General features: G+C 35.0%; 2 protein-coding genes and 1 non-coding gene across 3 annotated transcripts; 2 read left to right on the forward strand and 1 right to left on the reverse strand.

Moving 5' to 3' along the window:
- Nucleotides 1-10,182: 10,182 nt before the first annotated feature.
- LOC145664515 (uncharacterized) lies at nt 10,183-57,569 on the forward strand. Its single transcript, XM_081731255.1, has 4 exons — nt 10,183-10,425; nt 20,515-20,706; nt 39,287-39,429; nt 50,459-57,569. Exons 1-4 carry the CDS (start codon nt 10,339-10,341, stop codon nt 50,550-50,552), a joined length of 516 nt encoding a protein of 171 aa, XP_081587381.1. The 5' UTR covers nt 10,183-10,338; the 3' UTR covers nt 50,553-57,569.
- TRNAR-CCG (transfer RNA arginine (anticodon CCG)) lies at nt 40,058-40,129 on the forward strand. Its single transcript has one exon. It is a non-coding gene; the product is annotated as a tRNA-Arg (tRNA).
- A 4,584-nt stretch (nt 57,570-62,153) lies between the features above and the next one.
- LOC145682413 (uncharacterized) lies at nt 62,154-64,674 on the reverse strand. The gene has a single exon (XM_081754039.1). The coding sequence runs from the start codon at nt 64,443-64,445 to the stop codon at nt 62,154-62,156; it is 2,292 nt and encodes a 763-aa protein (XP_081610165.1). The 5' UTR covers nt 64,446-64,674.
- Nucleotides 64,675-72,089: the final 7,415 nt, after the last annotated feature.

The raw sequence follows: 72,089 nt of genomic DNA on the forward strand, positions 1-72,089 counted from the left end.
TTTGGTGGAATCAGTGGCGTAGCACCTGCCCCGCAACCCCCCGCAGTGCGGGGGGCCCCCGAGGTATAGGGGGCCCCGAAGTCTTACGATGAATAAAGATTTAAAGAAGTAGAACATCAACCTTTCTTCTATCGGCTTTACAACTAGGGCCCCTTCTCTATACTTTGCGGGGTGAGGTGCAAAAGTGTGCTACGCCACTGGGTGGAATTTTTCCATGTTTATGTCGTTGCGAGATGATAAAAGGCGCCAAGAACGAACATGATCTTCAACACTTATCTCACAACGTTTTAAGCTTCTAAAGCGCTAGAAAGCTTGTCTGCGGCTCATAGAATCCTTCTTGAAAGCCTGTTGTAGCATTTCGTAAGCTTCCATTGCCGTTTTTGACAAGCGGGAAGCAAATTTAATACACACTTTGTTCTATTAAATCTGCCATACGATTTCACAAGCGGCAAACGAGAACAGTTGAGAAAAAGCAAAACTACGATCAAGCTTAACCTCCTACGCACACACCTCTTGGGCATCTGATTGGGGAAGGTCTCTACAAGATCCACCTAACGAGAACATCTCTCAACTAATCCCAGGAACTGCCGCGCCTTTTCAATCCGGGTTCTTTTGGTTCCTGCATCGTACAATAATTACCGTTTAAAACCCTTTCGTACAGACCAGAAATTTGGATGACTAGTTTATGATGTCATAAATGTTAGGCACTTAAATTATACAGTATAGTTATGGTCTTGAATAGCTTTTTTTGTATATAATAACTGGCTTACTTTCAGTGCCGTATCTAGCCCAGTGTCGGGGTCGAGTGACAAAAACTATTTATATACTTTTTAAAGTTTAGAGTAAACTCATGATATACCTATCATTGTCTGAGTTCTGGCTGCCCCCGAGTTTTTACCTTCTAGATCTACCACTGCCTGCTCTTTACATTTTGTATAGTTTTCATTATGTTTAAATTATTCACTAAAAAAGTGGTGATAAGTTTAGGGAAGATCCTTGGTGATTCACTTTTTCTAATATTTGATTAGTTGTATTGCTTCTAAGACATGAGAAGTGCAATCAGTATCTTTTCATTTACTCCGAAAATTTGTCTTATTAAAATCAATTACTTGTAACTGACTTGCTGTAAATGAAATCTTTTATTCATTTGTATATAAACATTAACTAAGGACAGGGGGTAAAAGTGAATTAGACAAGGTAGGAGGACTAGTGATGTCAACCGGCTCGGCTTGCTTCGGTTCAACTGAGCCAACAGCTCGAGCCGGCTAGATTGGAATGAACCACCGGCTCGGTTCGGCTCGGCTTAAGTGAGCCATCGGCTCGACCCATCTCGTTTGCAAGCAGCAACCGGCTCGGTTCGGCTTGGTTCAGGTGAGCTATCGGTTCGAGCCGACTCGGTTCAGATAAGCTATTGGCTCGGCTCGGCTCGACTCAGCTCAGGTGAGCCATCGGCTTGGCTTGGTTGAGCCCAACTGAGCCTAGGCCTCGAGCCGGCTCGGCTTACTTATCTGTTCGGCTCGCTGGTGACTGAACCATGAGCCGAGCCGTTTCTTATCTCTATTTATATATATATGTAAAATGTATGTATGTATGTGGGTTTCAGCATGAGTTTCGTTCAGTTGGAGCAATTTTAAGGAAATGTTCTACATATATTACTTACAGTCTAGAAAAGAGCACTGTTGGCATAAGTCCCTGTAGCTAATGATGTCAAACAGCTCGGCTCGAGCCCTGAGTTACTGACTCAGTTCGAGCTCCGGCTCGGCTCGGCTCGATTGGAATGAGCCATTAGCTCGGTTATGCTCGACTCAGGTGAGTCATCGGCTCGAGCCGGCTCGGTTCAACTCTGCTCAGGGGAACCGTCGGCTCGAGCCGGCTCGTTTAGGTGAGCTGTGGGCTCGACTTACTTCTCGGTTCGGCTCGGTGGTGATTGAGCCGTGAGCCGAGTCAGTTGAGCCGTTGACAACACTAAGGAGGACGCGTGACATCAGGCCGTCTCCCGTGCCTATCTTTGTTCTTTGCAATTTTTTTGGGAATTGGAGGGACGCCATAGATATTTTCTGAAAGTGGGGGGACGGCATTCCTCCGAGTTCCCCCTCACTTTTACCCCTCATTAAGGGACCTGGGATATAAATATGCAAATTATTCAACTATTATCTTTATATTTCTTATTACTAAGTGCAAAATTTTACCAAGTCTATTTGCAAAAGTATATAAATTTACAAAATGAGACCAGAAATTCTGGACAAGGTATGAGAAAATCTTCGAGAATGGAGGCGGAACAGATTTCTTTAAAACTTGCGAAACGAAAGCACGAAACCTTACTTATTGCCTCGTTGGCATGGGAGAAACTATCCACTTGTGCTTACTAGTCTTCAAGATTTAGAAAATCTTAAAGGAATTGTGAAAGCCGTGAATTTAGCAACTGATGATTAGCTAACTCATGTTTATAGCAAATTAACTACCATATTGATATTTACAGCGTTAGAAATGGTGAACGTGCTGAATTAATGGAAGTTAACGGATCTTATATCAAACGTTGGACTTTTCTACATCCAATGATGTGTGGATTGTGTTACTCTCTTATGCTGTTTATCTATTTCTATCTATCTATGATCTTGAAATTTACTCTTTCTCTTTGAAACAACTGGCGGTATGTGATCATAGATATAACAAGTGACCATGCGCAATAGAAATTTGAAAAATTAAGTACTCACTAATTCCTCAGAATGCAAAATCTATTCGGAGCGCAGTAAGGATTATGAGTGATGAGAGAGGGAAAATAGGGAGAGTTAGAAAAAGACATATAAAGAGAAGGAAACAGGGGAAAAGAGACAGAAAAAGAGAAAGTTAGAGGAAGATAGATAAGGAGAGTTACAGAGAGAAAGACACACAAGAGAGAGGAAAAGAGGGAGAAAGAGACAAAGTTAAAGAAAGACAGATAAAGAAAATGAGAGAGGGAAAAAGAGAAACAGATAAAGAGACAGCTCGAGGAAGAAATATAAGAAGTCACAGAGAGAAAAACACACAAAAGACAGAAAGAGAGAAAGACAAAAAGAAATGGAAGAAGAAGAAAACACAGAAAGACAGGAAGAGAGACAGAGAGAAAAAGATAGAGAGAAGATAGAAAAATTCTTTTCTAGTTTTTCATTATCTTTTCTCCACTTACAAGGAGTCTTCATCTATGATATGATGATTGATATCCATCTTGCTCGGTCTCACAAATTACCTATCTTAAGTTATCCCTTTCTTCCTTTCAGTCCATATTCACACGATCTAACCATTTTTTTGTTTTTGGATCAAAAGATCCAATATATTTCAATCAAAAATATTCTTATACACCTTATAGCTGGAGAACTACATACAGTGTAGCCAAATCCAAACTATCACTTAAAATCAGTATGATGTGCTTATTCCGAAAGAAAAAAAAAATGAAGAAAACTCGACTTAGGGGCTGTTCAAAAATTTTGTGGCCCCTGATCCAAAAACTATTTCTTAACCAAGATCGCAATTTTTTGAACCATTTTTTTTAACATTCCTAAAATTCTTGTCTATCTCTTCTATGTTTCACCACCATTTTCCATACAGTCTTGTCTATATAATGCTTAATTCTTCTCATGAAGTAATCTATTACTGTAATTTTCTTTCTTGTAATTTTTTTCAAAATCTTTATTACCTTTACACTGACATTATTCTTTCGTTTGTGATCTTATTTATGACACTACTCATTCATTTAGACAGTTTCATTGACCCAGTCAGCCTGTAAAAACTATTAGGACATTACAGAAGCAATCATTAACGAGTCGAGAACTATGATTGGAACAGATAGATAGACAGAGAAAGATATAGGCAAAGCAAAAGATATTTACCCCAGTAACAGAGGTAACTTGCAAACCGCTTGCTGTAAGCTTGCATCCGGCTTGATTGGGAAACGTGCAAGCATGTCGCAAGCTGGATTCCAGTAACAATGTTACATAGGGGCAACCTTGCATTCAGTGTTCCATTCAAGCTTAACGCAAGCGTTTTATGCTGACGGCAAGTCAATAGCCAATGAACAGCCAGTGATGCTACGATGCTCTGCGAAGGATCAAAAGTATAGCTTGCAAATACAACAAAAGGCAGGTTGTATAAAAGCATGCGTTTCAAGTGCAAGCGTAGAAAGCCAAAAGCCAAGTACGCGCCAACTAGCCGAAAGCTTTCTTGCTACTTGGGTAGGAAAGAGATAGAAAGAGAGAAAGAGGAAAAAGAGAGATAAAAAGGAGAAAGAACCCGGGAATTTGAATTAAGAGATTCCCATTACATCGCTCATTGCTGTATAGTTATTTATTATATTCAAACTATTGTGATAATACTTCTAAAGTAGACCAGGAAGCAACGATTTCCTTCCGTTGGAGAAGATCAGAAACAAATCATACTTGTAAAATATGTCTGTTATTTTCACTGTTAGTAACTAAAATAAATTAAAACTCAGTATTGCCAACAGAGCATGAATGGTTTTTACTAGATCAGAGCTCAACATCCACCAAATTGTTATAGACAAACATTAACGTATATTATAATGTTTCCAACAAGAAATAAAGCCTTACTTTTATTTTCTTATTCCATCTTATCAATTAAGTATAACTACTATATTGATTAGTGTTTAACTCTTCCGTTTAGCCTAGAACGATTGGTAGGGTTAGAATGAAACTTAACGGAAACATATCCCTTGAGATAACGAATAAAAATTAAATACAATTCTCTCATTCTACATTCTGCAGAAAGGGGGTTGAGTTGAGTTGATTTTGAGTTTAACGTCCCTTTCAGCAGAAAGGCTATACGAGATGTGGACCTACTGAATAACGTGGAATCCGAACCACAGGAGCTCCCGCCGGGAATCAAACCCAGGTCTCCGACGCCAAAGGCGCATACGTTAACGGCTTAGCCACGTCTACAGAAAGAGGGTCGGGGTCAGCAAACACTGTAAAAGTGCTCCAAATGGAACAACATTTCTTGTGCTTGACATCTTGACAAACACTTAAAGCAAAATATCTTTCAGAGTGTGACGGGAAAGGAGGGATGAAACAAAATAAATGGCTAAAATTCGGCACTTGGCTTCTAGCTTAAAAGAATTGAATTCATTGGAACAGAACTTAGATGGGAATTCCTTCTTGGCTATATTGTAAACGTACTGGTCTTTGGCGCAGAACATCCGGGTTCGATTCCCATGGGTGAGCCCACGTAGTTTGGATCCCACATTAAGGTTGTAATTCAACATCCCATATAGGCAGGGCATTGAGTGGTACGCTAGAACTCCAATCCAATCCAAAGCTTACATATTTCTTCAGTAAACAAAAATGAAATTTCATACTACCGAACAAACTTACTTTCCATGTACCTCGAGCTTTCTTATAATCTGCTTAATAGTGTTCTCGACGAGACGAGACAAGATGGGAGAACCTTTTTAAAATTGAGACGAGACAAGAAGTTTGATGAGTCTCATATGTGACACTAGTTCATCCAAGTCAGCTTAATGTTATAGGACACATAGTATAAGAGTTATCTATATATTAAAATGCTAGCGTTATATGTTTGTTGTCAAGAAAAAAATGAAATGAATCTTTAAGTTTTACGTCCTACGCTTATGCCGGTTAGGCTAAAGGAAACGGTGATGATGAGAGATGAGTGAAATGGTGGAAAGAAACGGGAGACCCCCGAGAAAATCCACGAGCACGGTGTTTGTTCACCACAAAGTCCACACGGCGAGAGCTGGGATCGAACCAGGGACCCCAAACACCGGAGGTGAACACTCTACCACTGAGACCACCTGGTTCGAATTTTGAAAAAGAAAAACGCCTCTAGTCCCCAGCAGATGGGGATGTATTGGGAAGTCAACGCCTGTTGGAGTATCACCATTCATCTCAACGATCACGAAAACTATGGATTTGACGCTAATGTCGGTTTGGATTATTTTTACATGTCTCGGTTACCCCTCCCGTAGGTGACCCCCCTCCCGCATACAATAGTAGCTGAATATGAAAGTCAACGCTAATGGAAGTGTTAACATTGATCTCAGCGATCGCGAAAACTATGGATTTGACACTAATATCGGCCATTTTCTACTACTTTTACATGTCTTGATCAAGGCTCCCCCCCTGAGACCCCCCTGGTTTGATTTTTTGTTTTTAAAGAAAACGCTTCGTCTTGGTCTGGAGCCTGGACCAAGGTACCCTTGACCAACATTTGGTAACTCTCTGTCCACTTATCTGATCCCCAGGCCGCACAAAGACACACACAGACACACAAACACACACACGCACAAACAAACAAACTCTTTGTTTTATTTATATTATAAGACAATAGGAGAAAACGTATTTTCCGTTTCGTCTTATTTGGGATTAGGCCTTTTCCCTTCCATTCATACGGAAAGAGAAAATCCCTCCCCCAAATTAAGTTTTTATCATGGTTCCAAAATTTTGGAAGTTTTGTTCCACGGTCCATTTTTAGGAGCTATGGCTCTCGTGTCCTCCTGTCGTATGTGGAAAGTGGATTGTCTACGATGCAAGAGTTAAGGATGTCTCGTCTCGGAAAGTACATTGTATTTAACTGTTTCTATTGAAAGAGCCTCCTTTTACCTCGCACATCATTACGAGAATTCTCTCTCGTATCGTTTCGGCACAACCCTATGGGGAAGGGGAGAATTTAATTTATTTTCTTGGAATCAAGCAATTGTACTTAGTGCGTAATGGTAGTCCACCCCCTTCACACTACACGATAACTCTTGAACTACAGCAAAAATTTTGAATTCTATTTCTTCCAATAGATAGCTAGAGCAATTATTTCGGCTGAGCTCGTTAATGGACCCAATCCGTTAATATCTTGATGAGTAACGGCGATTTGAATAGTACCTATCCATATCCTGTTTAAAATTTATAACATTCCCTAGCTTCTCTGCAACCTGTACAGTAAACAAAGGAACATAGGTTGCCTATATAAAAGGATATACATAAAAGTGGTTATTCGTATTTCATATTCCATACATGAAATCGCGTGTGGAATCCTCGTTACTGCCTTTAGCAGAGTTTATTTTTAATCTAAGTGTGTGTATAAGTTTTGTTTAAATCCAGTAAATTGTTTTAAGGCATGTCCATTAACCGAGTCCCAACCACTAAATTTATATCTAATTAAATTATAAGTTTTCTTAACTAACTTCAGTAATTGTGTTACTTTCTGGGAAACTAAAGTTCTCAATTCTGTCAGGAATTTGAAGCTTAAAATATATATAAAGCGATAATCATGTCTGTGTGTTGTATGGCTGCGAAACATAGTCGCTTACTCTGAGGTAAGAACAAACTGAAAGTATTTTGAGAATAAAATTCTGAGGCGGATATTTGGACCCAAGAGGAAGAGGAGTGGGGAATAGCGGAAACTTCATAACGAGGAACTACATAATTTATACGGTTTACCAAACATTGTTAGGATCATCAAGTAGGAGGCTCAGGTGGGAAGGTCATGTAGCTAGAATGGAGGAAAGTAGAAACGCTTTCAAAGCTTTTATTGGAAATTCAATCGAAAAAATCTATTAGTTAGACCTAGGCACAGATGGGAGGACAATATTAAGATGAATCTTCCAGAAACAGGAATACAAAGTAGAAACTGGATCCAGTTAGCTAAGAACAGAAGTCAATGGAGAGCTTTTGTGAATGCGTCATTGAACCTCTTGGTTTCATAGATCATAGAGTTATACGTGTTAAGCTTAAAGATGATATGGTGGTTAACCTGTGAGATGACAATCACTGGTGTGGGGAGTCCTTAGCTCGGTTGTTGGTAGAGCTGGGCACGAGTCGAGCTAAAACTCGACTTGATTTGAATTTCAGTCGAATTTCCAGTCTAGTCAAAGGTAATTTTCTCGAGTCGAGTTCCGAGCCGAGTCACTGTTTTTGAGGTCGAGTTTCGAGTTGAGTCGAGTTTGATAAATGTCTCGCTCGTTCAGCTTGTTTTGAGATTATGGCCTGATTAGACTGGAAAGCGAAAGCCATGAGAAATGTAAGCAGTAATGTGGAATACTTTCAATGTTGTTTAAGAGAGGGGCATTGCTCGCGTCTTGTCTCATCCCAATAACGAGACGACAATACATTTTTATAACAAGACAGCATCAACTATCGTAAGCACCAATATAAGTATATACTGTAGTTCTTAACATCAAGGCTGAGATCTGCACGATCAAATTTTTGAGCCCAAGCTGAAGCCCAACTCGCGTAGTGATGTCAACCGGCTCGACTCGGTTCAACAGAGCGAACAGTTCGAGCCGTCTCGATTGGGATGATCCACCGACTTGGTTCAGGTGAGCCATCAGCTCAAGCGAGCTCCGTTGAAAAGAGATCATTGGCTCGGTTAGACTCAGCTCTATTGAGCCGATGGCTCTAACCGGATGGGTTGGGGTACGTCATCAGCTTGGTTCGGTTCGGCTCGGGTGAGCCATCGATTCGAGCCGGCTTGGTTGAATGAGCTGTTGGATTGGCTCAATTCTCGGTTCAGCTCAATAGTGAATGAGCTGTGACCCGAGCCGTTGACAACTCTATACCCGGGCATAAAAGTTTTGAACATATTGCCCTATAACTTTTAACAATTTTGGCTCGAGCCCGAATACTTGCTTCCCCAGGGCTCAAACCCGGAATCTCGTTAATGATGTGCTTGTCTCCTGAAGACTTTTCGACGAACGAGATCGGCAGTCAACAGTTTTTGGTATTGAGATACAAACCTATCTTTCATGATTATACACGGTGTTAGAATAATAATAATAATAATAATAATAATAATAATAATAATAATAATAATAATAATAATAATAATAATAATAATAATAATAATAATTTCTAATAATAGTACAATCCTTGATAATAATTATATTGTCTATGTAAGTTTTGAAGAGAGTACTTGAAACTACACACAGGATTTGGCTCGATTTGGTTCGTTTTGGCTCGAGTCGAGTTGGAGCAAATTTTTCGAGCCGAGTTCTCGAGTCTAGTCCAAATATGCCTGTTTCGAGCCGACTCGAGTTAGAAAGAAAACTCGCTCAAACTCGCTCGTGCCTAACCCTAGTTCCTGGTTATGTAATACCGTCATGAACAACATTCTAAGCTAATCATAGGACGGAAACTTTTCCAGATGCAGTTACACCAAGAAAAAAAAAATCATCAGATTTAATGAGAAAAGCAACGAACTTGGCAACACTGCTAATGCAATATTGTTTTCCTTCTTTCTCACGTAAATCATCAATTACCAGTTCAAGAAAAGAAATTCCTATATTTTATTTTCTTAAATAAATAAAATATTTTCAGATTTCAGCGCAATAAAGAAGACATTATAACACACGTTATCAACTATTCCTTAGTTTTTACATATATTAATCAAGCGAGAGAGAAAGAGAGAGAATAACTATTTTCATTAATCATGTATGGACGGACGTTCTTAATATTTTTTACTGTGCAAATTTATGAATGCATATACATTGACATTAACAGCGGTGAAAGTAACTACATTTTAGATTCATAACATTAAAAGAATGATGTATGTAAATTCTGTCAATTTTGAAGCAAACAGCCTTATAATAAATATTTATGCATTACATACGAATGTTAAATATTTTGGAAGCTTCCTTATGGAGATGATTAATAAGCATGATCCATTTTTATTGACTTTTTAAGTGAATTCCTTCTGCAGTGAAAACCAGAAAGTAAAATTTAGTTATTTTTAAGTACAAAAAATGTTTACCCCCCTCTTCTCTCCTTGTTCAGTTTAGCATCCCGCCCATTCCCTTCTCTTCCGCTATCCATACGTTATTACCATATATGTATTTACATATGTGCAATTTCTAGAAGGCCATAAATAATATAATACTGGACCACAAACAAACACAAACAGTCAGTGTATAAGAATCGACAGTTCTACTTTCGGATTGCTCCGTAATTTTACAAGTGCTGTCTACAAGAGATTGTGTGTGTTGCAATACCTTATTGGATTGTTCTATCTCTTTGGAAATATCATTGAGTTTGTTCTTAATAATAGACACGTGATTTCGTTTGCGTGTCAGTTTTTGTATTGTATATATATACACACACACATACATGTGCGATATTTCCCAGTTCTTCTGTTGAAGCGGCTGGAGAATATTTTTTTTTCGTTATTTCTTTAGTGGCTCGCTGGAAACTGATTTTGGAAAGGAGGTCACAGCGTGATTGTCTCAACAGAGAAAGTGGTTAAAGCAACTTATAGCTTCGAGAGTACGTTTCTTCTTCCTCTCAACTCACTCACACAGACAGACAATCTAACCTCACAGACACATCCTTCCAGGACATAAGGATGAAGATTTACCTGCATCTTCAGTTGTGCCTCTTTCTTCTTGTGTTGGTGGTTCTGTCCAGGACTGACTCCAAAACATCTACTAAGGTAAGTAAGAAAAACTAACCATTACGTTATAGTATTCCCAAAACATTTTTTGGTTTATAGTGTACTAGTAGAAATAGTTAAAACATAATTTGTGTAACATTGCTGTGAATGAATTTGATTTCTTTTATGTATGAGTTCAATGCCTCTATTTAAACGAAACCGACTCTCTTTCACAGTTATGGAAAATATGTAGGTCATTCTCGTTTCTTTCGGTTAAAGGAAGATTTTTCTCTTAAACATATGTAAAGTTACAAGAAAATTTGAACGGATATCAATGGTGCACGTTAAGTGCCATTAAGTTCATTAGACAAAGTTTAATAGAATCATAATGTTTCACATGACTAAAAACGAAGACCTTTTTAAAAAATGTTTGAATCCACTAACGTGGTTAATGAGGATACAAAATAATAACCTATAACATACTAAAATGAGCCTTAATGAAATATATTACTGCATATACGAGAGAAATTAAACGATTAGACAGCATAGACACTAAGAACACATTCAACAAATAGCTACATTTGACATTTAATGGCTTTTGAATATGGAATCAGTGTCTAGAAACCATTATCTATTTACTGCAACCAGATGCAGTAATAGATTTCTCAAGAAGTGGAAATCTACGAACACTTCCGTTTTCAATATTGATGTTCATAGAGAGATATCGGTAATATGTAGCGAGAAATGATTTCTTGATACCGATTCAGCGTCTAAAGAACATGTTATATCTCCACTTTTATTCCCCTATTCAAACTGGGAGCTGTAGAAATATACCATTTCCGGATTCAACACTGATTGTAGCCAGTAATAAAAAGTGGAATTTTCAATACGGATTCAACGTTGCAAGAATATAAATCTCGATCTCAACCTTTATATCTCTAGTGAAACCAGAATCGGAGGTAGACTATTACCATTTCCAATTTCAATATCGATCTTCATATAGGGAAATATCGGTAATATATACCGAGAAATGATTTCTTGATGTGGATCCAGCGTGTGAAGAATATGCTATATCTCCACCCTTACTTTTCTGTTCAAACCGGAAGTGGTAGAAGTATGCCATTTCCAGTTTCAACAGTGATTATCCTTGAGCAAAACTGGTAATAAAAAAATTGAAATTTTGTATATGGGTTTAGCGTTCAAGAATAAAATGTCGATCTCAACCTTTATCTCTCTAGTAAAACCAGAATCAGTGGAAATCTAGTATTATTTCCAATTTCAACATTGTTCCCTCATAGAGAAATGTCGGTAAGATATAGAAAGAAATTATTTCTTGCTATGAGTTCAACGTCTAAAGAAAATATGTTCCATTTCCTATCTTATTCTTCTATTCAAACTAGAAATGGTGGAAATTTACCATTTTCAGTTTTAACAATGGCTGCCGTTAAGAAAAGCCAGTAATAACAAAGTAGATTTCTGAATATGGATTCAGTGTTGCAAGAATAAAATGTCAATCTCCATCCTTATCTCTCTAGTAAAACCAGAATCGGTGGAAATCTTGTATCATTTTCAATTTCAATATTGATCTCCACATAGGGAAAAGTCGGTAAGATATAGAAAGAAATGATTCCTTGCTATTGATTCAGTGTCTAAAGAATATGTTTCATTTCCAATCTTATTATACTATTTAAACCGGAAGTGGTAGAAAACTAACATTTCCGGTTTTAAAATTATTTACTGGTATTGGTTTTGACATTGATTATAGATTGAGCCAAACCAGTAATAAAAACTGGAAATGTGAATATGGATCCAGCCAGCGTTGCGAGAATATATGTCGATCTCCATCTTTATCTCTCTAGTAAAACCAGAATCGAAGGAAATCTATCACCATTTCCAATTTCAATATTGATCTTCGCATAGGGAAATATCGGTAAAAATATAGAAAGAAATGATTTCTTGATATGGATTCAGCGTCTAAAGAATATGTTCCATTTCGATTCGTATTCTTCTATCAAACCGGAAGTATAGAAATTTACTGAAAAGTCGATTTCCACTCTTATCTCAATAGTAAAACCAGAATCAGTGGAAAACTATTACCACTTCCAATTTCAAAATTTGTCTCCATGGAACAAAAATGGTGAGATATGGTAACAAACATTTTTTTTCACATGGGTCGCAAGAATATTATTGTATCTCAGATATTCTTCTTCTATTGAAACCAGAAATACTAAAAATCTAGCACAACTTTTGGTTTCAGTATTGATATGTGTAGTGCAAGAAGTCTATGACAGCGAGAGCTGTTTCTGATATGGTTTCAGTGTTCAAAAATAGATTCTATTTTCAGTTTCGATATCTATCCTCGTATGGTAATAGATAGCGAGAAACAGTTCTCTGGAAATGGATTCAGGAATCTCAAAGGTAGATTCCATCTCTGGTGTTCTCTATTGAAATCTGAAATGGTAGAAATTCGCTTCAATTTATGGTTTCAATATTGATTCTCATAGATCAAGAACTGTAAGAGATAACGAAAAACAGGTTTCGATATCGATTCAATGTTCCAAAAACAGGTTTCGTCTCCGAGCTTATCTGTCTATTAAAGCTGCGGGTCATATATTTACTATTTCTGGTTTTGAAATTCGGAAGTCTATTTTTATTTATTTATTTATTTATGTATTTTTTACAGTGAAAAGAAACCGCACGTGTTTCTAAATGTATACAAGGTGAACGTAGAGAGATAGGCCTAGTCTATAATTGAAAATCAAGCTCATACGTGCTCTCTACGTTTCAATAAAGATGTTTTCATGCAAGAAGTCAATAAAAGATCAAAGTTCAACGTTCTGTATACATCTGTTATAGAACGCCCAGTCTGTTGTTATAGACACGAGACAGGTCGTCCTTTTAACGGTTAGTTACATAATTCTAGCCATAAAGACTCACAGGTGGTTGCTCTAACACGTAAAGCACCCGTTCTACATTGAATAATTACTTTCTTAGCGGCAGGCTTCCTGTATATATCTTCACTTACAAAGCACTATTACGTAATCAAGTAACAGTAGGAACGCCTTTATCAAGATGTATAACGTGCTAATGGTATTGAAGCTGATAAACACTTCTCTGTACTGTTGTAGCACCACGTATAAATCTCGCTGTGTAACGTGACTTAATTTTAAACATATTTAACGTGATTTACCTTTGACAGTTTAGATGCAGGTGCTTTGTCTCAATTCGGTACTGATACAACATCGTGAGGCAATTGGGAAATTACCTGAATTGAGAAGAAGCGAAGCTGACCTACTAAACCAGAAATTGAGGTGATTTTGAGCTTAGCGTCCCTTTCAGCAGCGACTCTGTACGAGACTTGGACTTACAGCTTAACGTGGAATCTAAACTACATAAGCTCCCACCAGGAATCGAACTCAGGTCTCCTACGCCAAAGACACGTGCATTAACTATTTTGTCATGAGGGAGCCCAAAATCCAAAATAACGGCATTGGAATCAACGAGCCGTTCACGTCAAGTTTTTGTTTATGATTCCTCTAAAAATCTATGTTACTTTTATCGAACGATACTTCTGAGAACGTATTTTAAACAGTGTTCATACCTATTTTCATACTTTGAAAGAGGTATACAAGTAATGAACTCATAGAAAGGCTATGTCTACCCGTCCGTTGATCTGTCGACAAGTATCAGAGCCAAAACGACAATTAGGTAGCATGAAGCAGATTTTTGATAAAGAAATCTTTCAGTTTAACGTCCCACTTGTATGCCCTTAGCCCTTTTAAGATATTGGGTTTTTGGGGCATTTTTTAGACTTTCAGTCAAGCAGCTACTGCATCGTCATTATTTATCCTAGGATCATGGTTTGTACCTCATTCTCTTTAGAATAGAGCAAGCTTTCAAATGGTACCATTTATATGCCCATACCATATACCAGAAGAGGGAAAAGTGAGGTCAAAGGGAAAATTTTGGGGGAAAAGATTTTTTGTCACACTTTGGGCCCCTCTGGAACGGCCCTGTCTAAACGTAGAGATCTCAAGAAAATCTTATAAATAGTACTTGGTAGACTGAATGTGTGTACCAAATTTCAAGCTTCTATCTTGAATACTAAGGGCGGGAGAAATTTTATCAAGAATCCCCACAATGCCCCAGATTACGGCAAAAGACCCTGATCTCAGGTAAAAACTTTCCTGAGACGCTCCTGTTTACCCTAGGATCATAATCCGCCAATCATTCTCTTCAGAATAGAACTGCCTTTCAGACGGTACCATTCACATGTCTCCATCGTGTATCTGAGGCGAGAAAATCCCGGAGAAAGGGACTTTTTGGTTAAAATGTCCCTTATTTCAACTTTTTGTCCCTCTGGACCCCCTGTTTTAACGCAGAGATCTCAAAAAGCTCTGATAAATACTATTCGGTGGACTGAATCTTTGTTCAAAATTTCAATATTCTAGCTGCAAAAGTAAGCCCGCCAAAAATATATGTATACCGAGAATACCCCATATTCCTGTACACAGACGGATATTTTTTTAAAAAATTCCCTGAGATATTTCTAATTACCCTAGGATCATGGCTCGCACATCATTCTCTTCAGAATACAACTGCCTTTCAGACGATATAATTTACGTGTCTCCAACATGTATTTGAGGCGTAAACATAGTGAAAAGGGGACTTTTTTTTGGTAAAAAATATCCTTTTTTCTTTTACATTTTTGCCCCAAATCTGATAATACTACTCGGTCGACTGAATGTTTGTGCAAAATTTCAATCTTCTAGGTGCAAAAATAAGTCTGCCAAGAAATAAAGAACATAGGCCTAACAAAAGAAAATATATTGCTTAAAGTTATGACCTCCTATGTCTCGACGCAAGAAGCTGTGAAACCATACGTAACGTGTTCTACAATGCCTCTAGACTTGAAAAAAGAAAACTCGGACGAAAAAGCTCAAATAGGAGAGTTATAACGCAATGTACCATAAAACACCTATATGGTACAAATTGTACCATAAGACCTTAAAAGGGTTAGGGCTAAGGGAAACGATGCTTAAAGCAAGTAAATGATGACGGAAGAATTGGTGGAATGAGGAATTGCGGGGGTAACGGAAGTACCCCTAGGAAACTCACCGACAGAATGTTGTCCACCATAAAGTTACTTGGGCGGTGACCGAACCGGGACCCCACGCATTAGAGGTCAGCGCTCAACCACTGAGCCACCGGATGATTGGAAGCGAGCTCCAATCCGGATAAGCTGGACAAAGTGGTGACCCAAATGAGCTGGTGGTCACCGTTCTATCACGGCTGCCATTACAAACAGAGCACTTGCCACAAAACTAAAAGAGGTCTATATTCCACGGACCTCAGTCTATCTCTTTCACTCTCTCCTTCCTTTTCCTTCTACTGTACCTTCTATCACGCCCCTGATGATACGGTTTCTTCTCAGTGAATATTCCAACCAGCTTCTCTTCGTTTCTTATTCTTTCTAATACAAGTTTTTTCTCCCCTACAATTCCTAAGAACTCCTTATCGATATTCCGGTCGACAAAGCTAATTATTTCTGTTCTTCTTTACATCCACATTTCTTCGTCGCGTTTGCGTTACTTGTTTAAGTGAATTAAATATTTGTAGACTATGATTATCATATAAAAGCCACTTTTATTTTGCAGAAAGTGTCTTTTTAAAAATTAATATAGCACAATTACCACATCAAGGAAATGTGTAGAATGTAACATGATTGAAACACTCGTTTAGAATTCTTAGCGTGATGTTTCTCACAGGAAATAACGGTAAAAGTGCTAAGTGATGAGAAAGTTTCATTGGAAAATTTCAATGATTACACATTGAGTATATCGTAGAAATAGCTTATCTTCACTCAAAATATTCCATGGCCCTTCTGTTTGTGAAGGTTGTATTTTTTAAAGGTTTGACGTGTTCGGAGTTCCTGTATTTCGCATGGCGTGCGGAATCTTCATTTTGAAGGTCGATATTTGACATCTATTATTGTAAGACACCCAAGAATGCCATTTTTTTTAAAAAAAAATGGGAAACAAAGAATTTCGTGTTGAAATTACGAGGACATTATCATCATCATCATCTCATCACTATAAGAAAAGAAAAGCTGCAATCATTTATTTGTCAGAGCGTACTTATAGTCAACCTTTTACCATCGTTTTCACGGAAGAGTTTTTTTTTTTTAATGACAACTATTTGCTGTCATCTTCTCTGTATTCTAGTTTCCTTGATTAATTGATTGATGGCATACTGGAATGACAAATACAAGGCTATTTGTCCCCATCACGACAAAATCTGATGGCCTAGACTGGTCCGTTCATGACAGGACATTTAGCTTTAACAACTGAGTCTCGTTTCAGACTGTGAAATCACAACAGACTTTCAAGCTATAAATATATATATATATATATATATATATATATATATATATATATATATATATATATATATATATATATATATATATATATATATATATATATATATATATATATATCCTAACTATATATAAAACTACATGAGCTGACATAAATTATTGAGCACTTCCAGTAGGGCTACAATGATTAAATTTGGCATGATTGTAGCTTTCCGGAACTAACCCACAGGAAAATTGTCAAAAGTGAATATTTTTAATTTTTAGGGGGTCTAAAGACGGGATGAAAAATTTCCCCATGTTATTTAAATGGACCTTTTTTTGGACTTATAATCTCATGTTTTAGGTACTTAGAATTGGAATAGAAACTTGAAATTCGGTATGCTTACACATTTTTGTTAGCATTACCTAAATAAATCAGTACAAGTAAAAAATTCCGACCTTAGAGTGGTTTTATAGGGAACTGAAAAATTTTTCCCATGTTATTTATATGGGACACCTTTTACACCCTCAAATTATTGAGCACTTCCTGCAAAGCTACAATGATTAAATTTGACATGATTATAGCTTTTCGGGACAAACCCACAGGAAAATTGCCAAAAGTGAATATTTTTAATTTTTAGAGGGTCTAAAGAGGGGATAAAGAATTTCCTCATGTTATTTAAATGAGACTTTTTCTGGACCTATAATCTCATGTTTTAGGTACTTAGAATTGGAATAAAAACTTAAAATTCGGTATGCTTGTACGTTTTCGTTAGCTTTACCTAAGTGAATCATCAGAAATGAAAATATCTAAACGTAAATGGTTTTATAGGGAACGGAAAAATCTTTCCAATGTTATTTATATGGGACGTCTTCTATACCCCAAAATGTTTAGGCATTTCCGGCAAGATTAGAATGATTAAATTTGGCATGATTGTAGCCTTCAGGACTAACCGACAGAAAAATTGCCAAAAGTAAAAAATTCCAACTTTAGAGTGGTTTAAATAGGGAACTGAAAAATCTTTCCCATGTTATTTATATGGGACACCTTTTACACCCTCAAATTATTGAGCACTTCCTGCAAAGCTACAATGATTAAATTTGACATGATTATAGCTTTTCGGGACAAACTCACAGGAAAATTGCCAAAAGTGAATATTTTTAATTTTTAGAGGGTCTAAAGAGGGGATAAAGAATTTCCTCATGTTATTTAAATGAGACTTTTTCTGGACCTATAATCTCATGTTTTAGGTACTTAGAATTGGAATAGAAACTTAAAATTCGGTATGCTTGTACGTTTTCGTTAGCTTTACCTAATTGAATAATCAGAAATGAAAATTTCTAACCGTAAAGTGGTTTCATGGGGAACTGAAAAATCTTTCCAATGTTATTTATATGGGACGTCTTCTATACCCCAAAATGTTTAGGCACTTCCGCAAAATTAGAATGATGATATATATATATATATATATATATATATATATATATATATATAGGCCTATATATATATATATATATATATATATATATATATATATATATATATATATATAATTTTTCAATATAATGTCCCACGATTATACCCGATTGGCTAAGGGGGATAATGATTAAAGCAAGTGAATGATTATGGAAGCTTTGGTGGAATGAGAAAGTATGAGGAAACGGGAATACTCGGAGAAAACCTACGGATATGATTATGTCCACACAAACTTACTTAGCCGGGAATCGAACAAGGGACTCCACATACCAGAGGTAAGCTTTCTACCACATAACCACAGTGCCCTCATCCAACCTAGAAGAAAAAATGAAATCTTTAAGTTTTACGTCCCACGCATATGCCGGTTAGGCTAAAGAAGACGGTGATGATGAGAAATGAATGACATGGTGGGATAAAGAAAGCGGAAGATTCAATATTCTAATGAGAAGTGAATAGTATTGACCACGAGACGAGATAAAACGAGAAATAAGGTTATCTCATCTCGTCTCGATTCTCGGAATAGCTTTCTGGTAAAAAAAAAAAAAAAAAAAAAAAAAGATTAGATAGGAAAAAAAGGAAGGTTTGATCTCATTACAATGAAACGAAATCTTCCAGTTTAACGTCTGACGATTGTGGTCTTTAGACCAAGGAAGACGGATAATTAACACAAGTAAATGAATGATGAAACAGCTGGTGGAACGAGAATGCGGGAGGAAACTGGAGTACCCCCGAGAAATCTCACGGACAAGAATTTGTCCACCACGAACTTACTTCGCCGGGAATCGAACTAGAGATCTTACGCACCAGCGAAATGCGTTGTACCCCTAAGCCACCGCCATATATCATTACAAGATTTAATGGTCTCGGTTTATAATGTTCATGCAATACCATTACATTTTACCCAGCGGAAACTCACGTGCTTCGGATTCCACATTAATCAGTAGGTCCCGTCTAATATAGCCTCGCTGCGGAAAGGGACATTAAATTCAAAATCAACTCAAGTTTTAGATTTTGGACTATTGAATTGTTTAAACTATTCGTGTGAAATTCAGTTGTATTTTTATCAAAGAATATTATTTTCATATCAAAAAGTAAGGCAGCTTACTTTCTACATTTTTTTACTAAGACGCTGTTTCAAAGGTTTGATTAATTGTATACTATTATTTCTATTACAACGCTTGCACTCAGTGGCGGCTTTTGAGATAAGTCACATCAATAATAATAATAATAATAATAATAATAATAATAATAATAATAATAATAATAATAATAATAATAATAATAATAATAATAATAATAATAATAATAATTTTATCACTACAAGCTACGGGAAAGGAGCTTGTCTATAGATAATAAGCTAATTCTTGTACTTTTCTTTCTGAAGCTGTATGAAGCTTTGTTACCATTCGTTAAAGCGATCGAATTTTAATTTCTACCGAGGTGACTTCTCTCAGAGTCCGCCATTTCTTAAACCTGAAAGAAGTTTAGTTAGTGTTCTTTGCATTTCATACAGGGGTAAAAGTGAGAAGGACGCGGGGGGACGCTGTCCCTCCACCTCCAAAAATATGTACGGCGTCCCCCTAGTTTCTAAAAAATTACAATGAGGAAAGATAGACAGGAGGACACGGCATGATGTCATGTCGCTACCTACCGTCCCCCAGGCCCGTATCCAAGGGGGTCTAGGGGGAGCCGCCCCCCTAAATTTTTAATGGCCCCCTAAAAGTTTTACAGTACACTTGCAAAAGAGCTATAATATGGCGATGAACTATCAAATAGTTGGATAACTTCAGCCGGCCCTCCCCTACATTTTTGGGCTGGCTACGGGCCTGCGTCCCCCTACCTTTTCAGATCCACTTTTACCCCTGATTTCATATATACTTCGATAATTTGACATGTTAAAATCAGTTTACTTCTAGTTATGTACCGTGAATGACTTTTACGTTTGTTTGAATATAAATATTGGTTAAGAAATCCGGGTGACATGTGTCTTGTTTTAATTAATGCTAATTAATCAAGAATTGTGTCAATATAACATTTGAATTTCCTATTACTAAGCGCAAAAATCTACAAACACTACTTTCAAAAAAAAAAAAAAAAAAAGCGAGACAAGATAAAGTTCTCGAGAATCGAGACGAGATTAAACTTTTGCAAAATTTACGTGACGAGACGAGACAGAAAGCCTTATTTCTCGTCTCGTTTTGTCTCATGGCGGCAATACAGAAAAGTGAAGTCTGCAAATTTTAGCTTGTTCTTCATATAACATTTTCACTATGACTTTTTTTTTTACATGACTATTTTTAATTTGTTGTTCCAGAAGCGTCAAGCTATATACGCCCCAGTGGTAGTGGGCCGGAAGCGAGTACGAGATGAACAAGACTTGAGCAAGGTTCCTGGAATTCCAGGCGTGGACTACCCTCTCTTCAGATTAGTCCCACCGACCAATTTCCACTGTGGTGCCGTGCCATATGCCCCTGGAATATATGCCAATGTAGAGACAGGTTGCCAGGTAAGTAAAAAAGAAATCAACTTTATTGGTATCAACGTATTACAAACCAAATATGTAGTATTGATAGATATAAGTGAGTCCTCATTTGGATTGATGTGTTCCTTCCAGGTTTTATTTCCATTTGGAGGTGTAGTTTTCAATGTTCAACAATCATCGTTAGGTGACCTTTTCAAATTCACGACTATTGGATTGTCGATTTTAAGAAAAGGAGAAATTGTGATATTGCGAATCAATATACGAAGACGACTAATGTAATAACAAATGCCGTAGGAATCCTATATAATCCTAGGATGATATTTGGGAGGATTCTATAGTTGCCAGGTATTTTAGTGAGAAAAGGAAAATTATGCGATTTTTAAGGTTTGGGAAATGTGAAAATTTACATATAACAAATACACATATTGTTTCACATAGTAAGGTTCATTAAGTTAATTGGAAAGCGAGGCAGCTTCATAAAAAAATAATTACAACACACAAAAGCAATAAAATAAAATAAAATAAAATTTAAAAAAGTACAATTCTACATAGGGGCTCATTTGTTTCAGATCCCACGCTAGACTGTATGTCTTTCTCTCGTCTCGCCTTAGTATTGAAACGAATGCTAAAATCAAATCTACTCAACGAAGTATCTTACACAAAATTTTGTCGTCTTTTACGTAAATTTTAATGAAAACTAATCATTTCTTAACAGTACTATATCCTTTCTTTATGTTCCAAAAATATTTGCACGACTTATCGAAAATTATAACCACTTGAAGTTCTGGTTCTGTTAATCCTGAGTAGCTTTTGTTCCTGGCATCAGTACATCGAGATCGATCGAAACTGCTAGACAGTGTTGACTGACGAAGCATAAGGTGCTGAAACGGAAATCATTTCTAAATACATGGTTCGAGTGCTGGTTAGATAGGAGATAAAAACGGAACCTGTTGCACTTTTCCCTCTGAATACTCAGTTACATCGTTGGACTGCGTTGTTAATACTGTATGAAATATCAGTTTCTCTAATTATTCTTCTTTGCATTTCCTTATAAAGAAAGCATATTAAATGTAAAAAGTATTACCTTACGTTTACTTCCTTCAAAAAAAAAAAAAAAAAAAAAAAAAAAAACGGAAGAAATTGTTTTAGAAGAAATAAACCGTGACACGAAAACGTAAAGCTTGTCCGAAAAAACGTAATATCAGTGACTTGCACCGGGTGGAGAATTGTTTTATGGCTCCCTCATCAGCGAGTTATTTTGAAGATATCACAGTTAAAGCTTGATACCCTTTTCAAAACTCATAACAACGGCCTCCACTTTGAACTGATTTACATAGTGTAAATTGTTCCCTGGTTAGTTCTGCAGGGCCTACATTCCTCGAGGCGTTTTGCTGCACTAATGGCTAGCCCTTACCTTCTGGAGGCCTGAAACGGGTAGCACCATTGCGACCGGTGCTAACTATTGCATGTTCAAATGGTCCATTTGTCCCCCCGTGATGATGAAACGGACAACTTTGATTTGAATGAGATAACATAGAAACGACCTGAGTGCTAACTATTGCATGTTCAAATGGTCCATTTGTCCCCCCGTGATGATGAAACGGACAACTTTGATTTGAATGAGATAACATAGAAATTCTTCTTTTAAAAGTGGAGTTTTTTCAAAACACTGCGACACGTGTCCAACATTTTTCATGAGAAGTTTTCTTATACGAGTTTTATCTTCCTAATTTGAGGGCTCATCAGATAATCTGCTTTTAGTACAAATTTTGAACTCCCTCTTCCCATTAGGATATGCTTTGTAGGCCTAATCAAAGTAATGTGGTAGAAACCCAGTTCGAATGAGATAGGTATTGTATTCAAAATTCCACTAAAACAGTTCAGCCATTTTCGCGTGAAGGGGTCAGTATCAAGATCACTTTCATTTTTATTTATAGAGATTAATACAAGGAATTTTATTCTGTAGAATTATTATTATAGATTATAATAACTTTTCGAAAGGCAGAAGTATTCCAAAGTTATACAGGGTCTAAGTTCTGTTTAATGTCCTAATCATGATTAAAAAGAAATTACGTTTAAATGAACAAACAAGACTTTCTATTACCTATAAGTAGTATGCGCTTATTTAATAGAATTGAATAACACTCTGAGAAGGGCAGTGATGAGCAAACTTTATTAGAGGGGGTCAAGTACAAAGAAAGAAAGAGAAAGAACTTTAGGCGGGACAACATACTTTATCAAAAACATCAGTGCCTGTCTCTATTTATCATCCAATATCGTGAATAAGTAGTCAATGTCCAGTAAGCTAAACATAAAAGGGAAGGAAGAAGAGAAAAGTAATCAAGAATTATTTATTTTCCATAATAATTTGTTTTTCATTCTCCAGATTAGGGATTATATCATGGACCAGATAGAACCTTTCAAGGGGGCCATCTGTGGTCCCTTCGCCCTAGTTTGCATGTTACTAGAAAAGGTAGTACTTAACTGTTGTCCAAACTGTAATCATGCAACATTTTAAATCTTCTGTTTAAAGACAACATTGCTGCAATATTGAAACAGGTAAACAAGTTACCTGTTACGAGTTGTATATTGATTTCCAATACGTACCAAAAAAGTCATAAGTCTGACAATATTATCGTACATAACATATCAGTATTTATTACAGTACAATGTAGGCTGGTTAACATTCAGAGTATAGCGCTCGTATTGGATTTTCTGCAGTCACTTTCCTGCCAGTTGCTAGATTCACCACCTAAACTTCGTCTTGTCCGAAGAGGCAATGAAATCAGTCATTGCTGTCAGTCATTGCTGTTTCCACCTCCTGCTGGATGGTGACACACTGCTGAACAAGACTGTACTTATTTAAGGGGGATCATTAGGTGTTCTCGGTGCTATACTAAATGCTGCTTGAATAGTGCGGCGTTGCCAGATAGCGTCGAGTATTTACTGATGCCAGATAATGAAGGGAGTAATCATGGAATTCTGCTTGGATACTTACTAGAGAAATTAGTTTTCGCCCCTTACCGCAATCTCGCTTCTCGAACTGCAACGCTAGAATCCAGGAATTTTCTTATTGTGACTACTACAGTAAAAGTAAAAATTTGGCAACAACGCATTATGGCGTCCTGCGCAAGTTTCTTCTCAAAATCTATTTCCTTAAATGTAAATTAATATTTAAATAAAATATGAGACATAACACGAAAAACGGTCAAACAATATATCTATTTCTTAATAAGATTGTTACTTTAAAATACTTTACACATACAAATAAACATTTCATAAAACGAAGCACTTCTAATAAGATCTAACAGTAAGTGCCATCTTGTGTGCTGATTGTAAAACGAATCAAATATTTTATTTTATTTGTTTCATTTCTCGATATCAGGAGACAGAACCAAATGAATCAGTGTCTTGTGCTGTAGCTGACAAAGTACAATATTTATCTATCTTATTTATTTATCTATATTTGTCTCTCTTAAAGTACAATATTTATAATATGTAACGTTTCATTGCTCAGTAGTTAAGGGAATGAGCTAAAACATGTACTGACTTCTGGGTAGTGATCCACCTTAATAAAAACACATTTACACGTGACGTTTCGATCTTCTAGCCAAGATCCTCATCCAAGAGTGTATGTCTGATGAGGATCTTGGCTAGAACATCGAAACGTCACGTGTAAATGTGTTTTTGTATTAAATAAGTACAGTCTTGTTCAGCAGTGTGTTTATTTTTCTGATTTTATTTGCAAGACGTATAACTATGATTGTGTGTCTGGCTGGTGACGCATCATTATTTGAGAAAATGCACCATGGACCGAAACAGGTAGTACTCCAATGGGATAAAGTTAGGATTATATGTTGAGTGTGGCATTAGTTGGATGCTATCGTGCTTCTGCATTTTTGTTCCGTTTTTCGAGCAGAGTATGATTTTACGTTATCTTATTGCAGTAAGGCGCGCTTTCAATACGGGATATTTTTGGCGTAGTGCAGCGTACATAAACTCCAACCGATCGGAATAAAGATCGGCATTGATGGTGTACGACCATTAAAAACGAACTCGAAGTGAATTACCCCTACTAGTTCTACTACATACACAGCAAAATTTATGCTCGAAACGACTCTGTTTGGCGATGAGTTTTGGAAGTTGGCCCTTGCTCAGCCACTGTTTGTGCACAATCAAATTCCGTAAAAACAACCATTTTTCGTAGTGAGTTACAATCTACTTCAGCAAACGCACATCACGCGAATTTTCCATCACTTACCGGCACACATCCTCTTTCCTCTGAGCTTGAGCTTGAGGTCAACTCTTGATGCACAATGCAGCAGCAACTGATGACTGGAACATACCGAGCTGGTTTGACCATCGTCGTGTGATGGTGGATTGATATTCTTCCATAGCGTGTTCTATGACCTCAGAATCTGTTACTCTGGGGCAGCCAGAAATAAGCATATCTTCGATAGTTTTACAACCGGCACAAATTTCTGGAACTAACAAGTTGCTCTGTTATCTTTTACTGCACTTTGTTTTTCGGATGATAAATACTTTGGGTTGCTGCCGCAGCGTTTTACGCAAGGTTCAAACTCATACAGAATCAGTTCACAGATCAGACGTTGTTGAGCACTAGTCTTCACCCCACTGACGGAGTGGCAACCTCCGTATTAAATAGTCCTCTTACTCACTACTTCTTGGGCCAGTTTGATCTTATATTTACAGTCGATCACGGCGTATATATACACTGTAAAAATCGTTGTGTTATTTCAACGACATGCTTATGTGTTAACACGATTGTGTTAAAGTATAACACAAACAAGTGGTTAGAAAAACTCGCTCTCCATTTGGAGTTGTGTGTCAAGTGCCGGTAGTTGAAAAGACACACAACCTGTGTGTTAAGTTAACACAAGTGTAGAATCTTTGGTCTTGTTTTCTGCGTGATTGCCAAATATGTTAGGCATCTAATTATAAAGGCTTATGAATTGAAGCTACAGACAAACACAGTAGAAAGAAATGCTTAAACAAATCCAGGTATACGCAAAATTTCATCTCCCACATTTGATGCATTTATTGCTTCTTTTTCTAAACGATTGTGTACTACAAGCAACAAACGCATCAACTTTATTAGATGGCAACTGTTGCCGATCATTTGAAAGTGAACATGGAAGTACTATAAAATAAAGTAAATAGACAGTTGTCATTTTGTTATAAAATTACATGGCGAGCAGATTTTATCTTATCTCGAACGGTTATCATCGAATATACGCGGCTTAAAGAAGCACTCTGATTAGCCAAATTCAAAAGACCTCAACCATTTATCCCTCTACAAGGGACGTTTTCTTCATGGCCTCTGCGGCCAAATCGGAAGAGCAGGCGGCTAGTGATCGAAAGTTTGGTGGTTCGTCCCCTCCACCCGCCACTGGAGTATTTTTTTTTAAATTGTTTAAAGTGTTTTTTTTTTAAGACTCAGCATAATGTAAACACATTACGCACATAGGCAATTTAACATATTTTGGGGGAGTCATTTTGTGGTTCATTAACGCTTACGGCACGACTCAACACCGGTTGTGTGTTAAAGACGTAACACACCCCCTGTGTTGAACGCCAACACCGCGGGGTATGTGCTGAACTAACACCGCATAGTGGGAGTAACGCCGGAACAACTGCCTTGTGTTACAATTGAGTTGAATTAACACAACCATTTTTTACTGTGTAAGCACCTGGTGTTTGGGTTCAGGAAATATTCCAAGACTTATGTTCTTTGTAATTCAATAGTATTAGTATAAAATCATTCACAGAAGATCAAGATTTGTAAGTTTTAACGAGAGTTTATCCCAACTGTAAAAGGCATTAAAAAAAAAAAAAAAAAACTTATTAAACGAATAAAGAACTCCGAGACCCATCTTATATGATGTATTTGTTTTTATAAGTCCAAGTTAAGTATGAGTTAAATATAATGCCTAGATTTTTCAGAGGGGAAGCAATGGGAATGTGTATTGTAAGCCGTGTTAAGTTATACTGAAAAAAAAAATGTAGTGTCTAATAACTTTGTCATACATTTGCAAGCAATTAATTGACTTAGATTTGGAGGGATTTATCTTTAAACAATTAAACTTATGAGTATATATGTCATAAATGAACAATTAAAGCCAATAGAATAACGTTTATAGAATATTTTTGGCAACATACGATATATATATATATATATATATATATATATATATATATATATATATATATATATATATATATATCTTTTATATCTTTTAGGGCCATAAAAACTTGTTTTTCCTCGAGCGTGGAGCGAGGTGGCTCAGTGGTGGAGCGTTTACCTCCGGTGCTTGGGGTCCCTGGTTCGATCCCAGCTCGCGCCGTGTGCACTAACACCGTGCTCGTGGGTTTTCTCGGGGTTCTCCCGTTCCCTCCCACTTTCTTCATTCCACCATTTCATTCATTTCCCATCATCACCGTCTCCTTTAGCCTAATCGGCATAAACGTGGGACATAAAACTTTTCATTTCATTTGTTTTTCCTCGAGTTTTTGAAGTATGTCCCCGTAGTTATGACATTTTGCTGAGCTTCTTGTGAAAATGATATGAAATCTTTCAGTTTAACGTCCCCGATTGTATTGTTTACGCAAATGGAGACGATGATTAAAGCAAGTGAATGATGATTAAATAATTGATGGAATAAGAATATAAAAGGGAACGAGAGTACCCCGAGAAAACCCACGGACAGAATGTTGTCCACAACAAAGTTACCTGCGCGGGGATCGAACCAGGTACCTCATGTACCAAAGGTAAGACACGGTGGCCCCCTGAGATTCTTGTGATCTTTAATTGTTATGTGTCTCATCTTACAAGATTGTTTCTTTACCAATTTTGCTAAAATAAAAGAAAGAAAAAATATAAGGATAGGAAAATTGCGTAAGTTGCGTAAATTATGTAAATTCAGTAATACCTTAAACCCAAAATTTAGACATTGTTTTTTTTTAAAAAAAATATATATGAATAAGAAAAGAAAGCATGGCATTTTTTTTTTTAAAAAAAAAGGTTTCATTTAAATATTTATTACATGAAAAACCTTGTGCATTACATGTAACGTCTCACTGAAGTCCATAATTTCTCACATGACCGCTGGCTACAATGGCATCGCTGAGGAAAAAGGAAATGGACACGAGTCAGAGGCATGACACAAATACATGCTTTAGAGAAAATCGTGCGGAAACTAACCCATGGCTTCCTATTCCTTATATGACGAAAGATCCATCATCCATTCCTGTGAGAACTAGGTTTCTGCCAAATTGCGAATTGTGGGTATGCCACACACGAATGGAAGAATAATCTTACGTCAATATATATATATTCAGCTGTTGTCAATCCACTGCTGAATGAAAGTCTATCCAACTGTTTTCTTATTTCGCTATGTCTCTTTCAATTACTTAGGCGTGTCTATTAATATTGTAGAATATGAATCGAAATCACAGACACAGATAACCAAAGTTCTCGTATATAAGGCGAAAATGTGACGCATTGGTTAGCGTCTATAGATAAACTACATCGACTTGACACCTAGTCTTCCATTCCAGGCGCTGCTATCGGCTGAAGGAATTCCACTCTCTTTCGCTAAGGCTCTCTCGCTTAGCAACAGCTGAACCCTTATTGGCTCAACGTGTAGGTGTGTCGAGGGTGTGAGCTTTAGTTCGCATTTTTGCCACGGCTCAAGACATTTTGGCAGCACTATAGTAATTCAGTATACTGAGGGAGAGCACGGTGGCTCAGTGGTGGAGCGCTTACCTATGGTACGTGAGGTCCCTGGTTCGATCCACGGCCAAGTAAGTTTGTGGTGGACAATATCGTAGATTTTCTCGGGGTACTTCCGTTTCCTCCCAGATTTTCATTCCATCAATTCTTCCATCATCTTCATCATCCACTTGCCTTAATCATCCGTCTCCCTTAGCCTAAAGGACATAATCATGGGACGTTAAATTAAAGGATTTCATTTAATAATAATAATAATAATAATAATAATAATAATAATAATAATAATAATAATAAAACTGGACTCCTTTATATATTTACTGTCTGTTTACGTGTCTCATCGAGAGACGCAAAATCACAAAAGCTATGTGATGGATCACCACCAATTTTGGCCAGGATGAATTGTTAGAAATGCAGTTTGTTGATCCTGTAATCCATCTGATTGATAGCAAAATGGACGATCGAAAATTGGTTACTTATGTGTTCCTAACTGAGTTATTATAAATATAATCCATAGGGACGTTACATCTATCTATTTTTACAACCCAGAAAAGTTTTTTTGTTTTTTTAATATTAGAAATATTCTTTTAAAAATATAATGCCATTGGTCTTCGTCGAAGATCAATTTTGATACATATTTCAAAGATTTGCAATTTAAAACGGAAAGAAAGGCATCGGTTTCAGCAGAACCATTTCAAATTTTGCTAGAGAGAGAGGAGCAAGAGTTTCCACGGATATAAGAATTCATGATGAAATTTTCTTACTTCATATTATGATAAAGAAACGAAACGAATAAAACATACCGTCTAAATACTAAATACCTTTAATAAATCCATTTTTATACACAGTAATTGACGAATAGGTTTGCACGTAAAATTTTATTTCTTATGTAGAAATAATTTCTAAGTTGACAACGCCGACATTTTTGTTATCTTTTTCCTACTTTTCGTTTTTAAAATGAGATATCTTCAAATAAGTTAATCTAGTTTAGGGATATTTTGACGTGCCATATTGAATTGTTTCTTCCTTATGTATGTGTGCGTCTTCATGCCTTAATGCATATAAATGTCATGTTTTGAGCACGGGTGGACTTAGGGGTTGTCTACTGTGGGGAGCGGACCTTCCGGGGGTTTGGAATACCCCACAGCCGAGTGGGGGTACCGGGAGCTTTCCTGCAGGAAGTTGTTAATATCCTCATTCGGTTTTTCAGTATTTTTGTATATAAATCTCTGTAATACAACATAAGGGGTTACTTTTTATTTTATGTTTCCAGAAAGTTATTGGCGGGGGGGATCAAAGTCTATATACCCATGATACTACAGAGAAACTATCCAATGGTTTTCAGTCATTGTGTAAATAGAAATGCAACCTTTTAGGTAATATACCTTCATGTACGCCAATATTTAAATAGCCGGTATGTCGAATCAAAATCGTAATAACACATACCGCCTCTGCTTTTTTCCCACTTTGAACACTGAACGAAACGAATCTATAAATGAAGAATAGAATAAGTTCAAAATGGGCGTCATTCGATTTGTATTTACAAGCACATGAGTAATATGCCATTTTCCCCGAAAATTCTATTTTGACTCTATTTGGAGTTTTCGATCTTGGATTTTCAATTTTCCGGACCAAAATTGATTTTTCGGATATTTATATCATATCAATTATTGGTGTAAGTGTGAATACAAATCGAATGACACCACTTTGTCCCAGTCGGTCGCTGGTTCTCATGGCCTAAATGGTCCCACTTCTTATTTTTGACCACTAATTTTACCTTGAAGCGGTCGGTTCCAGAAATCAAAAGTGCTGCCATTGGACACAGCTCCTCGAAATCTACATTTTAAACAAAAAAAAAAAAAAAAAAAAAAAAAAAAAAAAAACAAAAAAAAAAAATGAAAAATACGGAGCCATGAAAATTCCCTTTTAACCATAATCAAGTATGTATCTTTTATTCCCCATTATTTTACTTAAATATTTATTTGTATATTTAATGCAGCAACTAATTTTAAAATAATAACGTTATGGCAACCCTGAACTCAGTTACTGAACAGAATTTGTTGGTGATCGGTATTTGTGAAGTGAAAACGTGTCTTTTATTCACGAGAACTGGTCAATTCGCCACCCACTAACGGGTTCTTATGTAGGGCAAGGAGTTACAATTATTTTTTTTTTTTAATGACCCTCGGCTATATTCTGCACCTTTCTCTGGAAAATAAAACGTAGCGCAAAGAATGTCTGAATGGCGGGAGAGCTATTGTTGACGTACTTCATTTTCCAGGGAAGATTGTTGTAGCATAAATCACATTTTGGCCTCTGGGAGCAGTGATCTAATGTAAACATACGGTAACGAAGACTGACTGGTATAAAGCGAGGCCATTTGCAAATGCGTATGTATATCAGAAGTTGCGTTTGCTTTACTGGTTCTGTTTCATTTTTACTCCTTTCTCTTAAAGAATCCTTATCTACCTACTGTCATTGATAGTTTGTGGTCTTTTTCTTTGCAACACATTTCTAGATCAGTATTTTATTGCAAACGAGTGATTCATTGACTGGGTGGGGCAGCTATTGAATAAAATGTTTGGAGTTTAAATCAATGCAATAAGAATAAAAAGATACGGGACACTGCACTAAATTTTCATGCTCTCATTCTTCAAATAAGTCACTTCATTCTACAGTTAATACTGACAGTGAAAATTTATTTATGAAAATGCATATTAAAAATAGTGGACCCTCGGGTCCTGGCGCGGTGCCAGAAATATTTGCTGGAAGGTGCTCAAAGTATTTTTGGGGCGGGAGGGATCCCATACGTGTATGGCATATTGAACCTGCTTTATTCTGCACCCAAAAGGATGATAAGTAATTGTTAATTACTGGCACCTATAGTTTTTAGAAAAAAAATATAGAACCGGATTATTTTTATAAGAAAAAAAGAGTACAGATGAGGCGTAAAATCAAATCTTTGGCCTACATCAATAATTTCCCTATTAAACAACATATAGTTCTGTTAAGGATGTCTACAAATGTTAGTCGAGTTGCGAAATTGGCGGGCCGAGGAGGGGGGTGTCCGGACTCAGTGAATCCCCGTGGGTGCTCCTATGTTTACGTACGATTTTTTTCGAATAAATTTTTCCTTGTATTTTATACCGAACATTATTGCAAAAGTTGGATACGAAAGAAAGAATTTTCAACAAATTATAGTAGTACTTTTAGTCAATGAGAGAACAGAACGTACTCCAAATATTTTAGCTATGAACGGCGAAGGTACTTGATTTAAGGATATCGGGAAGAACATTGCTGTATATTTCTATTTAGTACGGCAAAAGTCTTCAAGTTTTTCTTACTTTGTTGGTAAATTTTGATAGTTGTATATTTAGATAATTTTTAATGAAAGTTTAGCCATCCATCAGCGGTAAAACTGGATCTGAAAAAGTAGTGGGACGCATGACGTCACGATATTCCTCATGCCTATCTTAGCCCATTGTAATTTTTAGGAAGTGCAGGGACGCCATAGATATTTTTGGAAGTGGCGGAACGACGTGTTCCCCCTGTTTTACCCTTTTCCATTCTTAACTATATTTGTGCTTTATTTAGTTACTTTCTCCAGGTATCTGCTGGCAACACGCACTTACGAGTTTGTGGGATTGTGAGTATCGACATGCATGTGGGTTCCTACCCCGAAATATTGTTCGGAAAACTGAGTCCGAAAAACTTGTTTGTGAAACGATTTGTTCGTTAAGAGACGGATTTCACTGTGTGTGCATACTAAGCTTTTTTGGAAAAACCCCGTCAGAAGAAAACTCACCCCCTTCTACACATTGTGCATTCTTCTATTGGCAATGTCTAATTCCATACTATAGAGTTATTAACAGTGTTTTAGTTGGACCCGGAACGCACCAGAACACCGTTCCGTAAAAGTATTTGCCTTAAAGATCGTGCAGTTCAATAACAAATTGGTTCGTGAGTCATGTGCATTATACGGGATATCTGTCAACAGGCAGAGAAACAGCCTGACAAAGCCGTTCTAAAACACTTCCGGTATTTATATGTAGCATAGTTTGTAAGTCTAAAATACAGAGGCTGATCTACAAGATAAAAACTGGGGAGCCAGCCAGCCCCAGACTATGATAGGAATATCATGAGTTTACTATACACTTTCAAAAGTATATAAATAATAGCTTAAATTATTTTTGTCTCTCAAAAACTGAGGTGACCCATTCCCCCCGGCCCTGGGTTAGACCCGCAAGTGCTAAAATATAGCTTGAACATTATCAAAGGCTGTTGCAAATGAATTGAAATATCATTTTATCCGTATAAACCTGAGGAAATTTCTAAACTTGAGGGGTATTGACACTGCCGTGCCATAAAAAATCAGAGTCCCGTCGTAAATATGAATGAGGTCGATAGACCAGCCGCGAAGCGCCCCACAGTGGTCGGGAACTGGGAAAAAGGGGTCAAAAATTAATTTTATCAACTTCGCCGCCTATGAAATCGGTATTGGTATTTGATTTAAGTATCTCTCCTGCTTCCAAACTCGGAGTTTCAGGACATAGGTATATTTTCACTGTCCATAAAATGCGTGTAAACATGAACAAATAAAACTGCCGAAAAATCAGTAAAAAAATGAACCAAACAATATGATATGTTTTAACCATTTATATCGTTTCTGAGGTCGATGAAAGCGGTTGGATAGTACATTGGACTCAAACATTGTGTGTTTAGGGAAGAGTTTTATTTGGTATCCGTTGTCATATCATTTATATGATAGGTTTGTTAGTGTTGCCGAAAAGTTACATATTCTCTGATGTTAGTAGCTCTGTAATCTAAGCTTATCCTTGCTTACCTGCAAAATAGGGATTATTTAGTTGACCATGAGTAGTACAAAGATTGAGCATTGGAAGTAGCTGCAGCCAAGTGCAGCTGGAGAACTCAGCCCTATCTAACTGCAAATCCGTGGTGAGTAATGTTATTGTGATCACAATCCAGATCTGCTATCTGAGCAAAGCAGATCTCAGGGAAAAGACGTAGGACCTTATACAGAGTCGTTCTGACAAGTGATTAGTGCAATACTAAAGAGTTCGACTAACATATGTTTCCTGCAGTGGTGAAGCCTTTAGTATGACGCTAATCATAAGTCAAAACGACTCTGCATAAGGCGGGTATTGTCTTGTACGTAATTTGGAATCCCCTTCGTCTCTGAATCAAAGTTGTAGTAAAAGCCTCATACATATTACAGTGATAAACTATCAGCCATGTGGAGCTGCTGTACATTACACGTTAGTGCAGTAGTATATAAGAAGATTCAATACTGAATGTTCTTATATATCAATAATGAAGATTCAGTATTGATATATAAGATTCAGTATTCAAAAACAACGTAATGCTGAACTAAATTACATTCCTGTAAGTATATTAGTGTTTTTTCGAAGATGTTGTTAGTGCGAGTTCAAAACCGCGAACTTTAATTTTGTATCCTAAGGCGAAATACACCTTTATTTTACGTCTTTTTATTAGCTGCACATACAATTAGAAGGAGAACACATTGAACCTGTCACTGCTTCTTGGATGCATATTAACACCTGTCATAACTTTACTGGCTAGCGATGTCCAATTCACATAAGGCGTCCACATATTATGTTTTCAATTTATAAACTGTATGTATGATTCACGATGGAGGGAATTTCAAGATTGCGGCTTTCATTGTTCTGTGTCTTCCCCAATTTCTCCTCACCTCTATTACTTCCTTAAATTGTTACTTTGGTTATATTTTGCAGTATTTGACATTTGACAGGGAGGGGTTTCTACACTTTGGACCACCCTGTGTATATATAACTGCACGTATTGCAACAGGAGTTAATCGAATCACTTTCGCAGTAGTTGCAATCGATTTAGAAAGAACAATTACGTATAGAACGATATACAGACGTCCGTCAACTTCCATTGTTTCGGAATAAACTATTTTTGTCCGCTTTTCCCCACTGTGCACCCTCTTGGTTGACGCAAAGCGTAAGAAAATTCTCAAAAATAAATCCTGCTTTTCTTTTATTTTGAGCACTTTTTACTACTTTATTCCTTCCATTTTACATATATCTTTTATGTTTTCCTCCCGAATTAGCGGTCCCTTACTTCGGTGCCCGGGGACGTCGAATCACTTGCCCTCCCCGGCACGGTACTGGGTATTGATATTCGTTTCTTCATATACTCTATGGCTACCATAGAGTGTTCGTTGTGCTGAAAATTTCAAAGGATACATCATGATTATTAGTAAAGTATTTGCAAAAAACTTGATTACAAAAATACAGAAAGTTTTTGTTGTAGTTCTTCTGTTTGTCTTTTTGATTGTGTTTGTGTTCGTTAACTGCAGAGATTGTAATATCTGACTTCCTTCTTCGCGCGACTTCCGTCTTTGAGGTTTCGGAAAGTCTCGCGCCAGCCAGCGACAACCAACCGAGCAGCAACCCGAACTGAAAGCTAAAGAAGGAAAAGTCAAGGGATCGTTGGGGAAATTTAACCACAATTACATCATACTAAAATCTAATTAAGGAAACAAGGAATGACTTTTCTGACTACAGAAAAAAAAATGCGTTCTGCATTGATTTTAGTAAAATGTTATCACAAGTACATATTCCATCTGCATTACGCTTAGCAGTTTGATATTTCACCACAATTAATATTTAACACGGTGTTTCATATGTGTTTTCCCTTAATTCTTGTTATAAATACAAATTATTATTATTATTGCAAAAATTTGACTAATACTTCCACGTCAACCCTGGTCAAGATCGGATAAGCTCTGTAGTCAGGATAGATCGGATAATTTGTCTTTGAAATGGAAATCTTTCAGTTTAACGTCCCACGACTATGCCCTCTGATCTAAGACAGACGGATGATTATGGCAACTGAATTGTGTTTGAAGAATTGATGGGAGGAAATGTGGGAGGAAACGGGAGTTCCCCGAGAAAACACACGGACACAATGTTGCCTACTACAAACTTACGTGGTCGGGGATCGAACCTGGCACCCCACGTAAAGTAAGTGCTCCAGCACTGAGTCGCTGTGGCCATCTTAGTATGCTCTAAGTTGAATTGCCAGATCTTACGTTTTCCAAATAAGTTTTACGTTTCTTTGGCATCTTCAATGTTATACAATTTTATGTATCCCGTTAAAGATATATATATATATATATATATGGGTCCTTTTTCTTTAACACACACTGCTAACAGCGCAACACAAGTTAATATTCAGAAATAAAATGCAACAGGTTGAGTTTCTATCTGGTACTTAAACGGCGCCACAACCTTTGTTTAAGAATAATTCAGTTTTTAGCATCTTCCCTGTCTGTCCACATCGTCTCAATCATATCGCAGTTTCGTTCGATCATAGTATACTGATGTCACATAGAAGGTACTGTGAACTAATAAAAGAATTTTTTGAACGTATAAAAACTGATGTGGAATTGTTAAGAGATGTAAAGTCTTCATTAAAATACAATAAAAGGGCGACAAAGATTTATGTAAATACTTTGTTGGTTGGATTTGAGTTAAGCGTTTCTTCCAGCACTGAGACTACAAAGATTTGTGTAATATACTTGGTTGGTTGGATAGAAGTTTAGCGTTTCTTTCAGGACTGAGGCTATACAGTTTTATGTAATATACTTGGTTGGTTGGATAGAAGTTTAGCCTTCCTTCCAGCACTGAGACTACAACGATTTGTGTAATGTACTTGGTTGATTGGATACAAGTTTAGCCTTCCTTCCACCACTGAGGCTACAAAGATTTGTGTAATAAACTTGGTTGGTTGGATAGAAGTTTAGCGTTCCTTTTAGCACTCAGACTACAAAGATTTGTGTAATATACTCAGTAGTTTGGTTTTGAGCTTAGCGTTCCTTTCAGCATTGAAACTGCACATATTTGTGTAATTTACTTGTTTGGTTGGATTTGAGTTTAACATTTCTTTTAGCACTGAGACTACAAAGATTTGTGTAATATACTTAGTTGGTTTTGTTTGAGTTTAGTTTTCCTTTCAGTACCGAGGCTATAAAGATTTATGTAATATACTTGGTTGGTTGGATTTGAGTTAAGCGTTTCTTCCAGCACTGAGACTACAAAGATTTGTGTAATATACTTGGTTGGTTGGATAGAAGTTTAGCGTTCCTTTCAGCACTGAGGTTACAAAGATTTGTATAATATATTTGGTTGGTTGGATTTGATCTTAGCATCTTTTTCACCACCCAGGCCACACGAGACAAGGAAATACAGCTCAAAATGAGATCCAAGCCAAACTAACTCTCGCCGGGATTGTAATATTGTGTTTTATGAGTTCGATTTGTTTTTAATGAAATTGCGCCAGTTTACAATTAAAAATATTCTACAATACTATGCATAAATATATATGATTGCTATATGTAAATTCTGAATATCATATTTCTTCAATTCTTTCCGCTAGAAGTCATAAGATCTCCCTTTTTTCCTCTCTGAAAAATGATACGACTATAGCTCTAAGTCGAAAGAACTCTCTCGATATTATACGTTTAACCCACTTCCTGCTCTGAACATCCAGGTTCGATTTCTGGCGGGAGCTCATGTAGTTCGAATCCCACGATAAGGTAGGTCCACGTCTCATACTGGCTCATTGATGAAAGGGACGCTAAGCCGTAACTCAGCATACTAGCTTTAGGTCCAAATTCCAATTTTGATGGTCAAAACTCGGGAATCTAAGGTTTGTAGAGGAAAAATATTCCACATCCATACTTAGCAAGTAAAGATGTATTTTCATGTTTAGTCATAATCAGATGAATTCTGTAGACCGCATATATATTTTATCCTTGTGATCATTGTTTTAAGAAACGAAAATAATTTAATGAAGATCGAATATATTATAAAACACAAGAGTGTGACATGATACAAGGAGCATTTGCCAGACATTACAAACACTGATAAATTTATAAGGGTGGCCTTTGTGAGAAAGAACACGAAGATTCAAAGTTTCCCAGATTATGTCTAAATATCTTCTTATAGGTGTAATTTTTATGTTTCAGAAAAACACTATCCATCTGTTTTAAATGGACGTTTCTTTAACGTCCCACGATTATGCACGGAGGCTATGGAAGACAGTGATGATGAGTTGGATGATAATGGTGGAATGAAAAAGGGCGAGGAAACGAGAGAATCTTGAGAAAAGCCACGCACGTGGTGCTTTTTCCACCACAAGTTTCATTTTGTGCAGGCTGGGATCGACCAGAAGTGAGCGCTCTACTACTAAGCCACCGTAACCTCTCTAAAAAGAACAGCATTTTGTAGTCGCACATAGGAGATGCATGACTTTTGGCTTGGAGTAAAGATGTTAATTGAACCATTAAGTTTGGTATTTTTTGACTTAATTCTATTTGTGAATAATACTACGGAACTTTTCAAGGAAAAGAGAGTGGTCAAAAGTTTATAAACAAGACTATACATTTCATCAAAATAATTTTCTTTTTAGATCTAATGCTTTGGGTGACTGTTTATAGAGTAGTTCACCAAACATTATTTGGGTCATCAAGTCTAGGAGGCTTAGATGGGCAGGTCATGTAGCCAGAATGAGGCCAAGCCATGTAGCTTTAAACATTTTAATTGGAAATCCAATCGGAAAAAGATCATTAGGAAGCCCTAGGTGAGATGTGAGGACGATATTAAGATGGATCTAAGAGAAATAGGAATAAAAAGTAAAAACTGGATCCAGTTGGCTAAGAGCAGAAGTCAATGGAGAGATTTTGTGAACATAGCATTGAACCTCGGAGTTCCAAAGGTCATAGAGTGAGTCAGTTAAGTTATGGAGTAGTAATTTCTTGGATCATAGACAGCCAATTTATATATGTTATTATACTTGTAGAATTTCGTAATATTCCTCCAGTGAATATGTTGATTCGCTTACGTTTTATATGTCAGGGATGTGACATAACACCAAACCACCTTTGTCACTTAAGTCTCAACTTTTGCCTAAAGGACCTAGGTCTCGATCTAGCTTCTCAGAGCCGATTTGATCTGGTGACGGCCACTAAACATATTAATTTAAGGGAAATTTAATGAGAGGTACGAGTGATGGAAAAAATTGGGATAGATCAGCCATATCAAACTGATTGCTCTGTGACGTAACAGTTTGCTGCTTCTATTCTCAGCAAAACGGACGGAGGAAGGAAGGAGCAGATAAAAAATATGGTATTGATAAAACTCAGTGATCACAAGCAAACAAAGGCGTAGTCGAATCGTTGTTCAGATATACAATTAGTGAATTCATGACTAATTCTACATTGTCAACAATTCTTTACTTCCATTGTTCCTACCTCGTCCTCTCCCCTTCTCTGCTCAATCTGTTCTTCTGTCCTATGTTCTGATCGTAAAAATATGGTCATACACTCATGCATTGACTAGGTGCAAATGACTGCGCTAGAGCAATGGTAAGCGGGATTTTGAGATATACTTCAAGTTAACCAAGTTCCTCATAATTTCACATATTTCTTCTCTTTATTCGAGACAGTTTTTCTCTTTTATGTTTCTGTAGTGAGTTGGGAAAGAGGTAGTGATCATCAATGTTAGGTATGATTATTTTTCAGTTCATGGAATTCTAGTATTAGAAACGTTCTCTAAGTTCTAAAATATTAAGAGTATTAAGTTAACCATCAACGTCTTGAGCAGCTTCTTTTGAGTCTAAGGTATACTTATACCCTGTATGTACTCCCGATATAAACTTTAGCGAAACTGAGGTAAACCAATGACCAAATTCGTTAATACATTACTATTTTACTAATAAAACGTTGCTTTTACCCACTTGTAATCAAATTTTCTAAATGTCACATTTCTCTGTGTTTCAATGTAGGCTTACCACATTTGTCATGATGGCCGAGAAGGTGCTCAGGGAGCTTCGTTCTTGTGTCCGAATGGAACCATCTTCAACCAAAGGGAATTCGCCTGTGATTGGTGGTATAACGTAAACTGTGCAGATGCCCCTGCTTATTACAAGTACGTACACACTATATTCCATACGTAATTTCAGCATAGCAGTTTAGTTAAAAAGACAAACATACAATATAGAAAAAGAGTACTGAAGCAACTACTACACGAACTGATTTCAGACAGTTTTATCCGAAAGAATGTTTGCATTTATGCATTTCATATTTCACTACAGACTACCATTTACTGCACATAAATTGATAAGAAGTCGAAACAGGTTTTCTGCCTACCACGCTCACGCAGGTGGCCTGATAAACGTGTATTACAGGTTCCTTTTTCCAGCATTAACTCCCTCAGAAGGAGGTATAGAAAATATCTAATCAATAAGTCGTAATTTTCATAATAGCACTATATACTATTGCAGAACATTTTAACACATTAGTCAATCTCAGTAAGGTAAGTAACTATTATTTTGTATAAGTGTAAAATTAGTTAAACATTTGTAATTTATTTAGTAGTCAGGTGATTATCATGTAATATTGGAATAGCAGATGACAGAGTTTGCAACTGAAAGAATGGGATAAAAATTGGTGACAACCAGCGTCATTCACCTAAATATCAGATATAGGACGTCCTACGGTACGGGGCGTCCTAGAACTTGTGTGTCAATAAGTTAGTTATACCAACAAGGCTAGGGGGCGCGGTGGCTCAGTGGTAGAGCGTTCATCTCCGATGTTAGGGGTCCCTGGTTCGATCCCAGCTCGCGCCGTGTGGATCTCGGGGTTCTCCCATTTTCTTCATTTCACTCATTTCTCATTATCACCGTCTCCTTTAGCCTAACCGGCATAACCATGGGACGTTAAACAAAGATTTCATTTTCATTTCACCGACAAGGCTAGACAAGACGAAAAATGTGGTTTTCTCGTCTAGTCTCGTAAAATTTTGTCGAATTTTCGAGGAACTCTTTCTCATGTAGCCTCGATTCTTGGAAAGCTTTTCTCGCTTCGTCTCGATTTTTCGGCTTCCTGTGTACATTCATATACAAAATTTATTTATTTCAATGCCCTTGACAGAGCTATATGCTCCAGTTAAGAAGTGGCAAGTAAAATAATACATAAGCTAAATTACAAAAAAAAAAAAAGAAAAAGAAAAGAAAAGAAAGAAAGAAAAAAGAAAAAGAAAAAGAAAAAATTCTACAAATACAGGATATTAAGAATACTAACAAATTATAAGAAGAATGTAATACAAGAATGAATAAAATACAAGGAAATAATGCTGGGAATACAAAAAGTAAAAACGCTCTAATACGAATAATACAAATGATGTGTTAATACTAGGGATGGCCACAAAAATTCCGGTTCCACGAGGAACCAGTTCTTGGAGATCCGGTTCCGGAACCAGTTCCAGATCTGGATCCGAAAACCCGGTTCCAGAACCAGATCTTAGGGACCGGTTCCAGACCTGGGTCCCAAAATCCGGTTCCAGAAGTGGATTAAAAAATCGGTTCCGGAACAGGTTCTTTCCATCCCTAGTAAATACATGAAAAATGTAAAAAAAATAATGAGGGAATTTATGACTGATTTTCTTCTTATTTTCATCTAGAAGTTATCAGAATTCTTTCTCGTCACGATAGGTTCACAAAGGGTGTGACAAAATATCGTTTAAACTAAGTTTGTTATTGAAATTAATTGTATAATAACTTCTGTGTCTTTAAACGTTCATAAGTGCTCTCCATTGTGTTTATACAGCCATTTTATCAATTTATAGTTTTTTTATACTATGGATCATCTAACACTAAAACTGTGTTTAAGAAGTAAGACTGAAGTGAACTAGTGTTACCCACGAGACTTGGGAAAAATCTCGTCTCATCTCAAAAACAAGACGAGAATTGCAATGTTTCTAGTCTCTTTTGGAATTTGAAAATGCAGTTCTCGTCCCGAGACGAGGCGAGAAATTTACGCAGAGAAATGTTAGTATAATTGCTTGTTGTGGGTGCAACTATTGTGCTGCCAAAATGTCTTGAACCGTGGCAAAAATGCGAAATAAAGCTCACACCCTCACACACCCACGCGTTGAGCCAATAAGGGTTCAGCTGTCTAAGCGAGAGAAAGCGAGTGGAATTCTTTCAGCCGATAGCAGCGCTTGCAACGAAAGACTAGGGATCAAGTCAATGTGGTATATTTATAGTCAAGGATTAGCAGGTAAAAGATGGAATAATTCCCAAAACTTTGGTGTTTCTTTATTTAAATAATACTATGATTACAATTTAGTACAAAATTGAATTGTTGAAAGTGTAAAAGTACTTTTGAATTACCCTGTATTATAAAGTTTGTCCACTAGTTTTTCAACCAAATTTTGTTGTTAGTTGTATTCAGTTATATGGCAAGTATTTTTTAAAGTCTTGTTTTACATACAGGGTGACTCAAAAAAAACTTCTCTATTTTAGAGGTTGATAAAACAAACAATATTGCAGACAGAAAATTGTCTATTTAAAAGTATGAAATGGCATTGAAAACAATTTGTAATTAGTGCAGTCTTGTTGTAAACTTTGTCTTAGATTCTCCCTAGGAAGCCCAACAGCTGCAGCATGCTTCCTTGATGACTGCAAAATAGACTGTCTCACCGCCTCAATATTCTCAGGCGTACGAGCACTTTTAGGGCGTTTTTTTAAATGGTGAACCCATCGTTTGGAAATTCTCAGCTCAACCCATTGCAAGATGATCTTTCGTTCAGAAATACGTACTTTCATTAGGTGGAATAGCAAAGTCTAAAAATCGAAAATCTCTTTGGACTGTAATAACTGAACTACTGTTTTTGAAAAACATTTTGATTTCGTACTCGCGATGAGCTTCTGACAAAACCAAAGTGATGATTAAAAGCAACAAGTGAGTAGTTAACGGAAGTTACTTCCCCCACTCGTCTCGCCTCTCCATTGACAGCGCTACAACCAATTAAAATGTAGGAGATTTTGTTGACAATAATTGTATTTCTAATTGTTGTGCCCTCTCAGTACTCAATAGAACAGAGTAACTCAAATCACAAGAAAGTAATTACAAACTGTTTCCAATAGTATTTCATATTTTTGATCAAATAAGCTTCCATCTGCAATACTTTTAGTTTTGATAGCCTTTTAAATGTGGGAGGTTCTGTTGGGTCACTCTGTAGTTTGGTCATTACAGATTTAAGACTTACGGTGTACCTAAAAGAATACATCAAATAGAACCTGCAATTTACCGCTTCCACCATTAAGCACTGCTATAGCATTGTTCAGGGAAATGGAATCGAATCAGATACACAAATGCACAGAGTATTTAATTCACAAAGTGTTTATTTTAATTCACGAATGTAGACCAGAGTTAAAATTTCTCATCTTTCCCACAACGCAACATGCACGAGCAATCTAATTCGGGACCTTTCTGTTTCTTAAATACATGTGAACAGACATGGTTGAAGACAAGAATGCATTTTAAGGATGATGGCAAGTGATTGGAAGGACAGACACATACAAGAGCATTTTCCCTCAAGTTTTGTTAAGCCACCAGAAGGAAAGCACTTGAGATGTCGAAGCGCGGATAAGCCAATCTTTTTAAATTTTGAGGATCGCATCTCCCAAAACCAAAATATAGGCTGTGCCATTCAATCATTAAGGAGTATCGAGCGTGAAATCATATCTACTACAATCGAAGCGCCCGCCAAGTGTGAACTAAGTCATGCAATTCGATTTCCTTTCACGAACCGCATGATTCATGCGTTCATTCAAGTCTTTTTCCACTACTGACATCCTCCTTCGGCTATTCTGGTCGTGTACGCCAGTAAGTCTTTCTTTAAACTCTCAGTAACACTTGTACACAATAATCTTTTATAATATTTAATCATTCTCAGTATGCCCTTCTCTCTCGAGAAATAGAATTATATCATGTAGTTTAGACTTGGCGGACGCTTCGATTGTAGTCGATACGGTTTGTCGCTCGCTACTCCACAGTGATTGAACATCAGAGCCTGTCTTTTGGTATGGTGAACATGTGAATTCTGATGAACAGTTTTCTCATCTGTATCTCACGTTGTTCTTCTCTGGTGACTTAACGGAGGTTGAAAGAAATGTCGCCCTCGTATTTGAGGGTGAGGGCGAATGCAAACATAAATTTTGAGGGGGGGGAGGTTGGATATATATTTTGAGGATGAGGGCAAACAAATACTTTTAGGGTGAGAGCGGTTGAGGGCGAGGAAGACATATTTTGATGGCGAGGGTGGACATATAATTTTATTGTTAGGGCGAGCGAGGGTAAAGGCAGGTAAATTTTGAGGGTGAGGTCGACTCCTGTCATATATTTTGAGGATGAAAGTGGTTGAGGGCGATTGCGAACAAATATTTTGAGACTGAAGGCGATTAAAGTGAAGGGAAGATGTATATTTACCGAGAGAGAGAGAGCCACGGCCGACATACATTCTGCTGCTGATGAGGAGATCAGATGTATATTTGAGAGCAAGGGCGAATATATATATTTTGTGGGTTAAGGCAAATGATGAGTAGGAAAAATGGACTATCTGTGATCGTGAGCATTATAACCAAATGGACACTATTTGACGCCTACCACGTTACAAGTAGATGTTAATTCCCGAAGTTGATGCTTCACTGATACTTAAGATAAATTCAAAATTCTTTTCACAGTATAGAAAATTATTCCTAACAGGAAAATGTTATGTATAGAACAATGTTCGTTAGAATATAAAAGAGGGGAAAATATGATATTGAATCACTTAGTTCTTTTTTGTTTTTTTAAGGAAATTTCAATTAGACGGAATGAGAAATTAACGTTGAACAATGCAAAAATCTTGAAGATATTTACTACTATGTAATTGGAAAACAACTTTCAGAAAGTTCATTATTTCCCTTTATGAACCGTATTTCTTTGATTTACCAGTCTTTTTCTTACTAAAGCTTTCATTTACGATCATAAACTTCTAATGTATTAATCCTATAAAATATGTAACTTATTAACTAAATTTATTGAAGTACACGTTTATTACTTATTAAATTGGAAAAACGTCCTGAACACTAAAATAGAAATTTTATCCTCAATTATCTCAAACATCCCAACTTTATTTGTCTAATATGACCGTGAGTAATGTCAGATAGCATGTTATCTATACTATAAATGTAATAAAATGATGATGCTCTAATGATACCGAAGGAAATAACATACATCTTCCAGAGATAGTACTTATTTGTCACTGAGGGGAAAGAGTATTAAATAATGAGGCATGTACTCATTTTTCCTCTACTAATGCATACTCGTGGCTACAATAAAGATCCCGTAGACCTCACGGTGCGATAGAAATGATGCCCCTTCAATAGTCTAAATAGTGCTGAAATTTTGTATGTCCAAGAGAGATTAAGTATTGGTATAGATATTATAGATCACATGATCTTATAAATATTATTATTAATAGTAATTAATAGTTGAATTCAGAAACGCCCGCAAGATGTTGTCCAGGGAGGGAGGGTGAGGGAAAAGGCCAACACACACGGAAAGTCGCTAATATTCACACCTTCATGTATGTAATACTTCATTTAAAAGAATTATTAGTGACGTATATTGCATAATTTTAGTTAGCTACTGCGAATCTAATATGTTTGGACATGTAGTTTGAAGAACCGAACCCCTTTCGAAACTCCAGGCGGGCAATTTCCCCTCTTGCCTCTTGGTTTGGATTACACAAGCCTATACCTAGGTAATAAGTGAAAGCACTTTACTAATAATTTTAAATACTAAGCAATTTATTAACTTACATCACAGAATGCCAATAAAACTGTGAATTATAACTTTCTTTACACCTGTTATAATTCGACTACTTGAATGTCAAGTGGTCTAATGCTAAAATTGAAATTTTCAGGGAATGAAATTTGAAGTTCAATATCTCACTAACAAGTTATATTTATGCTATAGTGGCTACAAAAACATAACTTTGAAGCTTAGGATTTTATAATTTATGTTTATAAACATCTTTTAGATAAGGTACCCATCTATAGAAGTTAGTGAAAATATTAATCCCCATTTTTTTGTTGTTTGTAGTAAGGTCATTTCACATTCAAGCGGTACGTTGTTATACTGAAAGAAATGAATAACGTCAAGAGCATTACATTATAAATTGCTGAGACTGGATTTCTTCCTTGCTAAACTTTTATAATTTGCATTAACCAGGAAGGATACGGACAACTAGAGCAACAGAACGAAGCATTCTAAGTGTAATCTGATTAAGTTCTTTAGGACCTACTCAGAATTACTCCCAGTTTCACTCAGTTCGATTTCATTCCAAAGTTATATCTAGGGCAGGATCCAGGATTGTCTGAGGGAGAGGGGGTGTACATCAATACCTATCAAAATAACCAATCATAACTCTTTAAACTCTTTAAAGTACCTGTGACAATATTCTTTATCCCTGACAACACTGATGCATAGAACGTAGGAAAGTATTTTAAAGAGGGATCGCAAGTTTAGTGCAGTGGAATGCGAATGTCCTCTCCTCCTGCCTTCTGTTTTCTTCCTTACTTGACAAATGTTATATTATTTTGCTTGGTGACTCATTTTCCTTCCATCTTCAGAAAATCAACTTAAGTTATTGCTTTTGCAAAGCTCTGCTTTCTTTTCAGCCCCAAACGGAAACATGATGACAGAAAGTTTCGGAATGTGTTGCTATTTTCACTGCTAGCTTCTCATTTTAGATAGTGTATATTTACAACGAAGAGGGGTACACGTGCACCTTTGCACCCCCCTAAATCCGGCCCTGGTTATATCCATTTTTGTGTTCACTTTATGTTTCAATCTCTTCGAAGCTACGACATATTTATCAACGCCAACTACTGGACAATGTGTCTAGCACAAAGTAGACGATAATCAATTAGCAATAAATTGATACTTTAAATTCAAAATCAAATCAAAATCAAACTACGCAAACTATTAAACTTATCATTTTTATTCACAAGCATTATCGAAAACGAGTTACTATTTTTACGCAACTATGATGGAGTCAAAAGGAGGGTATTGTGTTTGACATGTTCGTATATGGGTATTTTATGGGTTCGTGTATGGGTTACAGTATTTTATGCATGTATGTATTAATGTAAATTATTTCCATTGTGAAGCTCAATGCCTGAACAGATTTCAATAAATAATTTATCATTTGGATTGTGGTGACAGTTTGGGGAACAGGTGATAGGATAGGTGACGTCGTAAGAAGTCAATGAGCCTTATGCAGAGTCGTATTAAAGCGTTCGACTAACATATGTTTCCTGCAGTAGTCAGGCTTTAGTATGACGCTGATCATACCTCAAAACACTCTGCATAAGGCTCAATATTGCTAATGTCAGCTGCCATTTTGTCTAAGCTGAATTCTATTCTTTCCCTACAATAAGGGTATCCAATAAAAGTTCTGATCAAGAGGATTGTGAGAATATATATTGCAAGGAGTGGAAAGGAAATCGATAAAATTGGAGGGAAAAAGATAGAATTTACCATCCACAGTCACTCATAGTACATAAATGATGATTAACTTATTATGTAACTTTTCTTTTTTGTTAGGTATTTCATAGTTCATACTATATATTAGAAAACAGCAAATAAAAAATATGAATTAAAAAAGAAGATTACAGCTAAAATAGCTCATCGTCTTAGTTCCAAACTGAAAACAAAAACAAGAGTTCAGTTATTAATATAAAATTAAATATTAAAATAGCCGTAAGTCGCAGGCCTTCAGATTTATATGATGTGAGTTGTACTAATAACAAGGGTAAGGCCTCTGACTTACGGCTATCTTAATATTTAATTTTATATTAATAACTGAAAACTTGTTTTTTTCTTTTTGTTTAAGTTTTGAGTTTGGAACAAAGCATGATGAATAACTTTCACCATAGTCGGCTTTAGTTACCTAAGTTCTTTTTAATACTTTTAATATACTAATGATAAATTTTGTTAAATATAAATATTACATTAATATAGGACGATGTAATGAAACTAATTCTGACTATGCCATAAGAATCCTTATCGGATAGCATTTAGAAAGTTTAATTCTATTGTTCTAATTCTCCCTTTGCTTCCTCTAGCCAGAATTGTCCAACGTTATTCTTTTGGCGCGACTATTCACATTTACAGTATTTTGTGAGTCAAGCTTTTCCATTTAGCGTCTTTGTTTCTGACACATAGTGTCATACTACTGCAACAAATGATATCTCTTTTTATTTATAATGGGACAAGGTTTTGATTCCATTCAGAACTGTTCAGCTGTGATGCATGATTGAATGTAATTTATTATACTCTCGGACATGTTAATAGTCAGAGCCTCATAGGTCACAGAAAATCAGATACCAGTCAGGGGGTTGAGTTCTCTTCAGTCACTATTCTCGTTAACTACGTTTTCTCGTTAAAATATCAGTTAGCGTACGCGTCTTTGGCGTGGGAGTTCCGGATTCGATTCCCGGCGGGAGTTTATGCGGTTTGGATCCCACGTTAATCCGTAGGTCCACCTCTCATATAGCCTCGCTGCTGAATAGTATGTTAAACTCAAAATCAACTCTACTCTTAAAATACTTCAGACGTTAAAGATCTAGAATATTTAAGGTAAGTTTTGTATATTAACTCCTAAATGAACTTCATTCTCAAACATCGATTAAGGGTGACTAAAAACCTGAAAGGAGAATGATTATAATGGCAACGAATTACATACTTTTTTACCGACAGTAGACATTCATTTTTTTCGATTTTTTTTGGGAAGCTACGCATGTTAATTCATCCTCATGCATGTCCTCTTGTTCAGCTTGTTTGATATGGTCTATCAATTGATATACATCAATTGATCAATTTTTGTACACGAGCTTTCACGTTGAGAATGGTCTGAAACAAGGAGATACGTTGTCGCCATTATTATTCAACTTTGTCCTGGAATACGCTATAAGGACAATTAAAGATAGCAACCAGGGTCTAGCGTTGAATGGTGTTCACCAGTGGGGAACTTTTGTGAACGCGGCATTAAATCTTATATATATGTTACCTTTTGGATAGTATCATAATTAAACCAAATATTAAAGTTTTAGAGGTAATCGTAATTTGGGGTATTTCATTAAACTATAGTTTGTATGTCACCTTCATAATGTCGTATTGAAGAGGATAATAGTAGTATACACCAGCATCAACATTTTAATAGGTAATATGGTTGTTCTACAGCATCCATTTTTTACTATTACAAAAATTATTTTACTGTGCTTTTTCGTTAATTACACGAACTTTTACACTCATTCATATAATTACATTTTGTTCAACTAGCAAGATTGAGCCCATACGGAGATGAAATTATTGAAGATTTTCAGTGCGGATTTAGGCGATATCGATTAACTATCGACTAGATATTTACCATTCGTAAATACTCGAAAAGAAGTGGGATACAATTCCCCGGTACATCAATTATTTATTGCTTTAGAAATGCTTACGTCTCTATTAAGAGGGGTAACATTGTAGAATATTCTTGCAGAATTTGGAATGCCGAAATGCTAGTTAGATTAATTAAAAGGTGTCTAAATGAATCCAAAGTAAAGTCCGGGTAGAAAAATTCTTATCTACGAGCTTCCATATCGAGAATGGCCTGAAACAAGAGATGCGTTGTCACCATTGTTATTCAAGTTTGTTCTGGAATTCGCTAAAGGAAAATTAAAGGTAGCAATCAGGGCCTAGAGACGAAAGGTATTCACCAAGTTATGTCGTATGCTGATGATGTAAATAATACTTTCGACAAAGTGAATTCTATCACATATCTAGGATCAATATTAATCCTCAATCCAAATCCATAATCGCGAAGAAATTAAATATCATTTATTATTGTTATTATTCAGTTCAAAATTTTTTGTGGTCGCGAATTCTGTTGAGGAATTTGAAGCTTAAATATATAAAATGATAATCAAGACTATTGTGCAGTATGGTTGGAAAACATGGTCTGAGGAAGGAACGCAGATTGAAAGTATTTGTGAGCAAGATCTTGAAGCGAATATTCGGATCCAAGAAGAACGGGAATGAGGAATGGCTTAAACTTCATAATTAGGAACTGTATAATTTATACTGTTTACCAAACATTGTTGGTCATCAAGTCTATGAGGCTCAGGAGGGCATGTCATGTACCTAGAATGGAAGGAAGTAGGAACACTTTTTAAGTTTTAACTGGAAGTTTAATCGAAAAACGATCATTAGAAAGACCTAGGCGCAGATGGGAGAACAATATTAAGATGGATCTGTCAGAAATAGGAATACAGAGTAGAAAATGTATTCAATTGACTAAGGACAGAAGTTAATGGAGAGCGTTTGTGAACGCTTCATTGAACCTCCGAGTCCCATAAGCCATAGAGTTAGTTATATGAAATTTATCGATTAATATATGTCTTGCGTTTGGACAATTTTTCCCCTTTAAATACGAATAATATTGTAAAATTTACATATTTTAATGATCGATGATAGAATTAGCAGGTAAATGAGCTATCAATAGAGAAACAGGAAATTACACTTATAGTTTATTATGATTCGATGTTTTTAAACATTGTGGAATATCTACGTGCACCTTTGATTTTTAACCTGTTGCTTTCTATTGAAATTATTAGTCTGTTTCTTTGAAATGAATTGGAATAGTTTAAAGTCCTGTCCCTTTTCGAAATCAGTTTGAATGGTACATAATTTTAGTATTACCTAAATAAAATTAGATTACTAAACTTTAATAATTACATACTTGTATATCACAAAATGTAATTCGTACGAAGTAAGTGATATTTAGATAGTCATGAAGAAAAAAAACAATAAAATCAAACCATTAAAAATTCAAATTCATTCCAAAGACACAGAAAAATATTTGCTCAATAAATCGACAAGTGAGAAACAAAACAAAAAAAAAAAAAAAGAAGAAGAAGATTCATATATTCAATACCGTTGAGAGAGATAATTTTTTGGATAAATTTTACTAAAATTTTGTATAAACTTTACTAAAATTTTATTTATGCAATAACAATTATATTACTCTATATTATATTACTTTTATGATAATTCATTATGTTCTATTACTATTTCAGTTTGAATTTGGATCCTTACAAGAACCCATACATTCCAACACCAGAAGAAATAGCCAAGAAGAAAGCCCAGGCTGCAGGAGTTTTGTTTAAATAGCTTTTTTTCTCTACAATCAGAATCAGCACTGTTCAGAACATTGTAAATATACAACCCAAACCTCATTGTCACATATCCACACATGTAAATACATGTAATGTAGTTCCATCAGAGAAACAACTGAAGAATTGACATAATGCACAGATACGGATTCACTATGAAAATCTGTTTAGGTACACACTCAAAATTTGAACAACCTGGGCGAAAGCTACTGGTTTAGATCGTTACATGCTTTTAAGCATTAGTATGATATTATTTGTAACACTGTAGAGCATTTGATAGCTAATTGTCACATAAATTGCTTTCTGTATTTTGTTTTGTAATATGTTTTCTATTATTATTACTATTATCTAGTATCTCTTTTACTATTATCAAGCATTATTTAATATATTGAGTAATTTTATCACCATACTATTTTATTACATTTCAGTAGGAAAGAGCTCAAAGGTTTTCTGATATTTGAGAGTAATATATTGGATTGGTAAACTAGTAGTTGGTTTAAAACATTAATTCTTCCGTAACAACTACTTAAAATATGGAAGTTTGATATTTAGTAAGGAACATTATTTTAATACACTGAAAGCTATATTGGTGTTTGTAATATGATTAAAGCGTCTTCCTAACATTTTGTTTTGAGAAGATGATGTAAAAGAGAAAATATATTAATTAGTTATAATAATAGCTCGACTTTGAAGATCCATAAACATGTAAATACTGGTAAAACACTTTTATTTGTAATAGCTGTTAGATAATGATAACGGTAAGAGTGAACTGATGAGAATTTTATTTTTAGTAATATATTTTTGCTGGTGACAATTCACTTTCTTGACAGTAAAAATTTGTCATAGTATCTAATGGTGTAAATTACATTATGTTCTTATTTGTGTCATCTACCATAGTAAAGTTTATTATGTTCAAATTAGTATGTTTACTTGCAACAGCTCTTACTATGAAGGTTTCACTTAGAAACTATTACTTTTGCAACAATTACTATTATAAAATTTATCATAAAACACTCAATTTCCTTGCTTGCATCGGTTAACGTAAAAAGGTCTATGATGTAACAACTAATATCTTTGTTTGCAAGAGTTTCCATAGTTAGTGACAGGGAGACAAGTAGCTTTGCTGCTAACATTCTCAATTAAACTTTAACCAATTAAATATGAAAAAAGTTGCCAAAATTTCTTCATCGACTTACCCGTAATGGTTGCCATAACAAAGTTTATAACTCACCAACTACTCTTTCTGCTCGCGGTAGTTGCTACACCAGTTTATCATAGATATCAATAACTTTTCTGATTATTATCTCTCGATAAGCAGCTTCCAATGGAAAGAATGCTTCTTGACTGTAAATATTTGCTTGCATTTCGCTGTGAATGTAGTGAAACCTATCGTTGTCTCATCAGAAAATATTTTTTATACTTATATCTCTAAACATCATGTAAAGACAAAGATATTATCTTCTAAGTTGGTAATAAATATTAACAAAGAAAGGAACCAAACAAAGGTTTACAAGCTTTACAGTATTTGTCAATTTTGGCAACGTTTGTATTGACTTTTCTCAGTAAAGTGTAAGTAAATAACTACTTCTGTCGAGAGCATATATTGGGCTCGAACTTAAATTAATTGCAATTGCTCCAGTAATTGGTAACATCTGTAAAGAAGAAACAAAATGATCTTTGATTATGGATGTATATATTTGTTATTTTTCTACCTGGCAGCAATTAAGTGTTAATGTTTATAACTAACATCGTAGAATACGACTTATCCTTTTTATAATAGCCTTTAAGCAACGAAGATGTCAGTTATTTTGTGGTATATTTACTGCTCAAAGCTTAACAATACAGAAAGCAATTTAAATTCTATTACATCAAGTCAATTCCTAGTCTTTGTCTACAATGCAGCAAAAACTATAACAACAAATTGAACATTGGTTCTCAACTAACAGATGTAAAAACTGAACGGCATATTTGTCAGTTAAATTTAGTATTGGAGAAAGAGTTGCAATTTTTAATAAAACGAGCAATGATTTTATATTAATACGAATCTTAGTAGGGTATTTGTATTTATTTTGTAGAATGTAGTGCAATTAAAGATATTCGTTAATGCAGGTGCATCATTTAGGTAAATCGATAATTTCTTGGTACACTTACGAGTACGAATTAACAATAAACGTGTCCCGTTATTATGTTTTTAGCATGGTATTTCTTAAGCTAAAAATTGTGAAACAAGTATGTGAAATTGAGTAAAAGTGTTTTGTGTTTAAGTGACATACATAATTTTCTCTATTTTCTACTAATATTCTCTATTCTACTAATTTTCTCTATCGTTTTCTAAATTTTAAGTAGAGAAGTTGGTTACTTACTCGATCTATTGTAATTTCCTCTTCTTTTCTTTTTACTAATACACAGCTCTCATTACACCTTTGTATTTGACTGTGTTTTCTTTTACTTACATTTACTCTCAGGTTTCAAACTCTGTTTTTACTTGTATTGTACCCATCCTGCGCCTACAGATTCTGCATTTATTTGCGTCTTTTCTCTTCTCAGGTTCTATATTTGTTTCCTTTTATTTCGTCTTCCCTGTCTTTAAAGTAATACTGCTCTGACTTTCTTATATTCATCGTGTCCCTTCAGATTCTACACTACTTAGCCTTTCTTGTACTGAGCCTCTACCTCAAGTCTTGTTTGTGTTTTCTCTATTTGCTTCATACCTTCAGATGACTTGTTTATTCAATTTCTTTCTTTTAATTCTACACTTTCATGTTCTGTAGTTATTCAATTACCTTCTATTAATTTTCTTGCTTCACATTATCAATTTCTTTGTTTCACTTTTCATTTATCTTCCATCTCAAGATACTGTATTTTCCTTTGCTTTAGTTTTCGAACCTCTCTTTCATAGACTGTACTCTGTGTCGATTGTCCTTATATCCCCTTGAGATTCTGTGTTTGTTTGTTCTCTTCTAGCTGTTCTTTGCTTTAGATTCTGTTTATTTACACGAGTACGAGATTCTATACCTTCAATTTCTATATGTCTGATTCACTTACACCCGATATCTTGTTTCTAATTCTATGATTCTTTTTATCGTTTCTATTCAATTTTTTTCTTCAGAACCTATACTTGTTTCTTTCTTTCAACCCTTGACTTTTGAATCTATATACTTTTTCTCAACTTTCCATTTTTCACTTTTCAGATCCTGGAATTTTTCTTCTATTCTGGCTATTTTCCTTCTTCAGATTATATGTTTATTTTTTCTGATCATTCTCTGCTTTCTAATTGTGTACTTATTGTTCTCCTTAAATAATTTTGTATCAGATTCTTTTTTGCTTTTCTTCAATATACCTTCCATTTATGCTCTGTATTTTATTCAGATTCTGTTTTTTTTAATTTCTGTACTATCCACCTTTTACGACTAGATTTTGTTTGCCTTTCTCCCGTTTAAATCTTCGTCTTAAGTTTATATCTTTAATTTCCTCTCTTCCATATATTTTCTGCATCTGATCCTTCAACAATACCCTTCTCTTCAATTCTGGCTACTTTGTCTACTTTTCCTACTATTCACACTTTGCTTACTATTCTGTCTTTGCTTCTGCTCTAAGAGTGCAACATTCCCTGATTTTATCCTTGATTTTCCTTCTTCTCTGTATCTTTAGACTCTTGTATGTTCTCTGTATCTGTATCTTCTCTGTATCTTATATTCAGCCGATTTCTCTCTTTAGTATTCTCATCAGTTTCTAACTCTATAATCTTTATCACTTGTTTATATTATACATACTCTTCCTTTAGAGTAAGTATTTGCTCCATTCTCTACTCTGTTTCAGATTCTGTGTATTTTGTTTCTTTCAACTCGTCTTTCCTTTATGGTTTTCTTTTTCTTTTAGTTATTCTTGGTCCTCATTTCATATTATTTGCGACATTCCGCCTTTAGATTACGATTCTTTGCTATTCGTTCTCTCCTATAGATTCTGTGTTTCTATGTTTTTTCTTCTATTTTTACTACTTCAGATTTGATATCTGTTTCTTCTATCTATCCAGTCTCCACTTTCAGATTCTGGATCTCTTTGCTTTTCTTCTTTTCATAATTTATCTTTAGTGTATTTGTTGCCTTCTCTTCATTCGATTCTCCTATTTCAGATTCCCAATGTTATGGTAAGTTCTTAAATAAATTTCAATCTTTAGATTCTGTATGTTTTCTCTCCTTTTATCAATTCTATGTCTTCACCCTCTGCAGTTTTCTTCTTTTCTAAATATTTTTCGTCTTTAGTTTCTCTGTTTCTGTTTCAATATCTATTCTGCTTGTTTGCTTCTCTACTATTCAAATTTTACCTTCAGAGTTTTTGCCTTCTGGTCTCCATCTTTTGTCTTCAGACTCTATTTGTTTCTTTCCTCTTCTTTTAGCTATAACGTTTGTTTCCTTTTGTTTCAGATTATGTGTCTATATATTCCGGGATCAATATTTAAATTCTTTCTTCTCTCAATCCCAGCCTTGAAATATTCTTTTCTTTTTCAACTTCACATTATATATTATTAGAGTCGTTTTCGTACGTTTTTGTTTCAGTGCTAGATATTTCCTTGCTGTTATTGATTCTGTGTCTCAAGATGCTGTACTTTTTTCTCCTTCATTTGTTTTGCTGTAATATTCTGTATTTGTTCACTACTATTTTATTCTCTGATTTCTTTACCTTTTCTCGTTAGATGCTATAAATATATTACGGCTATTTTCACATTGTCTGTGGATTTGGTTGCTTATGTTGTATCAATCCTATAAATTCTGATTCTATATGTTTGATCATCTTCTTTCTACACTTTATTTCCAGTTTTCAGATTTCCTTGATTTTCTTCTATCCCTTTTATCTTTAGATTTTCTATTTATTTCTTTCCTTTACATTAATTACCCTTCTTATCACCTACTCTCAGATTCTACATACTTTGCTCTCTTTTATAAATGTTCTACTTCCAGGCATTACATTTGCTTCTCTTACATCTATTTCGTTTTTCGTACTATCTTTTTTTATTATCTTTCGACTTCAGTTTCTCTGCTTCTGACCTTTTTGAAAGTATTCAGTTTTCCTACTACATTTTTACTTACTTTCCCTTCCATTCTTTTGATCTCTGCCTGTTAGGTTTCTATTTTCTTGTACTTCATCTCCTTTCTTTCTTCTATTTTCATTACTCATTTTTAGCTCTCTATTAGTGCTGCTTATTACATACTTGTGTGACGGAATAATACCATATTTGAGGTTAAGACATTCAATATTCAGTTAGGTATATTTCGTTTTTGCAGTGAAAGCCGCTGTTAACCTACTTATGCTGTAAAAACATTGAGTTACGTGCTGCATTAACTGCAACATTGCTATTATATTGTGAAACCAAAATATATCTGTTGTCTACATATTACCTGTAAATTCAGTGATGTTAGCTGCTATATTTCGGTGTCATAAGAGTTATCATTTAAAGTTCGTATCACTCATGCACCTGCAATAACGTTTGTAATTTATTTGAATAGATGTTTTATACATTTTAAGATTGATTGGGGTATCTTCAGATTTCTCGTACTATTTTTCTTTTAAGAGTCAGTAAGTTCATTAATATACTTATGGTGTGGCAGTTAATGTTAGACACATTATATGATGTTATGAAAAAGTAAAGGCTCACTTTTGTTTTCTTTTTCAGAATGTAATTTTTCTGTAATTAAAAATTGCTTTCTCTACCACTTATGACAAAGCACAACGTAATAATTGTTATCTATGCCTGAGTACGTGTCTTAAACTGCAAAAACCAATGTATTTACTAATTCCTTCACTTACTCTACCTCTTCGTCATGAAGTCATTTTCTTATACTTTCCATCAATTTCAATCTTGTTTCTACACTGCTTTTCTATATCACATCTTATACCACATATCCAAAAATTCCGTTTGTTTTTTTTATGCCTTTTCGTCTTGTTCGTCATACATATAATAATTTTCTTTCCACTATTTTTCGAACGTTTTTCCATTTCATTCCACTTATATTTAATGTTCCAATTTAACTATTTCGTAATCACTATACTTACATATCAAATGACACCCACCATGTTCTTATTGAAAATAAAGAAAAGTGGTATATTTACACTACTATCATCAAAAACTTCTGACAATAAACATTATGATAATATTAGTGTTTTGCCAAAAATAATTCAAATGTTCTCCCCAGAAATGTGTAGTATCAATGAACTTTGGGTTTTAAGAATGCAGATCTTTTGGTTCTACTTCTATATAAAGACACACACGTGTTCCTTGATGCCTTGATGTAAGAAATATGTATAGTTATAATCTGCTTTTATTGTGGTGAATGTGTATGTCTGATGTATGTGATATATATAGCTGTAACACTGAATCAAACTAAACTTTTGGACATACATTGAAAAATACGTACACTTACGTAGGTTGTAACATATGTAAAATAAATATTATAATATTATGGTATTTATATATTGTGGAGTTTGACTTTTTCAAAGTATGTCCAATAGTATTAATTTTTAGTTGAGTAGTAAGAACGCATAGTTCTTGTAGTTGATAGGAGTATTTCGAATTGTAAAATTATCTTACAATTCATTCATGTATCATATTATTCGGTGGTACAATGTTACCAATTGTAAATAGTTCTTGTATGTTATATGAATCTATTATAAACATATATATATAATTCTTTACTTCCTTATTGACAATTAACATCTTATTTATTTATGATATTTATTGTATCATGATGTGTTTAAATAATCAAAAACAACAAACAACTATATTTGTTTTGTAAATGAATCTTTGGTGCTCAATCCTATTGGTGCTATTGGTGTAAATAATACTATTGACATAACTTTAGAGGTAAATGTCAAGTATTGTAATGTATTTTGATATTTTAAGGTATCGCATTGCGCTTTGTGATATTAAAGAAAACAGTTCTTTCTATAAATTTAACGAGCAGAAGAGAAGAAATATTAACGGAATATCCCTAACAGTGATATATATATATATATATATATATATATATATATATATATATATATATATATATATATATATCTATATATATATATATATATATATATATATATATATCAAAGTAACAGAGTATCACTCAAAGTTTCAATGTTATACTACTAAATAGTTGATGAACGGAAAAAGAAAATATAATTAAAGTAATTATTAATATATATTTTGCTATTTTTGGCTACAAATAACGGAAATAATTTTGACAATAACAATTTGAATTAATATTAATTAAACGAAGCTATTCTATGTGTGCAACAACGCCATTTACTTTTAAATGAAAGAAAATAAATTAACTTGCTCCAATATTTTTAAAATAATAAATGGTTGAGTTGAATGTAAAAGAACTTACTAAGAAGTCAACTATTCAAAGTCATGACGTCAGCAGCACAATCAAAATAATGTTAATACTCATATATGTTATGAATACAATTAGTAATCTATATATTAGTTATTTAATGTAGTATGGGATATACAATTAATCTAATGGGGTAGTGCAATATCTCAATTACACTGTCTATAATGGGTATTTTAATACTGTTAAACAAAAATCATTGCTCTCAACAATAGATCGATGTTTATAAGACCCATAAATGTTTGATGGAATTAATTGATGTATACAATCAAATCATTTACTTACAATATACAATTATGCTTAAGAAGCTTGTAATGATCTAAATATTGTGAAAGTAACTTTAAAATTATTAAAAATCTTTTAAAAATGATGTCATTGTACCTTAAATTTTAAAACAAATAAACGATAAGACAATATTCAATTTTTTTGTTTCAATATTTTCAATCAGTGGAAAACTGTGATTAGCTACATACGATCAGGCAATTCATTTATTTGTATATACCTAGATATAACACGTTGTCCATTTGATATTAAAACATGTTACAACAATAATAGGTGAAACTATAATACAAGAGAGTAGGAGCAAAAATATATTACTTAATTTAATGCAAGAAAAGAACATAATTTTAACCCATCAATGCATCTTATATCATATTTATAACAAAATTCAAGCCTCAATTTTTTAATTTCCTTACCCTGAATACTTTCGCTGACATCATATATTAAAACATGTTAATAATTCATTACTATCTGACGCAGTGGTATCTAGGAAACCATGGCATATGAATTATTAACATATTTTAAGATCGAGTCTAGATTGTATCACAATAATTGTATAACAAGTCCTCAAATTAGTATAATTCTGAAGAGAAACGCAATCAATGTGTTCGAAACGATAATCCAATAAAATAAACACAGATGGAACATCGAAAACCTTATTTATTGAATTAAGGACCTTGAAATATATCTAATTCCAAGCACCTTGAAATATTTCTACTGCAAGTTTACTTAACTTTCTGGAAAATCATTTTATACTCTGCAAAGTGTCAAGGAAAAGGATATTTGGTAACTCGTTTATACAAATATCTTACATTATGAAATTGTATATATCCATGTCTTCAAATTCATTTAAGTTCTTGAACGTAATTATCTGGATTCGGATATAGAATTACCACTGGTGCACATGTAAGTGAACTGTAAAATTTCTTCAAATAACATCGCAATCTCCCTCAGATTTGAAAAATTATAAAAAATATATAGCTAATTTAATTACTCTTTAACGTTCCAGATTTGTAATTTCGAAAAAAGTTTAAGCAGATTATCATCATCAGAATATCACAATGACAATATCGAAACTATTGTTATAAAATGAAACAAATACCAGGATAATTGATTCTTTTTCTTTTGCTGTTCTTAGTAGTATGCATTTCGGAAAATGTAAGAATGATTCTAAAACATCATTATAAGTAGGATGAAGAAATATTACTACTATAAAACACGCTTTGGGCAATAACATGCTATTTGAATGAGTGATGTCTGTTATTTTTTTATTTGAGAATTGTGTTTCTCGTACATTTCAGGTAGTCATTTGACATACCGCGCCCCCTGCATTCAACAACAACAATGCTAAGTATTTCTTAAGGTCTGAAGTAGTATAATATCAAGGATGTTATAAACTAGAGATCTGCCTACACAACAAAACCGTGAAGCCATACGTCATAGTCAGTGGCGCCCAAAGAAAATTTTCTAGAGGGGGCCCATCTCCATGGTTGCTACATTACAACTGGTATTTCTGGTATTTAATATAAGTGCTTTGCTATATTACATATACATTTTTTGAGCAAGAGGGAGGCCCGGGCCCCACCCTGCCCTCCTCTTCGGGCGCCCATGATCATAGTTTTCCCATCCCCACCCCGCTCGCTCTCCCCAATAAGATCGCAATGTTTTGAGCCAACCTTCGTGGCGGGAACGAGTGTAGCCAATCAGACATGCCGATGCGCGGTTGTTTTTTTTGGGCTTTACTGAGTTTATAGGATGAAGATACATGTGGGCAGATCCTTTATTTTATAATATCCTTGGTATAACCATACTTCTTTAATACAACATTTTTGTTCATAATTATTACTGATTTTCTGAAAGTAGAAGATACATTATAATCAATATAAGTATTTAGTGATTATTGTTATTAAGATTATTTTAATATATTCAAAAATTATAATTCACATACCGTAGTACTCATTTAATATCCATATTAAGAACAAAAGATATAATACAATATAGTATTTCCTTTTCCCAAACACTAGTGCGGTAAAGTCCACGATTATCCGTGGAATTGGGTGGTAACGGCAATGTTAATTTCTACGACTTCTGGCTCGAATAGAGGGTTAACTCAGGTAAAAGAACCTATACATGGATCTCTTAATAGATTTTAAAAGACCGAAGTAGATATCTGTTACTATTTTAGTTCTATGGAGTCAACGCTGAAACTGAAAATGGTTTAATTCTTTCAGTTCTGGCTAGAATATAGGAATAACGGAGTGGACGAAACCTATTATTGGGACATTCAATAGATTTTTAAAAATCTGTTGCCGCTAATGTTTACTGTTTTTTCTATTGAGATCAGTAGTGATGCGGAAATATTAGTAAATTTCTACCACTTCCGGGTTTTAGAGAAATACAAATGAAGATGTTACATTTTCTTAAGTAACTAAATCATATTACATTTTTGCTGTATGATGACCAACATTAAGACCGGAAAAAGGTAATTTCTAGCACTTTCGGTTTGAATTGACGGTTATAGCTTGAGGTTGCATTTGTTTTTGAAACGTTGAATCTATTTCAAGAAACCGCTTATTGATATCTCATTATTGTACCTTTTATATCTGTCAGCAGACGGACGGACAGACAGACGATATAACTGTTCTATAAGATTTCCGATACTTATATGTAGCATACCATTGAAGTCTAATGCGCTGAAGTATAGTTTCAGAAATCCAAAATATCTCATTTAACAAGAATGAATTTAGAAGCAAAAGAGAAAAACTATGGATCGTCTAAAGTTCTGAATCAAGGTTGACGTCCTAGACTTGGTGTGTTAAATGTTAAGAAACCAATTTTCAACAGAATTCTACTAAAGGAAAACATTTTTATTTTAAGACAGTAATTTTATCGAAAAGCATTGCACTACGTTTTATATTTTCTAAAATGTAGAAAATCAAATAATCAAAGTGTACTTTCCCTGTATGAATATTAACCACATATAAAACACTGGTTACAGTAAGTAAAATAATATGTGTTGTCGTTCTGTTCCTCGTTTTCAAAGAATGTGTATTGAAATACATTGTGATATTCTAAACTTAGTTCACAATAAGTAACGTGCTTTTCTGGAACAAATTACGTGTCTTATAACTACTATAATAACTTTAAAATTGTTGAGAGTAAACATACTCATCTCCCCTCTTACATCCGAACCCTCCATTAATGTTGATGTTGCGAACAACAAAATTCAATTTCGCACTCTACTATTGTAGAGCTGTGACAGCGTGTTCAGTAAGACATCAACTTGCCAATTAGAACATCCAAACTCCATTCTTAATGAGGACGAGAATTTCTTCATATTATTCTCTCGTTTTGCTGCGGCTTAGAGATGCACCCAGCCTCTTTGATTTGATTTGTTTTTAACGATCCTTTCAGCACCGTGACAACGTAAGTTCTGCACTCAAAAGCTCAACTTGGGTTCGAACCACAGGAGTTTTCAACATTAGTTCATCCTTAGGCTCCCGTTGGGTAAGCTAACTATGTAGCGCTATGGAGCTCTAGCCTTATTAAAATGGGTACAGAGGGAAAAAGTGGGGAAATGAAGGATGACAAAGTTTAGTTCTAATTTCATAGTATCTATGAGTTCCAAACTCATTTTTATACATACTCCTTAGGCTGACACAGTCTGTCTTTTAACAGTACTATTGCACCAGCAAATAGAAAACTTTAATACTTTCAACATGACCTAACTAAACATACTCCTTTAATTTACTTTACCTATAAAGAGTTGTTAGAAAGGAATAAAAAATGCTATTTTACAACTAATTGGTTTGAAGAATTCACAATATATATATATTAGCAAATTAAAGGATGTGGTTCCCTCTTAAATATGATTTTTCTGGAGCGTAATATTTTGTTGGTGCTGAATAGGAAACTACAGTATTTGCTGAATATTAAACCATTTACAACTGACAGAGTGCTAACAGGAAAAGGGCATGCAAAGCCCATTCTTCAACCGCTTCAACACGAGCGCCTTGTACTGATGAGGGTTGAGAACATCTTAATGTATCAGCTGCTATTTTTGCAACGTTTTTCCCTTCAGAAGAAATATAAACGTCACGATCTTGTAATCTTAAAAATTGAAAAACATCACAAGAACAATAAAACGGGTTATGATTTATGTTCACTACCACAGATGAATTCGATTCTTCACTACCCACGTTAAGTTTTCTAGATTTCAATTTAACAGATGTTATCTCATTATATTGCAAATCAATGGTTAAATTGCAAGTTAAGTATTTCAAATCGTAAGACGATATTTCTTTGATATTGTTATAACTTAGGTTTAGCTGCTTCAAAGATGTTTTCTCATTTTTCCAATCTTCATAAATCTTTGAAATTGAATTAAATGAAAGATCTAAATATCGTAAATTTGGGAAACCTATAGTTGTGAAAGTTTTAAGATAGTTATTCGCTAAATTTAGATAAAGAGTGTTACTATAGTCACCTGATAAATGAAATGTTGTCAACTTATTGTTAGCAAACGACATTTTCTTAAAAGGATAGACATAGTTTAAAGAGACATGTTCACCAAGAAACTGTAAAACTATATATTCATTATGAGATAGATTAATGTCCACTATATTCCTTAAACTATGAATAGGAATAACATCTTTACGAGATTTCAATTTGTTATGGCTTAAGTCCAGTATTTGCAAAGATTGTAAATTTTCTAAAAATCGAGGAAATCTGGTTATTTGGTTGTTATTTAAATGTAATATAACAATATTATCGGTTCCTTTGAACATTTCATTGTGCAAAAAAGTTAGATTATTATGACTTAAATCCATGTAAAACATTCCAGTCAAATTTTGTAATGTACCAGGGGATATTTCGTTTAACATATTATAACTTAAATCCAAGAGCCCACGCTGAGATTCGGGCATAAGACTTATCCATGTTCCTGGAAAACCGAAGATATCACGAAACGCATTCTCATGTAAAGATGTTATCAGATTATGGCTTAAGTCTAGTTTAACAACATGTCGTAGATTTTGGAACGTATCAGAGCCAATGTGATGCAGTAAGTTATAACTTAAATTTAAATAGCTAATTTCCATGTACATGGGGAAATCTGGTACAACGTTGATTCTGTTTCTGCTTAGGTCCAAATCATTTATGCTCAACAGATTCTTTAGAAAATTATCGGGAATTATGTTTACACTGCAATTACTCAGGAATAACCTGGTAATGGATGGTGCATTAAACGACATAATAGCATTAGAGATCGGGTTATTGCTCAAATCTAAAGTAGTTAAATTTGATAGATTTCTAAAGACATCGTGATGTATGTTACTTATTTTGCAAGAACGAATTTGTAGTTTTCTTAGAGATATTAAAGATGAAATGAATTCTCCAATATTGTTAAAATAGTTGTGGCTTAGATCTAATTCCTGAAGATTTTTCAAAGGTTGAAATATCTTTATTGGAAGAGTCTTTAAATAATTATTTTTAAGACTTAGATTTGTAAGGTTGTGTAACCCACTAAATAGCTCCTCATCCAGATCATGAAATTGGTTTCCCGATAGTTTCAGAATGTTTAAGTTTTCTAATGTTTGGAATATTTTCTTTGGTAAATAATGTAATTCATTATTTGACAAAGATAGTGATGTTAAATTCTGAGTATTGTGAAATATTTCTTCTGGAAGTGTACTTAAATTTGTGCCTGAAATTTCCAATTCTGTTAAGCCATCTGGGAAAAGAATATTTGGCAACTCGTTTAAAAAGACACCATTTATAGTTAAGGAGTATATATCCATGTCATGAAATTCATTACTATTAAGTTTCAATACGTGATCATCTGTACTTGAATCATAAATTTCGATAAATGTATGTGTAGGCAAATAGTGTTGATTTCTTTGAAATGACATCACAATATCTCTTACTCTGGAGCAATTATGAAATTCATATATAATTTCATCTGTCTTGAAGATCTCCTGATTTGTAATCCTAGGAAAACTTGTAATCACCTTATCACTATGACAATAAAATATGAAATTGGGAGGAATAATATACACACTATCATCATAAAGTGAAACAGTTATGACATCAGGACAATAAATTTCTATCTCTTGTGCCGTTTCAGTCAGTTCACATCTTGGAGTCTCAACAAATGGTTCCATATTTTCACCATGGCTAATTTGTGCAAACGTTAATATAAAGTAAAACAATACCTTCATGTGGAGAAATAACATTTTATATGGACGAACTACAGAAGGAGCTTTTTTTTATAGCAAATTGTAATTGACAATAGTATTCCTTCTGGCTTTATATAGTCATTGGATATATATTAGTTCATTACAACCCATCATGATTTGAATATCTACTCGCTCTTGTTACTTTCGAAAACGATGTGAAGGATTCCTGTTTATCAGTAGTAGTATAGCACAGAATTGGGTTTTCCTTAATGTAATGGATTCTGAAAGTAAAAGAAAATATATCATTACTTTATATTATGCATTTATTATTAAAATATCAATATTGTTGTAATATTTGCAATAAAATATATGGTGTTCCAAGAGCCAAGACTGGGCAAATATACTGTGCAACAAGTAAAGGTTGGGGACGATCACTACATCGTAATGAGTAACAGATTATGAGAAAGTATTTTGGGATATAGTTCAAGTTTGGGATAAAGTTTGGGATATAGTTTGTCTGTCCGCCATTTTAGATTGAGTTCAAATTTTAAATGTGAAAACTGTTATATATACTAGTTTTACGGTGAGAATTTGGTGAAGTCGATTTTACATTGTCGATTTTACATGACAGGTTAATATAAACTTAGTTGTACTTTATGATACCTAGTAATGTACAATTTGCGAAATAATTATATGATAGTCAGTAAAGTATAATAACAAGCGTAATAGGGTAAGTTCAAGAAAAGTTTTGTTTTGAAATTGAGAACAGTCTAGTGCGGGAAGTTGTTTACAGATGCGTATAGTAAACGTGCCAAATTTGAATCAAATTGGACAACATGTTGATTAGACACTTGCTCCATCTTAGGATGTCCATAACAGCTAGACATCTTTACGTTTCGCAAAGGATTTTTTTTCGTATTTTCATAAACCATGATTTACACTAATAGCAAGTAGTGTACATTTGACTTTCATAAAACATGGCGTACAATTTTCCAAGGATTCATCATTACCACTGCTAGAGTTAAAAAAAAGTCAAGAGGAACGAAGTGTATTTAACTCAGCCTCCTACGATTAAAAAATATGTTCCACGATAATTAGTTTCTTGAAACTTTCTGTTTATGTGAAGTAAAAGCAGAACAACAGAACATATGTATGCAAATTAGCTGGATTTTATTTATTTAATTATTTCAGTTGAATTTCCTGAACAATTAACTCGCTGATGCTTTTTCTTTTGTTATCCTTTGGGATACGCACCTCAATTTTCTAAAACATGAATTTTGTTTTAGACTAATGCTTTTAGTTCATTTGGCTTAAGGATGACATTAGTCAAAGGAAAAATTGTGAATTGACCCTAGCTAACGAAAGTCAGTTATGCACGACTTCTTATAACATGGCACACGATTTTCTCAAGTCTTTTCAATCGAGCATATTACTTCCTTGTAACAAAGTGAAATGCAACTGACGAAATTCATTCCAATTTTAAACATAGGTTTAGAGTAACGTGGTAGTGTAATAGTCACTTTTTAATATGTTTCAGTACTAAAGAATGTCTACCTACCTTTACTCTAAACATTCTACCTCACAAAGGTATTCTAAACCATTTTTTCTTAATCAAATATCCCGAGATGTCTTGGATGATAAATTTCAGGTTCACAGTACGATCCAGAGTTATCTCGGACATTCAAATATTTTCTATTAATTTTTTTCAATGTTGAGCCAAGCCAATCTTCCAAGCTTTAATACACATTCTCAATTGAGGTTTCTGGCAGCATTGTGCATCAGTGAGATCTGTATGTGGTTATAGAAAGGCATGTTCTTGATATTCTCAAATTTGTACAAAAATTGCCTATTTTGTGATAGAAAATTGAGCGGTTTTGGGGAAGACAATGATATGTCACATTTTCTAACTTTCGAGCAAACTGGAAGAGAAGGTTAAACATTCCCATACAATTTAATGGAATAACACAAACCAAACAAACTTTCCCTGATATCTCCAAGTACATTCCAGAAATTAAACTACCTACATACTATTCTGTAGTCTGATCCTAATCCATTGCACCTAATAGCTCAATTTTACCGGAAGTGGCGCTTATCATTGTCTTCCTCGAGCCACTTTAATCGGTTCCTAAGAGCTAGAATTTTGAAGGCAGTCCTATAGCAGATCAAAAAGACGGTGGCGCAGAATCAAAAGCGTTAGTCATCTACGATGTATATCGCATCAAATTATAATCTTGATAATATTGCCTCTGAAATTTCTTGGACTATTTGATGTTGATTTAATATTTACAATACAGATGAAGTGTAAAATTAAATCTTTTGGCTGCAAGGTTACCTCAATAATTTCTCTAATAAATATAGTTTTATTAAGAAATTGAAACAAAATATGTTGAGTTACGAAGTTTTTTTTTTTTTTTTTAGGGGAGGGGGTCCGGACCCGTTAGAGCCCTGCATGGGTGCACCCTTGCTTTCAACTGAACTAACCATTTTATTTAACAATTAGTTAACAACAAATTTTGATCCAATTAAAGCAATTAAATAAGCTAGATTTCATATAATACAATAATAATTCTGATACTAAAGGTGGACTATTATATATATAAATACACTTGCTTTTCGTAATATATATATATATATATATATATATATATATATATATATATATATATATATATATATATATATCAGTATGTAATAAATGTAATAATTTACTATAAAATGAACAATGATGGAACATTTTCATATTCATATTCGTTAAAAGCACAGAAAATTGACTTACTTCTGCGTATTTCCAGTCAAGTGACTTAAAACCCTGTTTGCTAGTGTAATTCACTTACCTAAATGCAAAAGCATCCCATCATTTGATTATATCGCAAGTCTAATGATGGTATCACTTTTAATGTTATCACTTTTTTTTTTTTTTTTTTTTTTTTACGAGCGTTGAGCGAAGAGTATGGTCTATATTAGAAAAGAATGGATGCATTTCTCTTCATCATTTTGTAAATAAGTGGGCATTGAGGAAAAGTTCATGCTATGGTCACAGAAATCGGATGCAGTGACGGATCCAGATGGGGAATTTTTTTTTTTGAACGAACCGCGCAGACCAGAATATTTCTTTCTGTTCAACATATTCAGAAAAAGTACAAGTTATAACCACTTTATGTCTTAACTTAAAAGATACAATTCATTTATTTTGTGGAGTCTTCTTCTCTCTTCAGCCATAGTTGGTGGGTAATAATTTTTAAAACTTTGTCCACTCTTGACCGAGCAGTTTGAGTGATTAATAGATACGTTCTCTTCTCCCTGTTTACATCAAGGTATTCCGTTCTTGGTCTTCCTATTCGAAGTTTTTCTTCTCTCTTGCCCTCCAATAATACAGTGATCCAGTCTGAGTCTTTCTTCATATCCCTATTACCTACATACTTTGCCATCCTTCTTTAGCTTCCTTTAACATGTCTTCAGTTTTCTTCTTTGCTGTCTACGGAATAAGCAGCATAGACCAGATATATAGAAAATATTTCTCTTGTTTCAGAGTATAACGAAATTATGTCTTCAAATAAAAGGTATCATTAAAAAGAACCAACACAAATGAAATCTTTTAGTGTAACGTCTCACGATTATGCTCTTTAGGCAAAGAGACACGATGATTAAAGCAAGTGAATAAAGATGGAGGAATTGAAGACCGTTTTTTTCAAAACTCGATAGAGCAAATTATTTTGAAAAGGAGGTATGATTTTTTCTGGTATGCTTTTTATGCTACCGATCGAGCTTTGAAATCGGAATTGACAAATATCGAAATGTGCCATGTGTATAGAATACTAAATAATGAATGTTTTATCCGAATTCGATAGAGATTATGTACAATAAGAACAAAAATGTAATTGTTGTAAAAGAGATATTTTGTGTTCTATCGAGTTTTGAAAAAAAAAAACGCTCCTCAATTGGTGGAAGGAAAAAGTAGGAGGAAAAGGAAGCACCTCGAGAAAACCCGCGGATACGATGTTGTCCACTACAAACTTGCTTGACCGGATATCGAACCAGGGACCCCACATACCAGAGGTAAGCGCTCTACCACTGAGCCACCATGCCCCCCAACAAGCAAATGAATGTATTATTAGGTAGAAATATTATTCTGATCAAAAATCAAATTTCAGGATAACAGGACTTGAAAGTTGATATTCCTAGTCGAACTAAGCTGTACAAACAGAAATACATTACCTGGATACATAAGAAAATGTCTGTATTATTTCCGGTTCTGTGCTCTCCACTCAAGAAAGTTCCGGGTTCGCCCCTAACTGGATGAAACTCTGTTAATTCTCTAAGTGCTTAGTTTCTAAATAAACATAAAGAAAGCTTGTTCTTAGTAATTTTGACTTCTATTCAAGTGTTATAGGAAAAAAAGCGAGATTTTTTGCATTCTGTGTTAGCTGTCGCGAGGTATTCTCAGATATTTGCTGTGGATATTGCAGTGTGATAAATGTGTTCGTCTGAACTTAAAAAAAGAAAGTGAAGTATGTAACTTTCTTACAGTTTAACGTCCCACGGTTATGCTCTTACAACAGTACATTGTATATTTTTAATTTTGGGCGAAAAGATTTTCTAAATATGTACTAGGCTGGCAGATTTTACTATCAGAAGAAGAGAAAGAAATGTTTTAAATATGATTGTCAATATATATAAAGATAAACAAACAACCCGCTCGGGAGAGTAATACTCCCGGAAGTACGTTTTTCCGCGCGCTACTCTAGCACTATCCTAGCCAGTTGTCTTAAGTTGGTCACAAAATTTATATCATGAAGTACAAGGGGAACAAAACGAGCCCTACATCATGGAGTACAAGGGCATAAGTACTACAACTACTTATCTGCACAAAAATAAATAAATCACTTTTTAAAGTATTATTTTCATATTATTTTAATTTAATAAGTGTTATAAAAATGTAAAAAAAAGAACTTTCCTGGGGCCGGGTTTGAACTCGCGCCAAAAGAGACTTTTATTACTAGCACATAGCGCTAGGCCACTCGACCATGAAGGCCGACAGTAGTAACCGTTTGATTTCTGCTATTTTAAGGCGACGTGGCAAGAAGTGGATAACGCCAACCAATCAGAACTGTGTTTCTCGTTTCTACTTCCGGAAGCATTACTCTCCCGAGCTAGTCCTTTTCAAATGTTCTAAAATAATACGTCTTTGGAACGTCGTTGTCAGGGGCAACCAGAAATATAATATCAATAAATGGAATCAATAAAAGGACGCAGTGTATATTATTTAATGGCTCAAATATAATTTAAAAAAGAACAAGTGATCTTATATGATCGTTGTACTCTTTAGGCTAAGGGAGACGATGATTAAGGCAAGAGAATGATGATGGGAGAATTGGTAGAATGGGAAGGTGGAAGGAAACTGTAGTACACCACAAAACCCATGGACATGGTGTTGTTCAGCGCAAACTTACTTGGCCTGGGATAGAACCAGGGATCCTACACATCAAATGGTCTACCACTGAGCCACCGTGCCCCCAAATAAGCAACTTATATAAAAAACGAAAATCATTACTTACTTACTTGCTTGGCTCTCATTATAATAATTGTAATATCATAATACATTTGCCACTTGTTCACCTTCAAACAATGGGAAATCAAAAAAAGTGAGATGCAATCTTTTTTCTCTCGTTCTGCGTTTCAACTGATTCCTTATGGTTGATGATATTCCAAACTGATCTTTAGATACACATAAAACTGTAGAAACGCCCATTAGAATTACAACAATGATAAACGTCACAGGATGGACAAACACTTTGTGTTTATCTTCCTTGAAGGTTTTTTTATTGTATTGTAAATAGCACATATATATGTGTAATTACATCTGTCTATTTACATTTCTATAAAAATGAGGTTTAGTGTATTACTGTTTAAAACTCGATTGACATTAGTTATTGAATGAGTGGTCCGGAAGACAGCGAACGTGGAAGCTTTAACGACTCACCGGTTACATAAGCAGTTCCGTTTAGTCAAATAATTTACATTATGTGAAGTTATGTAATTCGATTGAAATAACAAACTCTCAAGAAAAATTCTTTTCTACTTGTGGCGAAAATAATGACAACTACTTTTCTATAAGTCATTACTTCTTTAATTCCACATTTTCCCCACTGCCATCATGGCCTGAAACTTCGTCATTGTCAAGAGGGACTCCCGTTGCCTTCTGGATGAACCTTCCCCCTATTTTTGTGAAAATAATTAAAATAAAGTTTTACGTCCCACGTTTATGCCGGTTAGGTTAAAGTACACGATGATGATGAGAAATCAAGGAAATTGTGAAATGAATATAGTGGGAAGAAACGGGAGAACGCCGAGAAAATCCACACACACGGTGTTTGTCCACCACAAAGTGCACATGGCACAAGCTGTGATCGAATCAAGGATCCTATGCACCAGAGGTAAACACTCTACCGTTGAGCCACCGCGTCCCGCCGAGGTCGAGCCTGAGGATCAGAATAAGCCTGGAAACTCTGTTGTTGGTTGATGGAGAGGATGGCTGTCAGGATATGGAACTGAACTAGAAGTCTGTTGTCCCAAAATCGAGTTCTGGCTCTGTTACACTGGCATCTTGTTCTTTGCGTCTCTCTCTCTCTCTTTTTTTTTTTTTTTTTTTTTTTTTTTACGATTCATAATATCTTCGGTACTAGTTCCTTGAGCAAATATAGCGAGGCTGTAGCCCGAAAAATATCAGAAAATCCTTTTACTCATTTCACTTCACGCAATGTTGCTAGTCTCCAATTTTCTAATAGATTTACAGATCACTTTCTCTACATGCACAACATTCTCAGTTTACACTCTCACCTTGTCCTCTAGCTACCCCTACAATGGAGGGTTGGAAAATCAGCTTTTCTACCTCCCTGATAACTTTTACGGAGCTATTTTACCCGGTTACAAACAATATCCTAAATTCACATTGTTTTCTGCTAAAGAACGAATAGAAAGTGAAGCTTTGTGTATCGAAAATACAGACATTGGTAGTTAAACGGTACATGTTATATTAAAGGACTACTGAAAACATTGGGTCCATGAGTTATCTCTTTGTTTTTCCGTTTCCTTCTACATTTGACCCTACTAATTATTTCATAATTGTAATCATGCACTTCCATTAAGCATTCGTGTCCTTTATCACAAAGAGTTTGGACGTAAACCGTGTAACTTCGCCTCGTGACGGTCATAGTCATTAATAGTTTATACGGAAGCCTTTAAGTTTGTGATAGGTGTCATATTTATAACGTTACAACGCAGATGGTGAAGATGATTTTAGAGACAGTTACCACTAATTTTGAAATTCCCATGTGATGTAACAGCGAGACGAATTGAATTATTAAGGGTGATCGATGAAAGGTTTATAAATAAAGGAAAAGAGATGTATTTGGTATTTATTGATCTAGAAAAGGCTTTTGACTGCGTCGATTGGGAATTGTTGTTGGGAGTTTTAAGGAAGGTTGCGTTATAATGGAAAGATCGGAATGAAGAATGAAAAAAATAGTTAGTTTAACGTCGTACGAATATGCCGTTTAAGCTAAGTAAAACTATGATTAAGACAAGTGAATGATGAAGGAAGGATTGATGGAATGAGGATGTGGGAGGAAACGGGAGTACTCCGAAAAAAAACACGGACACGATGTTGTCCACTACAAACTTACTGGGCCGCGATTTAACCAG

This window comes from Thermobia domestica, chromosome 1 (genome assembly GCF_964235325.1).
Source record: "Thermobia domestica chromosome 1, izTheDome1.hap1.1, whole genome shotgun sequence".
Taxonomy (NCBI): domain Eukaryota; kingdom Metazoa; phylum Arthropoda; class Insecta; order Zygentoma; family Lepismatidae; genus Thermobia; species Thermobia domestica.

Bases quoted from the DNA above. Each gene is read 5' to 3' on its own strand.
- LOC145682413 (XM_081754039.1), bottom strand. From the start codon at position 64,445: ATGTTATTTCTCCACATGAAGGTATTGTTTTACTTTATATTAACGTTT.
- LOC145664515 (XM_081731255.1), top strand. From the start codon at position 10,339: ATGAAGATTTACCTGCATCTTCAGTTGTGCCTCTTTCTTCTTGTGTTG. The intron at 10,426-20,514 runs GTAAGTAAGAAA...TTGTTGTTCCAG, and splicing joins ACTCCAAAACATCTACTAAG to AAGCGTCAAGCTATATACGC. The intron at 39,430-50,458 runs GTACGTACACAC...TTACTATTTCAG, and splicing joins GATGCCCCTGCTTATTACAA to TTTGAATTTGGATCCTTACA.